We start from the raw sequence: 60948 nt of genomic DNA on the forward strand, positions 1-60948 counted from the left end.
CATTACTCACCTAGCCACCTAGCTAATGTTGGCCACTACAAATTGGAATTAGTAACATAACATACGTATTGCAAATTCATAACATTTCATATGAATTGTAATTTGTAACATGGATGATGTTATGTAACAGCAAAATGGATGATGGCCATCCACAAATGAACACATACCAAAGGTAACGTATCATGCTAATTTGAGTTTTCCTGATTTTTGTTTACTATGTTATGTCTACCCCTGTCTCCAGGTTGGCTGTGTTTGCATCTTGCTAGCTGTCACTCAAATGATGAGGGGCTGAAGCTCATTGGCTGGAACTTGAATTGCTAGGGGGCTGGCCCATGTAGGGGAAAATGTAGGGAAAATGGCACAGAACAGCTTCCATAAAAAACAGTCGCTTTTACATCAAGTATTTAGTAGCTAGTTGAGGTCAGACAGTAATTCTGCTCACAGATTATGCATGCATGAACTATAGATTGACACATCCAGCCCAAAGTGGGAGGTTTCAAAAATACTTCGTAATCGGCAAAGTTACAGAGCATGTCTTTAAAAGGAAGAAAATGATGAACAGTGATATAGAATGTAAAGAAGCACCTGTTTCAGTAGCCCGAGACGCGGCTCAAATGGCGCTTGCAGTCCTTCATTTAGCAAATTAGGTAGCTTACCTCACAACTCAAGTAGGCTTGAGTGTTTTTTGTTTTAGACAGGCCTAAACATTTGATTTAGTTGTCCGGTGTGCTACTGGCACTAGTGTGCTAGCTAGCCAGTGTTTTTGCAGTTTCATTCATTTGTACAAGAAAAGTGACTCCAAAATGACACAATACATTATTTTCTATTGGGCACAAAATAATCTGAAGCACAACCAAAAAGAGCAAATGCATCCAACAAATGTGTAGAGTCACAAGTTTGACGTAGTCATTGCATGCTATGAATATGGGACCAAATACTTAAGTTTTTACTACTTTAATACACACATAAGTGAATTAGTCCCAATACTTTTGCTCCCTTAAAATGGGGTGACTATGTACAAAAGTACTGTCATTTCTAAATGGTTACCCGATATGGATGAAAATACCCTCAAATCAAAGCTGACAGTCTGCACAGGTAAAGAAGGTCCTGGAGGTCCTGGGCTGGCATGGTTGGACATAGCTCCAAATACTCTAAAATTATGTTGGAGTCAGTTTATGGGAGAGAAATTAAATTAAATTCCATGGCAACGGCTCTGGTGGACATTCCTGCAGTCAGCATGCCAATTGCACGCTCCCTGAAAACTTGAGACATCTGTGGCATTGTGTTGTGTGACAAAACTGGCCTTTTATTGTCCCCAGCACCAGATGCACCTGTGTAAGGATCATGCTGTTTAATCAGCTTCTTTATATGCCACACCTGTCAGGTGGATGAATTATCTTGACAAAGAATAACATGTTCACTAACAGGGATGTTAACACATTTGTACACATAATTTTAAAGAAATAAGCTTTTTGTACATATGGAACATTTAAAAAAATGTATTTCAGCTCATGAAAACTGGCAACCAGCACTTTACATTTATATTTTTGTTCAGTGTAGGTAGAGGTAAAGTTAAAAGGATAATAGACAGTAGCAATAGCATATGAGGTGAAAGTGTGTGCGTGTGTCAATCACAAGATCTCATCCCAATTGAATAGTTGTGGGAGATTCTAGAGCGTTTTCCCCCACCATCAACAAAACACAAAAGATGGAATTTCTCATGGAAGAATGGTGATGCATCCCTCCAATAGAGTTCCAGACTCTTGTAGAATCTATGCTAAGGCACATTAAAGCTGGTCTGGCGGCTCATGGTGGCCCAACCCACTGGGCACAGATGTCAATTCCTTCGATACTGGTGATGCGATGCAACATGACTTGATAGTATACTCTACTGTATGTATGCAAACACATATTATAAACGGGTTGATTCGAGCCCTGAATGCTGATTGGCTGACAGCTGTGGTATATCAGACCGTATACCAGGGGAATGACAAAACATTTATTTTGACTGGTCTAATTACGTTGGTAACCAGTTTATAATAGCAATAAAGCACCTCAGAGTTTGTGGTATATGGCCAATATAGCACAGTTATGGGCTGTATCCAGACACTCTTCATTGCCACAGCCCTTAGCTGTGGTATACAGTGGGGCAAAACGTATTTAGTCAGCCACCAATTGTGCAAGTTCTCCCACTTAAAAAGATGAGAGAGGCCTGTAATTTTCACCATTGGTACACTTCAACTATGACACAAAATGAGGAAAGAAAATCCAGAAAATCACATTGTAGGATTTTTTATGAATTTATTTGCAAATTATGGTGGAAAATAAGTATTTGATCACCTACAAACAAGCTAGATTTCTGGCTATCACAGACCTCCTCTGTCCTCCACTCATTACCTGTATTAATGGCACCTATTTGAACTTGTTATCAGTATAAAAGACATCTGTCCACAACCTCAAACAGTCACACTCCAAACTCCATTATGGCCAAGACCAAAGAGCTGTCAAAGGACACCAGAAACACAATTGTAGACCTGCACCAGGCTGGGAAGACTGAATCTGCAATAGGTAAGCAGCTTGATTTGAAGAAATCAACTGTGGGAGCAATTATTAGGAAATGGAAGACATACAAGACCACTGATAATCTCCCTCTGTCTGGGGCTCCACGCAAGATCTCACCCCGTGGGGTCAAAATGATCACAAGAACGGTGAGCAAAAATCCCAGAACCACACGGGGGGACCTAGTGAATGACCTGCAGAGAGCTGCGACCAAAGTAACAAAGCCTACCATCAGTAACACACTACGCCGCCAGGGACTCAAATCCTGCAGTGCCAGACGTGTCCCCCTGCTTAAGCCAGTACATGTCCAGGCCCGTCTGAAGTTTGCTAGAGAGCATTTGGATGATCCAGAAGAAGATTGGGAGAATGTCTTATGGTCAGATGAAACCAAAATATAACCTTTTGGTAAAAACTCAACTCGTTGTGTTTGGAGGACAAAGAATGCTGAGTTGCATCCAAAGAACACCATATCTACTGTGAAGCATGGGGGTGGAAACATCATGCTTTGGGGCTGTTTTTCTGCAAAGGGACCAGGACAACTGATCCGTGTAAAGGAAAGAATGAATGGGGCCATGTATCGTGAGATTTTGAGTGAAAACCTCCTTCCATCAGCAAGGGCATTGAAGATGAAACGTGGCTGGGTCTTTCAGCATGACAATGATCCCAAATACACCGCCCGGGCAACAAAGGAGTGGCTTCGTAAGAAGCATTTCAAGGTCCTGGTGTGGCCTAGCCAGTCTCCAGATCTCAACCCCATAGAAAATCTTTGGAGGGAGTTGAAAGTCCGTGTTGCCCAGCAACAGCCCCAAAACATCACTGCTCTAGAGGAGATCTGCATGGAGGAATGGGCCACAATACCAGCAACAGGGTGTGAAAACCTTGTGAAGACTTACAGAAAACGTTTGACCTCTGTCATTGCCAACAAAGGGTATATAACAAAGTATTGAGATAATACTGAGATAATTGTTATTGACCAAATACTTATTTTCCACCATAATTTGCAAATAAATTCATTAAAAATCCTACAATGTGATTTTCTGGATTTGTTTTCTCATTTTGTCTGTCATAGTTGAAGTGTACCTATGATTATAGGCCTCTATCATTTTTTTAAGTGGGAGAACTTGCACAATTGGTTGGTGACTAAATATTTTTTTTGCCCCACTGTATTGGCCATATACCACACCCCCTCGTGCCTTATTGCTTAAATAACCTATATAGAACATTTAAGCTTGGACCACCAACAGTGTCATTTCTACCATGCCACTATGTGCTGTGCTGTGCTGTGCTAGAGGGAAATGATCTGATACCTTTACTGCCTCCATGTGGCAAGTTCAAACTCACCTGGCTACACATGATCAATTCCACATCAATGATGTACAAATGTTTACATTTGTTAGTGTGGACATCAACGTTGGAATGCATGGTACTTTGGAATGGGTGAGACTCTTGGCAGACATGTTTTATGTCAATTATGACTTGATAACCCATGACCAAATCTCATGAAATGTCTGTTGAGAGAGATTATAAACATGATGGCAACATCCCGGTGTGTGACTTGGCTTATTCCAGAGACTATTCCAGTGTACGCCACAGGGAGGGAGCAAAGGGAAGCATTCTACTAAAGTTTACTCACCAATCCAGGGCCAACATCTTACTAAATCCAAGAATAAACTGACAATAATCCATCTTGTTACAATTTAAATGACTTTCAACAGCAGCAGCGCATGACTGAAATTGAGACAGAGAGGATTTATTGAATATGACAGCTAAAAACATAATATTGGATATGTTATCATTACTTTTTTGACTTATTTATTTGTTCAGGCCCTTTAGACACGGGGTTGCCCTAACAACTAGTGCTTAGATTAAGGACCTCTTAACTGCAGAGTACATACACTGTAACAGAGCTCAGCAGCCAGAGGAGTTAACCTTGGGAAACAAGGACACATGTAACAGTTTAAGATAACGGTGAAGTTAGGGGTGATCTACGAGGGTCTACTTTTACCCATTCAGACTGAGAGGGTTGGCTAGGTTACTTTCTAAATATAATCCGTTACTGTTTCTGTCCACACGGATGTGTATGTCGCACAGTTGGAGATGTCGTATAAGTGCCATGGTGTTAGTTTGTTCATACATAGTTACCGTAGAGTAGTGATGTGCAGTTCACAAACGATTAATTCTTTTTTTAACGACAAATTGCGCTGACTCGAGAGTCGTGATTCGTTTTTCAGAGTGTCTCGTTCATTTTAGTCATTTGTTTGACCCGTTGGCCGCAATGAATTCTACAGTAGGATTTAAAGACTCTACATGGTCAATCCGATATCTGCAAATGGCCGTAATTCGCTGAGCAGAGCTGTTATGAAGGAAGTTGTCAAGGTAGCGAGTTTGTGTTTATACTGGGCCTCCTGCCCCCACCTACCGTCAACCAATCATTTCAATGCGGAGCTATAAGGAGCTCTCCGGAATTTGTTACAAAATTTCCGAGGTGGATGCCGATGCAGTACAGAGCTCTACCTTGGCCTCTGCATGCCTCCGGTGGCTCCTTAATTGTGTCACACCGAACACATTTCGGATCAAGCATAGGTCAACTCACCGGCTCCGGACACGTGCTCCTACCACCAACTGGCTGAAGGCAGCATAGAGAAGAAAAATACATGTTTAGAACTGATAACTGGTCGCAATAATGGACACAGTTAATTGATTATTGAATGTTATTGATGGACATCTTTTTAGAACCAAAACAGAGGCTACACAGCCTGCTTCTGCTCAACACTCGAACTCGAGAACAAATTGTTTGGGGGGCTGCAGCAGTTCGCGAATAATATGTACTTATTCTGCCAAGAGTTGTTCACAATCTTATACACTTTCAGCCGCAACTAGACTTTGTTTCAAAGGAATTAATAAATCATCTTATCTGTATGCTTAGCAATCACAAATGTACATTGTTCGAAGCACACTTTTCAAAGTCTCATTCACAAATGACACCTCCAATAAGTCCCTTATATGGTGAATGATTCACTGGTATTGGGTCCTGTGTGCGCTAGGCATTACTGAATCAAATAAATTAAATTATTTCTAAAGATTCAATCTTTTGAATGAACGAGTTGAAAAGATCTGAGCCAGTAAAGAGAGACAAACTTCCCATCACTACCGCAGAGAACAGACCTCTTGTTTAATTTTATTTCGTTATTTATGTCTCACACAACTTGAATGTACAATAAAAATCTAATTTCCTCTGCAGTAAACATCTCTAATCATCTTGATATACGTTAATTCCTATGTAAAAGACTGCCACATAATTCCGATGTGGCACAGAATTCCACTGTTGTAGACCAGACCAGAGCCACTGCATCCACCATCTGGTGTCCAGATTGAGAGAGAGGTTGTAGTTGACTTGTTGGAAAGTAAGGGTTTCATAGTGCAGGTTGACCCTATTAAGTTTTACATTAAAAGTTATTGTGGCTTCCACCTAGCTAAAATTATATTACTCTATTACATGATTATCAACTATTCTATTTTATTGTTGCTCTAGATTGTCACCTTTACCTACAATTACTCAAACTTGCATAAGACCTTTCAAAATAATGATCACCTGTGGAATGGGTTCATTTGAAAACACCTAGAAACACAAAATACAATCATAGTTGAAGGAACCGGCCCTGGTGGCAATGCATTGACATTAACAGGATTAGCAAAAGCAAAGAAAGCAATTTGGGTTTTAACATTTACGTTTCATTTAGCAGACACTCTTATCCAGATCGATTTACAGTGGCGAGTGTATACATTTTCATACATTTTTTCCCATACTGGTGTAACCCACACCCATACTGGTCAAACCCACAACCCTGGCATTGTAAGTGTCATGCACTACCAACTGAGCCACACGGGACCAAAGTTATCTTCAAAGATCAAGTTGAGCTAGGGCCATTCCTTAAGGCATCCTCATGCTTCCCAGCTAAAAACAGCTTGGAAGAGTTGTATATATTATGATGACATTTAATGATGTTTTTGTTGGTTTTGGACTTTTTTTTTCTCGAGGCCAGCCGAAGTTCGGGACCTGAAGTCTATGCCCGTTCTTCCGTGATTGGTCAACTGTATGGATTCTTCAATAAAGACTTTGTTGTCATTCAATGAGAGACATTCGTTTTCATGCACATTTTTTTAAATTGAGAAATACAGCACCAAACATATTAGTTAGTGTCACCTTGGTACAAAGGGTCGGGAGACAGGCGCAGGAATGCGTAATAGTTTTTATTTTACCCAAATTACAGCGTGCCGTGTAAATGCACAGATACAAAGACCAAACAAACACTATACAAAACACAAGGTAGGAACCCAAACAAAAGAGCGAGGAGTACCTCGAATAAATAACACAAGCACACAATGATTAACACACGGGACGAGACCCGTAATCATCTGCCCAATCCACAATGGCACGAAAGCCAAAACACACAACACAGGTACTCACACGCACCATCGGACATTGTAACAATAATCGACAGGACACAGGACACACTTGTACAATTACTAAATCACTGGGAATATGGGCCAGGTGTGCTTATTGAAAGTTTCGGAGGGATCCGTGACAAGGATGATCACAGGAACACAGTGCGGGTCGATCAGGACGCGATGCAGCTGGCGAAGTTGCGTCGGATGGACCAGTTGCAGTGGCGTCGGACGGACCAGTTGCAGCTGCTGAAGTTGCGTCGACGGACGGTCCCGTTCTGGCGATGTTGGACGGCCCAGTTGCAGCTGCCGAAGTTGCTGCGGTGCCGGACGGGCCATTCCTGCTGTCTCCCTTAATGGTAGATTATTCTGTCACGCTGATATAAATGAGGAGAGAAGAGAGAGAGGAGAAAGACGCAGGAATGCATAATAGTTTTTTTTATTGTGCCCAAATTACGGCATGCCGTGTAAAGACACGGGGATGAAGACCAAACAAACATGTAACAAAACACAGGGTAGAATCCAAAAACAAAAGAGCAAGGAGTACCTCGAATAAAAACAACACGCGCACAATGCTTAACACACGGGACGAGACCCATAATTATCTGCGCAATCCACAATGGCACGAAAGCCAAAACACACAGCACAGGTACTCACACGCACCAACGGACATTGTAACAATAATCGACAAGACACTGGCAAACCAAGGACACACTTATACAATTACTAGTCACTGGAAATAGGGGCCAGGGGTGTGTAATGAAAGTTCCGGAGGGATCCGTGACAGTTAGATGTAACATTTCGTGACTAAGATCTCCTCGACAAAAACGTCAAAATGAATGACAGATTTCTTGAGTTGAGTTATCTTAGATTAATTCTAAATACACTCATCAAAAAATAAAGGGAACACTTAAACAACACAATGTAACTCTAAGTCAATCACACTTCTGTGAAATCAAACTGTCCACTTAGAAAGCAACACTGATTGACAATACATTTCACATGCTGTTGTGCAAATGAAATAGAAAACAGGTGGAAATTATAGGTAATTAGCAAGACACCCCCAATAAAGGAGTGGTTCTGCAGGTGGCGACCACAGACCACTTCTCAGTTCCTATGCTTCCTAGCTGATGTTTTGGTCACTTTTGAATGCTGGTGGTGCTTTCACTCTAGTGGTAGCATGAGACGGAGTCTACAACCCACACAAGTGGCTCAGGTAGTGCAGCACATCCAGGATGGCACATCAATGCGAGCTGTGGTAAGAAGGTTTGCTGTGTCTGTCAGCGTAGTGTCCAGAACATGGAGGCACTACCAGGAGACAGGCCAGTACATCAGGAGACGTGGAGGAGGCCGTAGGAGGGCAACAACCCAGCAGAAGGACCGCTACCTCCACCTTTGTGCAAGGAGGAGCAGGAGGAGCACTGCCAGAGCCCTGCAAAATGACCTCCAGCAGGCCACAAATGTGCATGTGTCTGCTCAAACGGTCAGAAACAGACTCCATGAGGGTGGTATAAGGGCCCGACGTCCACAGGTGGGGGTTGTGCTTACAGCCCAACACCGTGCAGGACGTTTGGCATTTGCCAGGGAACACCAAGATTGGCAAATTCGCCACTGGCGCCCTGTGCTCTTCACAGATGAAAGCAGGTTCACACTGAGCACATATGACAGAAGTGACAGAGTCTGGAGACGCCGTGGAGAACGCTCTGCTGCCTGCAACATCCTCCAGCATGACCGGTTTGGCGGTGGGTCAGTCATGGTGTGGGGTGGCATTTCTTTGGGGGGCCGCACAGCCCTCCATGTGCTCGCCAGAGGTAGCCTGACTGCCATTAGGTACCGAGATGAGATCCTCAGACCCCTTGTGAGACCATATGCTGGTGCGGTTGGCCCTGGGTTCCTCCTAATGCAAGACAATGCTAGACCTCATGTGGCTGGAGTGTGTCAGCAGTTCCTGCAAGAGGAAGGCATTGATGCTATGGACTGGCCCGCCCGTTCCCCAGACCTGAATCCAATTGAGCACATCTGGGACATCATGTCTCTCTCCATCCACCAATGCCACGTTGCACCACAGACTGTCCAGGAGTTGGAGGATGCTTTAGTCCAAGTCTGGGAGGAGATCACTCAGGAGACCATCCGCCACCTCATCAGGAGCATGCCCAGGCGTTGTAGGGAGGTCATACAGGCACGTGGAGGCCACACACACACTACTTAGCCTCATTTTGACTTGTTTTAAGGACATTACATCAAAGTTGGATCAGCCTGTAGTGTGGTTTTCCACTTTAATTTTGAGTGTGACTCCAAATCCAGACCTCCATGGGTTGATAAATTTGATTTCCATTGATAATTTTTGTGTGACTTTGTTGTCAGCACATTCAACTATATAAAGAAAAAAGTATTTAATAAGAATATTTTATTCATTCAGATCTAGGATCTGTTATTTTATTGTTCCCTTTATTTTTTTGAGCAGTGTATGTTGAGGTAGTGTATACTAGCTACAGTGTCTCAAAATGGACAAACAGTACTATTTCCGTTTTTTTCTCGTTTTTCAAGCGAAAAAGGGAGTATGCGAGAGTGCTCGTTCGGTTCGCCTAGCTGGCCAGGCGAACTGCAGCATGCTGAAGCCTTTAGAAGTGAGTTATCATATACACGGAGTTTATGAAACATTTGGAACACCTTCCTAATATTGAGTTACACCCACTTTTTCACTCAGGACAGACTCAATTCGTCGGGGTATAGACTCTACAAACTGTCAAAAGAGTTCCACAGGGATGCTGGCCCATGTTGACTCCAATGCTTCCCACAGTTATGTGAAGTTGGCTGAATGTCCTTTGTGTAGTGGACCATTCTTGATACACACGCAAAACTGTTGAGCATGAAAAATCCATCAGCATTGCAGTTCTTGACACACTCAAACCGGTGCGCCTGGCACCTACTACTATGCCCGTTCAAAGGTACTTAAATCCTTTGGATTGCCCGTTCACTTTCTGAATGACACACATACACAATCTATGTCTCAATTTTGTCAAGGCTTACAAATCCTTTTTGAACCCCTTCATCTATACTGATTGAAGTGGATTTAACAGGTGACCGATAAGGTATCAAAGTATTTCACCTCGATTCACCTGATCAGTCTATGTCATGGAAAGAGCAGGTGTTCATAATGTTTTGTACTCTCAGGGGGGTGGGGGGGGGGTGAGTTGTGTTTATCTCAGCTGATTAGTATTTCTCTCTGCTTATACAGGAGTAATAAAGGACTAATTCAATAATTTTGTGAATAAACATATTTTTATATTATTACTTTTTAATTTCAATGGAGAATTAAGTAGAATTAAGAATTCTCCCCTCTCATCTCCCAACAGGCACTAGCGAACAATTAACAAAAAGAGGAGAGAGAGAGAGAGAGAGAGAATTTTGACATTGCAGCTGGCCCATCTAGTGGACATCGCTCAGTTCTGCCTCCAGGGCAAGATTCATGTCAACCTGCTCACCTATACCATCCATACGGTTTGGAGAAAACACAATCTCCACTGCCCATGACACTTTGTTCTTTATGTAATGGTGAAAGTGGTAACCCTTTCCTACAGTCAATGACTAATGAGGCCTCCTTGGCCTCATGGGTGGAATGTTATAAATGTTTTTCATAATGAATCAATATATACAGTACCAGTCAAAAGTTTGGACACACCTACTCATTCAAGGGTTTTTCTTTATTTATACTATTTTCTACATTGTAGAATAATAGTAAAGACATCAAAAATATTAAATAAAACATATATGGAATCATGTAGTAACCAAAAAAGTGTTAAACGCATGAAAATATATTTGATATTTGAGATTCTTCAAAGTAATCACCCTTTGCCTTGATGACAGCGTTGCACACTATTGGCATTCTCTCAACCAGCTTCATGAGGTAGTCACCTGGAATGCATTTCAATTAACAGGTGTGCCTTGTTAAGTTCATTTGTGGAATTTCTTACCTTCTTAATGTGTATGAGCCAATCAGTTGTGTTGTGACAAGGTAGGGGTGGTACACAGAAGATAGCCCTATGGCAAGAACATCTCAAATATGCAAAGATAAACAGTACATCATTACTTTAAGACATGAATGTCAGTCAATGCGGAAAGTTCCTTCAAGTGCAGTTGCAAAAACCTTCAAGCGCTATGATGAAACTGGCTCTCATGAGGACCGCCACAGGAAAGGAAAACCCAGAGATACCTCTATTGCAAAAAATAAGTTTGATTGGGTTAACTGCACCTCAGTTTGCAGCCCAAATAATTGCCTTAAAGAGTTCAAGTAACAGACACATCTCAACATCAACTGTTCATCAGGTCTTCATGGTCGAATTGCTGCAAACAAACCACTACTGTAGGTCACCAATAAGAAGAAGAGACTTGCTTGAGCCAAGAAACACGAGCAATGGACATTAGGTGGAAATCTGTCCTTTGGTCTGATGAGACTCATGACATTACTACCCTTCATGAATCTGCAAATTTGAGACCAAATTTGAGATTTTTAGTTCCAATCGTCATGTCATTGTGAAATGCAGAGTAGGTGAATGGATGATCTCTGCATGTGTGGTACCCACCGTGAAGCATGGAGGAGGAGGTGTGATTGTGTGGGAGTGCTTTGCTGGTGACACTGTCAGTGATTTATTTGGAATTCAAGGCACACTTAACCAGCATTGGCTACCCCAGCATTCTGCAGCAATACACCATCCCATCTGGTTTGCGCTTAGTGGGACTATAACTTGTTATTCAACATGACAATGACCCAAAACACACCTCCAGGCTGTGTAAGGGCTATTTGACCAAGAAGGATAGTGATGGAGTGCTGCATCAGATGACGTGGTCTCCCCAATCACCCAACCTCAACCCAAATGAGATGGTTTGGGATGAGTTGGACGGCAGAGTGAAGGAAAAGCAGCCAACAAGTGCTCAGCATATGTGGGAACTCCTTCAAGACTGTTGGAAAATCATTCCTCATGAAGTTAGTGTGCAAAGCTGTCATCAAGGGAAATGGAGGCTACTTTCAAGAAAAAAGTAAAAATAAAGAAAACCCCTTGAATGAGTAGGTGTCAACTTTTGACTGGTACTGTATATATTTTTAAACAACAAATATCTGGTGTTTCTATATCAAAAAGTATTATTTTTCAGTCTACTGTGTATGTATGTTAAGTGTAATATTGGGAAGCAAAACTCAAAATGTAATACATTTCAACTCTGTTTGACATGGTAAAGGTGTATTTTTGTGTGTGTGAGGTGTATACTTTTGTTTCAAACTATATTTGTTTATGACTACCAAGAATCACTGTGTGACCCGGATTTAGCACACTGCAGTAAAAGGTTAAACCACTTCATGGAAACACAGTTATCTGTATACTTTCATTCATTTAAAATATAAAATATTTGTAAAATATTTTTACAATCACTTAAATGGACTCAAACTTTATATGTTCGCCTAAGCCAGTTTTAGATATGTTTGCATAAGAATGGAAATTCTCTCTGATGAACAAAGAAACCAACCCATCAATTTCAGTAAGGAGGACTGGATTTCACTAGAGGGGGCTGTGGTGGAGTTTGTGATGGCGGGATGTTTGATCACGTACCCGATTTCAAAGGTACAGGAGGGTCACCTGATCCTCTTGGTAGGGGAGGATGGGGGCTTCATGAGCCTCTATGCCCCGGGCCAGGGATACAATAGGTACCCACCCCAGGGGCCAGCCCTTTCAGCCCCCTAGACAGGGTGGCCTGCCTTTCACACAGATCTCATTTCAAGGACCAATTTATCGATTTGATGAGTGCAGGACAGGTTGCAGGGAGTTCAGCCCTTTGAAGGTAGAAGACTATGTGCTGTGCTCTTTAGGCTGCCTCTTTCCCTTTCTCTCAAACTCATGGTTTCCAGCTTGGTTGCAATAGAATAGAAGAGCTGGGGTAAGCTAGTTTATGGATTTGAGAGCTTTGGGGGGTGTATATTTCAGTAGTATACAGTAATGAATGTATTTCTACAGTATACTGTATGTTTTGGTCGTTACACCTTAGTGACTCTATGGGCATTTGTTCAGTGCTGAGTGAACCCAATCATTCGGCATGTTACGCAACAGGTCTCTGTCTGTCTATAAATGGTTGTGGATTGTGTGGTTGCAACAGTATCTGTCTACATACCATGTATGCCTAGTATATTTGGTAGATGAGAGATGTTTGAAATGGATGTGGTTATGATATGTGGGTTTGTTATGCTCCTGTCTTATCAGGTTGGGGCTGGGGAAAAGTGGATGTGATTTATGAGTAGCTGTTTAATAGTTGTACTGAAGGACACAACCAGATGGATTGAGTAATCATCTGCCCCTAAAAAAAACACTTGTTTATGTGGACAAAGTGGCATGAAGCATTTGATGGTGACATTTCAAGGATCTTTTTCTCGTGGTCATGGAGCCGTGCACCTTTTTTTAATCCACTTGTGGTCATAGCTCACAGCCAATGAACATCAGTTTTACATAAAAGACCAAGCTGTGCACTTGTTGAAATTTGTCTGACTGCCACAGAGAAATGTCCTTACTCATGTCAATGAGAACAGGAAGCTCATTATTGATGTCCAAGAGAGAGGGAATTTTAATGCAAAGGAGCATTCCAACTCAATGACAGAGAAAAATCCATGAGCACTTCACTGTGAATATACTGTAAGATGTGTTGTCCAATGGTTCAATATCACTCCTTCAACACACTACCACTTGGAGAAGTACCCTGGCACAGACTCAGCCCCTCAGGGAAGAAGTAGTGGGAGGCCAGCCAAGCCACCAGTGACATAGAGTGGCACTCTGTCTTACAATGCTTTATTGTGGAAGTGAATCCTTGGTGGACAGATCTCTAAGGGTTTCGAAGAACAATGACGCATTTCCATCATTTTGAACATGTGATCACACTTAATGTATAGGCCTTTATTACTGTAAATAAATTATATAAAAATTATATATTCATATAATTACAGTACCAGTCAAAATAAGAACACACCTACTCATTAAAGGGTTTTTCTTTCTTTTTTTTCTATTTTCTACATTGTAGAATAATAGTGAAGACATCAAAACTATGAAAAAAAGACATTAAATCATGTAGGAACTGTAACGGCTTTCTTCCGTTGAAGGAGAGGAGGACCAAATTGCAGCGCAGTTCATGTTCAACATGTTTAATAAAAGACGATAACGTGAACACTACACAAATACAAAATAACAAACGTGGCAAAACCCGAAACAATCATATCTGGTGCAGAGAACCAACACTAAAACAAGGAAAACACAAAAGAACTATGGTCAGAACGTGACGGTGCGGACTCCGACCCCCCTCCAAGGTGCGGACTCCGACCGCACAACCTAAACCTAGGAATAGGGGGGAGGGTCTGGGTGGGCATCTGTCTGTGGTGGCGGCTCTGGCGCTGGACCCCACTCCACCATTGTCCACCTCCTTAGCTTCATTTGAGTGGTGACCCTCACCGCCGGCATTGGCCTAGGAACCCTAACAAAGGGCCCCACTGGACCGAGGGGTAGCTCGAGAGGACCGAGAGGAGAGGACCGAGAGGTAGAGGAGGGGTAGCGTAGCTCTGGACTGAGGGGTGCCTCATGACTGAGGGACGGCTCAGGACCGAGGGTAGCTCATGACCGAGGGTAGCCGGACTGAAGGGCAGCTCATGACCGAGAGGTAGCTCATGACCGAGAGGTAGCTCAGGACCGAGGGGTAGCTCAGGACCGAGGGGGGTAGCTCATGACCGAGGGGTAGCTCAGGACCGAGGGATAGCTCAGGACCGCTCAGGAAGTAGCTCAGGACCGAGAGATAGCTCAGGCTGGTTGACGGCTCTGGCAGCTTCTGGCTGACTGATGGCTCTGGACACTCCTGGCTGACTGACGGCTCTGGCAGATCCTGGCTGAATGGCGGCTCTGGCAGATCCTGGCTGAATGGCGGCTCTGGCAGATCCTGGCTGAATGGCGGCTCTGGCAGATCCTGGCTGAATGGCGGATCCTTGCAGACTGGCGGCTCCTTGCAGACTGGTGGCTTTGGACAGGCGGGAGACTCTAGCAGCTCTGGACAGGCGGGAGACTCTAGCAGTTCTGGACAGGCGAGGCGCACTGTAGGCCTGGTACGTGGTGCCGGCACTGGTGGTACTGGGCCGAGGACACGCACCTCAGGGCGAGTGCGGGGAGGAGAAACAGGGAGTACTGGGCTCTGGACACGCACAGGAAGCCTGGTGCGGGGGGCTGCCACCGGAGGGCTGGTGCGTGTAGGTGGCACTGGATAGACCGGACCGTGCAGGCACACTGGAGCTCTTGAGCACCGAGCCAACCCAACATTACCTGGCTCGATGCCCACTCTAGCCCGGCCGATACGAAGAGCTGGAATGTACCGCACCGGGCTATGCACCCGCACTGGAGACACCGTGCGCTCCACAGCATAACACGGTGCTTGCCCGGTCTCTCTCGCTCTTCGGTAAGCACAGGAAGTTGGCGCAGGTCTCCTACATGGCTTCACCATACTCCCTGTGTGCCACCCCCCAAGAAATTTTTGGGGCTGACTCTCGGGCTTCCTACCGCGCCGCCATGCTCGTTTCTCCAATTCCATTCTCCTGTAACCCTCCTCGCACTGCTCCAGCGAATCCCAGGCGGGCTCCGGCACTCTCCCTGAGTCGACCTCCCACCTGTCTATCTCTTCCCAAGTTGTATAGTCCAGATTCTGTTCCCATGCCCAGAAATCCTGACATCGCTGCCTCTCCTGCTCCTGCCCGTTACCATGCTGCTTGGTCCTGTTGTGGTGGGTGGTTCTGTAACGGCTTTCTTCCGTCGAAGGAGAGGAGGACCAAAATGCAGCGTAGTTCGTGTTCAACGTGTTTAATAAAAGACGATAACGTGAACACTACACAAATACAAAATAACAAACGTGGCAAAACCCGAAACAATCCTATCTGGTGCAGAGAACACAAAGACAGGAAACAACCACCCACAAACCCCAACACAAAACAAGCTACCTAAATATGGTTTCCAATCAGAGACAATGACTAACACCTGCCTCTGATTGAGAACCACATCAGGCCATACATAGAAACGGACAAACTAGACACACAACATATAATGCCCACCCAGCTCATGTCCTGACCAACACTAAAACAAGGAAAACACAAAAGAACTATGGTCAGAACGTGACAGTAACCAAAAAAGTGTGAAACAAATCTAAATATATTTTACATTTTAAATTCTTCAAAGTAACCACCCTTTGCCTTGATGACAGCTTTGCACACGCGTGGCATTCTGTCAACCAGTTTCACCTGGAATGCTTTTCCAACAGTCTTGAAGGAGTTCCCACATTCAGTCTTATGTAGCAAAATGTGAAATTGTGTTTTTTTACAGTGGATAAAAGCAGAGACACAGAGCTACAAAGAAGAACAATGGGAAAGTAATTCTGCTTTTAAAGTTAATAAACTTGAAACCTCACATTTGAGAAAAATGGCCTTTGAATGTTTTGGTACCAACTGGAGAGCTCTTCTTTGTCTACACCCATTCAACATCGTTAACACCCTCTTAAGCATTAGCCCGACCCATCTCTTTAAGGGTTGATCCGAGCGTTCTGTACTAACAGCAGCAGTCAAGCACCGAAGCTAACTGGCTAAATTGCTTGTTACTTCCAGACATAAATGAGAGAAAAGCTCACTGAACATTATTCACCCTAGCAGAGCTGTTTAGACTGTTTTTATGTTATCTAGAGCGTTGGTTACTGCAACTGTGCTGTCAGATTGTCCGTTCGTAAATTCAGAGTGTTTCACTCACACTTAGCTAGCTAAACAATGAACCATAATCCCAACTCATGACATTACTACCCTTCATGAATCTGCAGGTAGCTAACCAACCAGGTCCAATGTTAGCTACCTAACTTTATGCTATAACTAGCCAAGCAAATGGCTCAGAGATACGAATAATAAGATCATACATGTAATGTTAGCTAGCGAGGCAGCCAGCTAATGTTAGCTATCAAGCTAACAGTACACTAACCTCAAATGAAAACAACTTTGTCAAAATTGGAAACGTGTAATATCTGAAAATGTAGCTAGCTACACTATCTTACATACATCATGGTTGGACGCGTCTCCCACTGATGCCATGGTAGCCCTTAGTTTGAAGATGTAATCTGGATACAGGTGTTTTCTCCATCTCCTTAGCTATCATACTGTAATTCCACTAATGTCAAAACTCTGTCCTCCAGAAAGTGGCAGGCAACAATTATGCAGTTCTACTAAGCAATAGATTTTTTTAAAAGCGAAGTAAGACAGGATTACCTACACCAGCGCAAACCAGATGGGACAGCGTATCGCTGAAGAATGCTGTGGTAGCCATGAAGATTAATTAAGTGTGCCTTGAATTCTAAATAAATCACTGACAGTGTCACCAGCAAAGCACCCCCACACCATCAGACTTCCTCCTCCATGCTTCACATTAGGAACCACACATGCAGAGATCATCCGTTCACCTACTCTGCGTCTCACAAAGACACAGCGGTTGGAAACAAAATCTCACATTTAGACCCATCAGACCAAGGACAGATTTCCACCGGTCCATTGCTCGTGTTTCTTGGCCCAAGCAAGTTTCTTCTTATTATTGGTGTCCTTTAGTAGTGCTTTTTCAGCAATTTGACCATGATGGCCTGATTCACTCAGTCTACACTGAACAGTTGATGTTGAGATGTGTTTGTTACTTGAACTCTGAAGCATTTATTTGGGCTGCAATTTCTGAGGCTGGTAACTCTAATGAACTTATAATTCTGGGTCTTCCTTTCCTGTGGCGGTCCTCATGAGAGCTAGATTCATCAAAGTTCTTTTTGCCCCTTAAGGATTGTCCCCTTTTTTTCAGTTTTCACCTAAAATGACATACCCAAATCTAACTGCCTGTAGCTCAGGCCCTGAAGCAAGGATATGCAGATTTTTAGTACCATTTGAAAGGAAACACTTTGAAGTTTGTGGAAATGTGAAAGGAATGTAGGAGAATATATCACATTAGATCTAGTAAAAGATAATACAAATATTTTTTTTTTTTGTACCTTAATCTTTGAAATGCAAGAGAAAGGCCATAATGTATTATTCAAGCCCAAGTGCAATTTAGAATTTGGCCACTAGATGGCACCAGTGTATGTGCAAAGTTTTAGGCTGATCCAATGAACCATTGCATTTCTGTTCAAAAGGTTGTATCAAGACTGCCCAAATGTGCCTAATTTGTTTATTAATAACTTTTCATGTTCAAAACTGGGCACTCTCCTCAAACAATAGCGTGGAACTATTTCACTGTAAAAGCTACTGTAAATCATTTAAGATTTCTACCAATATCAGATATGTCTATGTCCTGGGAAATGTTCTTGTTACTTACAACCTCATGCTAATCGCATTAGCCTACATTAGCGCAACCATCCCGCAGGGGACCCACAAATCCTGAAGTTTTAAAGTAATGATGGATTGTTGTTTCTCTTTGCTTATTACAGCTATTCTTGCCATAATGTTGAATGAGTCTTTTACCAAATAGGGCTATCTTCTCTATACAACCCTACAAGGCACACCTGTTAATTGAAATGCATTCCAGGTGACTACCGCATGAAACTGGTTGAGAGAATGCCAAGAGTGTGCAAAGGCAAAGGGTGGCTACTTTGTAGAATCTCAAATATAAAATTTGTATAACACTTTTTTGGTTAGGACATGATGCTATATGTGTTATTTCATCGTTTTGATGTCTGCACTATTATTCTACAATGTAGAAAATAGTAAAAATAAAGAAAAACACTGCAATGAGTAGTTGTGTCCAACTCCTCTTGACTGGTACTGTGTATATTTCGATATCAATAAAAGGAATCCTGCTTCCAACAAGTTAACCACATCCTTTGTGTTCAACCCCTGCCTACCTGAAGGTAACATAATGATCAATATTTACAATGCGGATACATTTGGGTAGATAACAGTAATCATCAGCAGCAGCACACAGTCTGGTCTTCTGAGAACCGAGCTGCATGTGACCTCATCTTTCACCACACTGCATGCGTCACATAGAATGGGAAACAACCTTCCAAAGACCAAACAGGAACAAGACCTTTTACAAACAAACCTCCAGGACAAGAGACAATGGATCTTTCAATCGTCAGATAGATACAGCTGCAAACTCATATATACTCAGCTATATAATTTGTACGGTGTAGGTGGACGTTGAACAGGATGTTGTTTTGAATAATGTTGACTGAAACTACATACATTACTCTTTCCGCACACTACACTGAATACTCATGGATAGATTAAATAATTATCAGCCAATGGTAATCACTTTTTGCAATCTCCAAACAATTATCATACATTTATTTACCTTCACAGATTGGACTGTAGGGTCAATGTGGCCAGAATATTTGTGTGTTGAGTTGACTACTCCAGTTATCTGGTGTTGAGGTTAATTGAATTGAAGGTCATCGGTTTCTGCTAAACTCACTTGAAGTCCAGAATTCAAACCAAGCGATTGTCTGATTCAAAATTACGTAGAGATGTGAGGTTTTGGAATTCTTCATTTTAAACAGAAATATAATCCAGTGTGAAAATTGTCCATTCTGTCAGAGACAACACCAGCATTGTGCTCTCGGCCCCAGCAGCCACACTGAAAGGCCATCTACCCAACAACCCCCAGGCTCATCTCGGGGTATAGGCGGTGTGTGTGTGTGTGCACGTCCATGCAATGCTCTCTAAATTAGGCCTGAACAAGTTCCACTCAGCATCTCCCAATCCCAATCTCCAGCACTGGTTTTATAGGACTGGCTGCTGAGTGTGTTGACGTACATGTGGGGTAAGGGTTCAACTCACAGGGGCTTAAGTGTAGTGCACCCATATCCAACACCAAGAAGGGAGTAGTCAAGGTGCGGATTGTTAATCAGAATAATTGAGCCACTCACATATACCAGGTAGCCAAATGTTACTTTCTCTTCATATCCCTGCATGATTTTTTAAAATGTATATTTCTATCACAGGTACTGATTCGATGTGGCTAATGGTGCCCACATCTGGCAAAACTCCCCACAGCCAGAGCGGAGACCTGGAAAGTTTTCACAGGTAATTCTCTCTCATCCATTGACCCACTGAAATCAGATTCCCCTATTAATCGTGTATGAGTATTTTCATATTTAGAATATTTTTGCAGTTTGGCTGTGCAACTTGTCATAGATTTCCAGTGAGTTGTGAGAGAGCATTGGATGAGCATTGGAATCACCAGGAAGCCTGATCTAGTATATCTAAGGTGTCAGCATGATACAGTTTGGTTGGCGGCTAGCCGAAGTTGGCTACGTGAACCGAACGATTGTGCTCTCATACTCACTTAAAAGACATTAAAAGAAAAAAGCGCCAAAAGTACAGTTTGTTCAGTTTGAGACACCGTAGCCAGTATACAATTCCTCAAAATAGTCACAATTAATCTAACTCAAGAAATCGGTCATTCCTTTTGACGTTTTTGCAGAGGAGAACTTAGTCACGCAATTTTACATCTAACTAAGATGTTTGGTGCAGTATTTCTTAGTGAAAAAAGGTGCATGAAAAGTAGTTGTCTCTCATTGAATGACTACAAAGACTTTATTGAAGAATCCTTATAGTTGACCAATCACAAATGAAGGGGTGTAGACTTCAGCTCCTGAATTTCAGCTGGCCTCTGAGAAAAAATGTTGTGTGCCTGAAAAGCTGAAAAAAACCTTTCTCGAAGCAGCAAAACGAACAAAAACATCACAAAATGTTGCCATACTACATGCACAAACTCTTCCTAAACTGTTTCGGCTGGGAAGCATACCTAGCCTTAGCCTTAAGATTCCCCTTCTCACCACCTGACTAGTGGCTGCAAACAGTGAAAGATGACTTCCTCTTCTTCCAGACTGTCTAAAACTCCCCCACTGGGTGCTAGTGTATATTACCACAAAGGCCGGGATATATCTCTCACTTCCTTTTGTTCACATTTTACTGTTACACTTTGATTTACTATTACACTTCCCAGAGCAGATTATATAATAAAGATACACATAAATACATCCTTATCCTATAGTTCCTGAAATCATTCACATCATTATTTGGGTATGGTAGTCCCTGAGACTCCTTAGACAGATGTAAACAGATCTTTCACTTTCCATCGTTCCTTTGGTCTGATTGTACTTATTCCTGCCAGGCAAGCATATCAAAGCAGTCATCACGGTGTAAGTGGAGTGGTATCTTATTACGCCTAGTGGTTAGAGCGTTGGGCCAGTAACCGAAAGGTTGCAAGATTGAATCCGCCACTTGACAATGTAAAAATCGGTCATTCTGCCCCTGAACAGGCAGTTAACCCACTGTTCCTAGGCCGTCATTGTAAATAAGAATTTGTTCTTAACTGACTTGCCTAGTTAAATAAAGGTTCAATTAAAAAGCTAAATTAAATAGTATTGCAGTGCATAAAATGTGGTGAGTAGCTGACTCAATAGTTGAACAGTTTTGAACAAATTCATTTCTTCAAAAATGAAGGAGAGGAGAGAGAGAGATTTTATATATTTGTTTCACTTTACTTACCTAGCTAGTTTAGCCTACTCAAACACCAGGCTCAAACAGAGAGGGATGCTATGTTAGCTAGCTGGCTATGGCTATGGCTATCCAACACTGCAACTCTTCCAAGTCAAGGTAAGCTTTATTTTATACATTTATTGCCACCAGGGCCTGCCGGTGTAACTTCAAACTGCTTGCTATACATTGTTTTGCAGGCAAGAGTGTGCAAGGCAGTACCTGAATGTATCACTGTCTGTCACCTTGATTACTCAAAATGTTCTCTCTACCTGTGCACTTCAGTTGTTAACTTAATTCGTAGGCTAGGTTGTAAGAAACCTCATGAAAGGTATAGAGAACATTTTTGTATCATGTCATAGCCTAAACCTATCGATGTTACATTGAGCTGGGTGAATGGAATATGAATGACGGTCATCCAAAATCTTCATGCTCATTAAAAGAAAACCGCCCTCCCTCATCTTAAACTGCACCGACTGTCAGTGATATACAGTAGTATAGAGAGAGACACCCCCACGTGGCAAACAATGACTCTTAATGATAACTTCAAACTTATTGCCCCTCAAATCAGTATAACTTCATATGATACATTGCAACAGTCAGGAAAGTACCCAGAGCCTAACTGTAGTAAGCAGGTTACATGGATCCCACTTGGACTGATCGGACATTGATGGAAGCAGGCTGTCCTCAGAATCCTCCGTAGTGTGAGTTATGTTATGTCTCCGGTTACTGTCATTCCCTTATTGTGTCTAAAGACATTCACGTGGAACAGCATGAGAATGTAAGCTGCGTGGCTGTGGTCTTCGACATTTGATTTACAGGAGATCAGCAGGAGGCCAGGGTCCAAAGCCCACAAAGCCCCCCAGTGTTAAAGCAGGAAGTAGCGTCTGCTCCCTGTTTGTAGAGACGACGGGGGTCTGATCCCTCACAGACACAGGGACTCTGGAGTGGCAGACACCACTGGTGCCATAGGGACTGGCCTCAGGACTGCCGTTTACACATACTTATAAGGGTTCAATTCAATCCAAGCCGCAATACAGTATTTGGATAGTAGCATGTAAAACATACGGTAACTTTTCTTAATGTCATCTTAGCTAACAATTCTAGGGTGAGATAACATTTTTGTAATGCTACCCAGATGTCTAAGTGTCCAGTTTTCCATTAGTTATGGGTATATTCTATGAATGTTAGCAGAAACCTCCTGAGAACCTTTTTAGCATGTTTTGGCATTAGAGTTAGAGTTACAGAATTTACACAGAATGTGGTTTACATGTTCTCAGAATATCATACTTGAATGTTCTAGACAGGTTGCATTGGAACGTTGCAAGAACATTCCTGTGTCCACTTTTCTGAGGATTAGGACAATATCCATCAACATCCCACCAAACATGGTTGCCATGCTCTCAGAATCTAAGATATTAACATTCAAGATACGTTTCATAGGAACGTTATAAGAACATTCCTGTGTATCAGAAATCAGGAATTCACATGATTGTCCCAAATAAATTATCCCTCTCCCCCTCAAAAATAATTATCTTTACACATCACCCCTTGTTACTGTGGCCGAGGCAATCAAGGCTCTGATTGGTGAACCACTGATCTTGATCTGAACCACTGATCTGATACTTTTAACAAAGCACAACATGTTAGTCATTATTTGGCAACATTTACAACACCCCTAACTGGTTTAATTAACATCAGTTTCTCATTGAAAGATGCAATTCTGTAGGATCACCCCTTGAGCACAAATTATGACCACATTTCCACTGTCACGCCCTGACCTTAGTTATCTTTGTTTTCTTTATTATTTTGGTTAGGTCAGGGTGTGACGAGGGTGGTATGTGTGTATTTGTATTTTCTATGTTTTTTTGTATATCTATGGGGTTTTGGTTTGTATAGGTAAATGTAGGTCTATCGTGGCCTGAATTGGTTCCCAATCAGAGGCAGCTGTTTTTCGTTGTCTCTGATTGGGGATCCTATTTAGGTTGCCATTTTGGTTTTGTGGGTTATTGTATATGTGTAGTTGCATGTCAGCACTAGTTGTTTATGGCTTCACGTTCGTTTTGTTAATTTGTTTAAGTGTTCTTCATTTAAATCAAAGAATGTATTCCAATCACGCTGCGCCTTGGTCTCCTCGTTATGACGAACGTGACATCCACTACCACTCATAAATTATGCATATTTATTAATTCTACCTAGCCACATATTTAGCTATATTGATTGGACTAAATAGTTTTTGGTATCTTTCAGTATGTTTTCAGTGTATTAAACTAACCAAATATTCAGAGGCCATCGTTGTAAATAAGAATTTGTTCATAACTGACATGCCAAGTTAAAGATGGGTAAAGAAAGAAAAGATATATACATATATAGCCTTGTTGATTTGATGATCTTTAAATGTATACGTTGAAATGGCGCTGGAATAAAAAACAAAAAGAAGAAACTGTATTATGAAGCCAAGATCAATGATATAAAGAGAAATATGGAGGTTGAAAAAACGAATACAATTATGGTCAGAAAGACATTCAACTCCATCTTTTATCAAATCAGATTATTCATCACAACAATTTTGATGTTGCTAATTATTTTAATGATTATTTAATTGGCGAAGTGGGCAAACTTTTAGGCAGGAAATGCCAACAACGAACAGTGAGCAATTGTACTCTTGCATAAAAACATATTGAAGAAAAGCATTGCAAGTTTGAATTTTCTAAAGTTAGTGTGGGAGAGGTGGAAAAATTATTGTTATCGATCAATAATGACAAACCTGGCATTGACAACTTAGATAGCTACTGAGGATGGTAGCTGACTCAATAGCCACTCCTATCTGTCATATTTTTAATCTGAGCCTAGAGGAAAGTCTTTGTCCTCAGGCCTGGAGGGAAGCCAAAGTGATTCCCCTACCCAAGAGCGGTAAAGCGGCCTTTACTGGTTCTAACAGCAGACCTATAAGCTTGCTGCCAGCTCTTAGCAAACTGTTGGAAAAAAATGTGTTAGACCAAATACAATGCTATTTATCTGCAAACAAATAAACAACAGACTTTCAGCATGCTTATAGAGAAGGGCACTCAACACGTACTGCAATGACACAAATGACTGATGATTGGTTGAAAGAAATTGATAATAAGCAGCCTTTGATAGTATCGACCATAACCTGTTGTTGAAAAAACGTGTGTGTTATGGCTTTTCAACCTCTGCCATATTGTGGATTCAGAGCTATCTATCTAATAGAACTCAAAGGGTTTTCTTTAATGGAAGCTTCTCTAATGTCAAACATGTAAACGTGTGGTGTAGCGAAGGGCAGCTCTCAAAGCCCTCCACTCTTTTCTATTTTTACCAATGACCTGCCACTGGCATTAAACAAAGCATGTGTGTACATGTATGCTGATGATTTAACCATATACACATCAGCAACCACAGCTAATGAAGTCACTGAAACCCTTAACAAAGAGTTGCAGTCTGTTTTGAAATGGGTGGCTAGTAATAAACTGGTCCTGAACATCTCTAAAACTAAGAGCATTGTATTTGGTACAAATCATTCCTTAAGTTCTAGAACTCAGTTGGTAATGAATTGTGTGGCTGTTGAACAAGTTGAGGAGACTAAATTACTTGGCGTTACTTTAGATTGTAAACTGTCATGGTCAAAACATCTAGATTCAATGGTTGTAAAGAAGGGGAGAGGTCTGGCTGTAATAAAGAGATGCTCTGCTTTTTTTGACACCACACCTCAAAAAGCAAGTTCTGCAGGCTCTAGTTTTGTCTAATCTTGATTATTGTCCTTTCGTCTGGTCCAGTTCTGCAAGGAAAGAGCTAGTTAAGCTGCAGCTGGCCCAGAACAAAGCTGCACGTTTTGCTCTTAATTGTAATCAGAGGACTGATATAAATCCTATGCATGCCAGTCTCTCTTGGCTAAGAGTTGAGGAGAGATGGACTGCATCCCTGTTTTTACAAGAAACATTCATGTGTTGAAAATACCAAGTTGTTTTTACACATAGCTCGGACACACACACTTATCCTACCAGACATGCCACCAGGGGGGTCATTTCACAGTCCCAAAATCCAGAACATATTCAAGAAAGAGTACAGTATTATATAGAATCCCTAACTGCATGGAACTTCCTTCCATCTCATATTGCTCAAATAAACAGCAAACCTGGTTTCAAAAAAACAGATAAAGCAACACCTCGCGGCACAACGCCTCTCCCCAAATTTGACCTAGATAGCGTGTGTGTATGCATTGATATGTAGGCTAAGTGTGTAAAAATGTACGTAGTTCTGTCTTTCAGCTGTTCTTGTCTATTGATGTTCTGTATTATGTCACACTGTATCATGTTCATGTTGTGTGTGGACCCCAGGAATTATAGCTTCTGCTTTTGCAACAGCTAATGGGGATCCTGAAAAAATACCAAAATACCAAAAATGAAACCATTTGTTTTGGAGAATGTTTCTTTGGAACCATCAGGTGACCTCCTGACAATTGACAGACATAAATGTTTTTGAAATGTTCCCATGAAACCTGTCTAGAACATTAAAGTGGAACTGACAGCGTTAACTACTTTGCAGATATGAAACAGACAGTCATAATATCAGTCAAAAAGATCAAATTCCCAATTTATGCTACAAAGCCAACTTTATAAGAGGTTTTAAAAATAGATTATATTTGACTCTTTCAAAATGCAGTATAGAGGCGTTCACATGCTAGTCGGAACTAGGAAACTCTTGCTAATTCGTTGAAGACGGCATGTTATTAACTACAACCAGTTAGCAAATTGGACATTTTCTCAGTTTCCTAGTTCCGACTAGCAAATGAACGCAGCATAATCCTGCCTTCGTAACCAAGCGGGAAGTGGGAATTAATCACATAAGTGGGAAAAAATCCACTTGAACGGCCCTCCAACTGGTATTAACTAATGAGAAACTGGTCAATTATCCTGAGGGCCCACTTCTCCCACCTTCTGGCCTCTGATGTCACCTACTAAGGAATTACCTTGAAATTAGCATTTTCTGTCGTTATATGCAATAAAACATTATGAATAAAAAGCAATCTACTAATAGGGTTTTTGAACACAATCATTTGTTTTTACCAGCATGATAGTTGTACTTTTAGTTATTGGTTTACACAGCTTGTTTGTCATTAGCCAATCAGCGTTTATCAACGAGTTCAAAGCACATGAATGCATCCAACTGGTATTTACTAACCATCTCCCACATGGCTATGAATGCAGCATTAAATTGGCTACATTGGGTATAAAAATTATTCACCATTATACTAGATTATCCTCATATGTATCCTAAAAGGTACCAACAAGTACCATGTGCGTTCTGAAGGTACCTTGTGTACCTTTGACCTTTTTGTACACCTGGGAACAACAATGTACCGCGACGCAGTTACACTAACGACACTGCAAAAACAACAGCTATTAGGGTGCCGGCTATCGCATGTTTATGCTTGACTTAAGCCTCAATGTCCCTGAGCACTGCTATTTATTTGTTGGTGTTGCACAATTATTTACTTGCCAACAAATCTGTAAACTGTATATAGGTTCAGAATGTTGTAAATGTTGTAAAATAGCACAGTTACAAATGTCAAGCAAAGAGGCACTGAGTTTGAAGGTAGGCATTGAAATACATCCAGAGATACACCTCCAATTGACTCAAATGATGTCACTTAGCCTATCAGAAGCTTCTAAAGCCATGATATCAATTTCTGGAATTTTCCAAGGTGTTTAAAGGCGCAGGCAACTCCTGACCCACTGGTATTGTGATTACAGTGAATTATAAGTGAAATAATCTGTATCTAAAAAAAATGTTGGGAAATTACTTGTGTCATGCACAAAGTAGATGTCCTAACCGACTTACCAAAACTATAGTTTGTTAACAAGAAATGTGTGGAGTGGTTGAAAAACGAGTTTTAATGACTCCAACCTAAATGTATGTAAACTTCCGACTTCAACTGTATGTATGTATGTATGTGTGTATATATATATATATATATTTACAAAAAAAATATATGGGGGATTGGAAATGATGCAGACAATTACATTGATGGACGCAATAATCTTTCTGCAATATTAAAGCTGATCTAGCCCTAAGAATAACATAAAATAATAATAAATCCAAACATTTTGTGGTCGATCTCTGTCATGGTCACAGACCTGGTTTCACCCATGAAATTCAGGTTGCTGGCATCCAAGATGTTCAGAGTTCAAATCTCAGGTGTGTTTGTGTCCCAAGTGTACTAACCAATGTTGAAGTCAATTCCATTTTAAGTTCCTGTCAATTCAGGAAGTATACCAAATTCCACTTCCTTTTTTTCCAGTATTAAAAAGCATTACAAATAATTGGAATTAGAATTTCGGTGTACTTCCTGTAAACAGTTCACTGTTCTATATTTACTGACAAAATACAGTTCAGCTGTAGAAATACATTAAAAGTTGTTTCCACTATTTTCACCGTAACTCAGTAGCCAGCAACTTACTATAAAATAATAAGCGCATCTAAACTATCCTATGCATGCCAGTAGATTTGCAGAACTGGCCAAAAAGTAGACTGTCCAAGTTCATTGCGATTGACAGTAAATGTTTAGCAAAACACTAATACAGTATCTTATTACTGTATAAATGTACCATAAAATGAAAAACGTCCCACAAAGCAATGGCTAACAGTGTGGTTTCCTGTTATCACATGTGGAAAGTCACTTGATTTCACACATGATACATGAAATTTCACATGAAAGCATGTGTTTTTGGAACACGTCACATGACAGTTCACATGTGAAAACAAGTGCACTTGGAATACTTCATGTGATATTTTTTTTTTGGGGGAGTTCACATGTTTTTCACTATTTCATGCGTTATCTCTGTTCCGCTGAAGTATGAACCGCCTGGGATTTGAACTCATAGCCTCTTGATTTCAGAATACTCTGTCCTTTCTGCTGCACCACAAAGTCTGCAGCATTCCCATACACATTCAATACCTATAAAACATCTCTGCACTTCGCAAATGCGTGCCATCTGCACAGCTATTTTAGTTATCAGTTATTCTCGACTATTTTCTCATCATTGAATATGTTTACTTATTTTAGCATTTGTAGGGTTTTCGGTATAGTTGCCTAATGTTGATGGGGCGTATGATTCTGTTTTAATGTTACATCTGAATCACTATGACAAATATAATTGTTTTTCTTGAGTGTATAACAAATAACTGAGATGTACTTTGAAGTCAAATGTCTAGGAATAGAAGTGAAATCACTTCTTGACATAGACATGGTGGTAGTAGGATGATCAGAATGCAGTGAAGCAAGAGAGTTCAAATCTCAGGTAAGACCATGTTGAATAATAATTACTGTATAAATAAACACTCACAATGTAGTCAAATATGTACATTAAAAACTTGTTTCCATGTTAAAAGCACTGTGTGTGTGTATCATAATGACAAATTGTTATTTGCAGGACATCAGCTGTGAAATCCCATGCGAACATGTTAATCCACATGTGAAAGGTTATGTGATCGCATGAAAATCGCGTGATCGCATGAAGTGTTCCAAAAATGCATGTTTTCATGTCATTTCACATGTGAAAATCCACAGGTGAAACTTCATGTGAAAATATCTCATGTGAATGGTTCCAAAAAAACATGGTTTCACATCTGCAAAACATGTGGAAATGACACATGTGAAATCATGTGATTTTGTACATGTGAAATGTGTTTTCTGTAAGGGATGTGTAGTATATAAAACATCAGTGTCTCTCTGTTTCACCATAGGTTATTTTTCTTAACATTTTAACATATAAACAATATTTCACTCCCATGTAAAAAAAAACATATTTTTGGAGTATAAACATGTGAAAAGGGCCTGCTAAGACATCCAATGTATTTTTATGTCATATCCAGCAACAACCAAGGATGGTTCAAAATGATTCCCAAGATGTGGTATGGAAAAAAACTAGTACCATGTCTAGTACTAACACATCGGGAGACATATTAGAATGTTTAAATAAAACAACTTGGCCATAAAGAAGTTTCAGTAGATTAGGAACTCAGTCCTATAAAGCTATATGGTGTATATTGTACATTGTAAAGTCATAACATACAATTGTATTACTTCTTATTGAAATTCAACTTGTGAAAAATAATTTGTATACATTTTTTTAAATAAATGACAACATGCTCAAAACAAATATATTTTAAATGCAACTGTAACATGCTATAAACAAAATCCATATCTACACAATATAATCACATCAGCAACAGCAAATATCTTTCAGAAAAGTGCAAATGCCTGTTCTCAGTATTGAACAATGTGAATACAGATTGTATTACAACTTTTGTGTTTTGTCTGAATGATTGTTCAGTACAGCAGTAAATAGGAAATTCAGCGGTGTGGTAAAATATCCTGAAAAAACATCAACTAGATAGTTTTTTTTATTTTTTAAGTACATTCTATTAACCCATCCACCCTCTTCGGAGGACACACATCTTTTAAAAACATTTTTTTTAAAGCTTTTCTGGTACTTGTATATACAACAATCACATACCAGTAGTACATTACTGAACATAAGCTCTTTAATGTTACAGGCTTTGGTTTTTCCATGTATGTTTTGAGGTTGGACTTTAACAAATATAGCTTGTTAGCACGTAGGGCTCACCGATTGCTGTCACCTCGTTAGTCAGTATGCGTTACACCTGGGAAAATTTAGTGGCCACTTATGGTGGGTGTCTTTTAGGTCTCAGTTGTTGTTGCTATGAAACTTTCAGTGGACACCCCCATGACCATGAGTGTCTTTCAGAACCCCTCCTAAAACCCCACCTGTTTTGTTTTGCTTATTGTCAGTGACTCTTAGTTAGTTCCGCTTTCTCTTTGAGCGACAATTTTAGAATTTCTTGCTGGGGAACGTAACAGTAAATATAATTTTCCATACAGTATTTGACTATAACTGGACGTGTAGTTTATTTTATTTTATCCAATGGCAGGTTGTGAGTATGTTGAGAAAAATGTCAGTCTTACAGTTTCATTATCCTTATACACTATGCCATTTCTGACCCCCCCGCAACATTGTACAAGATCACCTTTTTTTGTGTGATTTGTCCACTGATACAGTATCGCCTAGGGCTGTGAATTGCCAGGGACCTCCCAATACAATATTGTCAGGATACTTTGGTGCCTATATGATATATGTTCTCACGATTCTATGTATTGCGTTATGATACTGTGATTTTTTTGTGATTTGATGTTCCAAAAATATTGCTCACTATATGTCTGCTGCAGAAGGGCACTGCATCTCAGTGAGTGAGGCATCACTCCTAACCCTGGTTTGATTCCAGGCTGTTTCACAACTGGCTGTGATTAGGAGTCCCATAGGGCAGTGCACAATTATCCCAGGATTATCCAGGTTAGGGTTTGGCCCGGGTAGGTCCTCATGTAGAAGGGTGCACACGGGACTGTAAAATGAATGTACACTATGTATTTGGTTTTCACTGGAGCTTATAAAATGCTGCCTATGATGCTGATGAATGGATAAGAGTAATCCTTGACTGATCTGGGGAGTTAGGGGTTGCTGTAGGAGAAATCAACTGTTGATGAATGGGTCTACTCCATAGACCCAAATAGAACTGAATGAGTGATGACATCTGTGCAGGAAATCCCAACCCGACAGAGAACAGAAGAAAGAATAGCATGTTATTTTTCATGCGGACTAAATGTCAGTTGGTAGAGCTTGACGCCAGGGTAGTGGGTTCGATTTCTGGGACAGCCCATATGGAAATGTCGTACACATGACTGTCACGTTAGGATAAAAGCGTTTGCTAAATGGCATATTATTACTACATATGATTGTTTTCAGTAAGTGTCGAAGAAAGCATCAACAAATTAACTTTTGAGCTGCATAAACATCTGAACTTGGCTGGGTCTTGTGCATGCGTGCAGGTCAAAAGTTTATCTTTTGATGCTTTCTTTGACATTTACTGGAAACAGTCATATGTATTATATGCCATTTAGCAGACACTTACATATGGGTGGTCCCAGGAATCAAATCCAGTATCCGGGCATTGCAGGCTCCATGCTCTACCAACTAAGCTACAAATGACCACATACAGTCCATTTGGAAAGCATTCAGACCCCTGGACTCTTCCACATTTTGTTACGTTACAGCCTTAATCTAAAATTGAATAAATTCGATCTACACAGAATACCCCATAATGACAAAGCAAAAACAGGTTTTTAGAAATAATTGTAAATGTATTAAAAAATATATATATTAATATCACATTTACATAAGTATTCAGACCCTTTACTCAGTACTTTGTTGAAGCACCATTGGCATCGATTACAGCCTTGTGTCTTATTGGGTATGACACTACAAGCTTGGCACACCTGTATTTTGGAAGTTTCTCCCATTCTTCTCTGCAGATCCTCTCAAGCTCTGTCAGGTTGGATGGGGGGTGTCACTGCACATCTATTTTCAGGTCTTTCCAGAGGTTTTCGAGTCCGGGCTCTGATGGGACACTCAAGGATATTCAGACACTTGTCCAAAAGCCACTCCTGCCTTGTCTTGGCTGCTTGCTTAGGGTTATTGTCCTGTTGGAAGGTGAACCTTCACCCCAATCTGAGGTCCTGAGCACTCTGGCGCAGGTTTTCATCAAGGATATCTCTGTACCTTGCTCAGTTCATCTTTCCCTCGATCCTGACTAGTCTCCCAGTCCCTGCCACTGAAAAACATCCCCACAGCATGATGCTGCCAACACCATACTGTAGAGATGGTGCCAGGTTTCCTCCAGATGTGACGCTTGGCATTAAAGGCCAAAGAGTTGAATCTTGGTTTTATCAGACCAGAGAATCTTGTTTCTCATGGTCTGAGAGTCCTTTAGGTTCTTTTTGGCAAACTACAAGCGGGTGGTCATGTGCCTTTTACTGATGAGTGGCTTCCATCTAGCCACTCTACCAGAAATGCCTCATTGGTGGAGTGCTGCAAAGATGGTTGTCTTTCTGGAAGTTTCTCCCTTCTCATAGAGGAACTCTGGAGCTCTGTCAGATTCACCATCGGATTCTTGGTCACCTCCCTGACCAAGACCCTTCTCCCCTGATTGCTCAGTTTGGCCAGGTGGCCAGCTCTAGGAAGAGTCTTGGTGGTTCCAAACTTCTTCCATTTAAGACTGATGGAGGCCACTGTGTTCTTGGGGACCTTCAGTGCTGCCGAAATGTTTTGGTACCCTTCCCCAGATCTGTGCCTCAACACAATCCTGTTTCTGAGCTCAACGGACATTTCCTTAGACCTCATGGTTTGGTTTTTGCTCTGACATGCACTGTCAACTGTGGGAACTTATATAGACAGGTGTGTGCCTTTTCAGCTCATCTTCAATCAATTTAATTCACCACAGGTGAACTCCAATCAACTTGAAGAAACATCTCGGGTAACATCAAGGATGATCAATGGAAGCAGGATGCACCTGAGCTCAATTTCGAGTCTAATAGCAAAGGGCTTGAATAGTTATGTAAATGAGCTATTTCTGTGTTTTATTTTCTATAAATTTGCAAACATAAAAAAAAGTGTTTTCACTTTGTCAATGTGGGGTAGTGTCTCTAGATTGATGAGGAAAAAAGTTTTTTATACATTTTAGAATAAGGCTGTTTTTTGTTTTACACGTGCAGTGTGCATGGTTATTCTGAAGCAAACTCAGTGCCAGCGAGGCTGCTGGTCACTAAAGGGGACTGGGCATCATGGCAATTCAACAAGTATTTTTTATTTAACAAGACAAGTCAGTTAATAGCAAATTCTTATTTACAATGACGGCCTAGGAACAGTGGGTTAACTGCCTTGTTCAAGCGAAGAACTACAGATTTTTTACCTTGTCAGCTCAGGGATTCGATCTAGCAACCTTTCAGTTACTGACCCAACACTCTAACCTCTAGGCTACACACTGCCATCTTAACCCAATTACATGACTATTGTCAACTGGTCACTTTTCAATCCCAGCCTGTTTTACCTCTATGAATGTACAGGGAGTTAACCCAGGGAAATTAGCATTGGACACACACACTGATATTAACATTGTCTGCAAAGCATTGTATTGTTCTGGTCCGTGAATGCTGTGTTGTAAGAGACTTGTTACTTTTTTCCCAATAAGATCCTGTTTTGACATCACATAAAAGTGTGTGCTTCATAATCAGATACTATAAACTACACATTAAAGGTGATTGTCTACAGCATTGATCATGAAAGCGATATAGTGGCAGGGCCAGGCAGCCAGGCACTAGGACCTGCAGCCCTCCTCAGCTGAAAGGAGGCACTGGCACTGGGACTCTTCTGACTATAACGTTTCAGAACGGTCAATTTCCAAACAAGTACAAGAGGCTGACTGGATTGTCTTCACTCAATGAGAAGGAACTGGGCCTTTTGAGACCCGACTTGTGGAGATAAACCTGTGGAATAACACGCACACTGGAATATAACTCAGTATTGGTTGGGACATCCACTTGTGAAGAGGTAGGAGACTTTACACAAGTTCAGCCACTCTGCTGCTGTGTTGTAAAGCCACATTGGGAAACATACTTACTCATACATTGTGTAAAAAGAAAAAGGTTGAAAATTATTTGACCTGACCTTTTCAGAGAAAAAAACATTGCTATTGAACATTCAAGTATGCTGTTCAACTTATTACAACCAGATAAAGCTCTTGCAATTAGTCAAATACCTTCATCTTCTGTGTACCAAATCAATTTATTACGTCTTTATGATTGTACTTGCTTGCATGCCAAAACTTTCTCTGTCAGTGGTCTGGTCTCCCTGAAGTGACTGGGAGAGGGTACCATTTTTTTTTTTAAATATACACCTAGCTCATTCATAGACTGTCTATTCACGAGGCTGTTTGCTGGCTGAGAACAGCTGTCCAACTCTCTGACAGAGCCCTGAAGCTCTTTCTAAATGCAAAATCGCCTCACATGCAATATAGTTTTGGAAGCATATGGAACTTAACTTTTATTTCAGCAAATAATCGTTTAAAAAAAACTTAAGGTTTAATTACTACACACCTTTGCAGGGTTAAGGTCCCCACGTGGCCATATTTCCATGTTACAGTGGTTGTTTATGGAAAACAGACGCAAGATAGAGGCCTGTGCTAATTAGCTATCTGCATCCCCGAACACCTGTGTGAAACGGAAGAAAGGGCACCACAAACGTAGTGTAACTGAAAAAAAACTGTTGTCTGCAACTGTGTTAAAACTGGTTGAAACAGTGTACAGTAAGTACAGTTTAGTATTCGTGAAACTATTGATGTGATATGAAGGTAGAGGGCTTCATGCTTTTAGAAACGTAAAACAATTGAGAATCGAGTCACGTTTCGATGGAGTATTTGGCTGTTTTGGCAGCCAGAGCTAAACGCCTCTGAACATAACATGTAAGGTCCTTGGCTCTTATAGTAAATTCTTACCTAGGTGTTTCAGCCCCGTACTGGCCTTCACCAGGCTGCCTGGTTGAGGTCTCAGCAGAGATGTGGTAGAGGTAGAGATTGAAGCCCGTGGTTGAATGGGATGCTACCATCTCATCTTTTCCCTAAGGGAGAGTTGTCACTCATAGCCCAGCCTCGAAACCCAGCCTCTTGCTCCTCAGGTTACAGCTGTACTCAGATACCCATCTCTCTCTCTCTCTCTCTCTCTCTCTCTCTCTCTCTCTCTCTCTCTCTCTCTCTCTCTCTCTCTCTCTCTCTCTCTCTCTCTCTCTCTCTCTCTCTCTCTCTCTCTCTCTCTCTCTCTCTCTCTCTCTCTCTCTCTCTCTCTCTCTCTCTCTCTCTCTCCATGGACTGCTAGGCACTACTCCAAAAGCTAGTCATTTTCTGCTTTGTTTTCTTCTATTAAATTTAATTAATTCAGTTAGCAATTTGAATTTTATAGACTTTAACATTTATGTTCAGACATGAATTTCACATGTTATCTCCACTCAAAGGAGTTGTTGAGATACACTGAGGTATCCCCCCAAGGCCTATGTTCACTCCCCTTCAAAGAGCTGTCACTCAAATGGCACTTACATAGAGATCACAGAGTTAGTTGTTTTGGAGTGAGAGGAGGGAATGGAGGGTGCCAAACGACAAATGGAATTGACCCCTATTGTGGAATTCTGAGGGGCTGCCGGAAACAAGAGAGCAGCTGTACTAAATGTTTACCTCTCTGCAGTGCTCAAATGTCCTGCACTCTAAAGGTTGCTGGGTTAAAAACAACCCAATTCAGGTAAATATTGGACAGAACACACATTGGGTTATTTTGACTCTGCCAGTTGGGTAACAGACAACCCATTGTTTTCTTTAAGTTGGGTTGTTGATGCTGGGTTATTGCGCTTTATACAACGAGTGGATCTAATCCTGAATGCTGATTGGTTAAAAGCGCATTCCAGCCGGTGTCTAGTCCACAAGTTGCCACCGGTTAAATCTATGACGTTAAAATGTGTACTTACGCTGTTCCATCAGATTGCACAGTTCACTGTCTCATCAGCCCAGCCACACACTTTATCTCCACTATAAAAAGCATCTAGATATTATCTCACATTTCTTTTATACTAACATTTAGTTTTCAACAGCGGAGATTTGTATAAACCTTGATGTCAGTCTCTCCAACATTTGCAACATTGTTTCAATACTCAAATTCGATCTCCAGCTGTGCCACAGTAATGAATGTGTCAGGGCGAGACAGAGAGACAGGCATGCAGCGTTTCTCAGTCAGTCGAAATCATGAATAAGCTGGCATAATTTTTATGGATATTTGCAAACAAGGTAAAACGAAACTCAGTGCAGCTAGTTTGCAGTCTTTCCAGCTTCAAATTGAAGTGATTGTGTTAGCTATGTTGTTGGCTAGCTTCTCTGAGCAACAGTGTCAAGGCGAGTGAGCACGTATGCCAGGCGAAATCACACCTCATTAGCTCATTGTTATGGATATATCCAAATAAATGCCGCTAGAGAACAGCTTGAAGAAATACAAATGCTTTGCTGTTATTCTGGCTGCACTTTTTGAAGTGACTGTAAGTAAGCCGTAGCCGCGTCCATAGATGAAGAACAAAAAGACTGAATGACTGGGTCGCGTCTCTAGCAACCAAACCGATAGAACGAACGACCAGCCGGCTTGGGTAGGAACCCTAGATGTGTGCCGAGACTATATGTTGTGGAAGGATGAAATAGTACGAATAAATTGAATAAAAGTGCTAATGCCATAAAAGCCGGTGTTTGAAGAATATATATTGGCACGGCTTTGTCTCGAGAGCCTAACAGCACCCGTGCCAATATATCCTCCAAACACCAGCTTCTCAGACATCATCACTTTCCACCTGGTCATATCGGAAAGACTGGAGGCGTGGCTTTCAGATAGGTATTGTTGGCCATCCGTGAGAGTAAATGTAATTCCTGTTCATCCTGTTGTTTGTACAGCGCAAATTATTCTACCACATTAGATATTTTAACATAGAATTAATAACGTTATTATTTAAATACCATAAAAGTGGTAACTATCACAGCATTGGGATACGCACAGGCACTTGTGGAAATAAACTTGTGTGTTTGCTGGATTCCAAATAAACAGATATATTTCGGGATATTTATAACGGGTGGGCCTCAACTATACAGCACACAACATACAGATGTTTAATTTCGCAAGAGCTAGACAGCACACAACTTACAGATGTTTAATTTTTGCAAGAGCTAGACGAACTGTATGCAGTTCATCAGACCAGAGATGCTTTCCTTTTTATCACACTCATCATCATCCGTTCTCTCAGTAGAGGCTGTCAACACAGAAAATGTAACAATAGCAAATTCCATGCATCATCTGAATGGGAGATGGGCACTGTATCAGTGCTATTATCACTGCTAATAAGGGAAAACACTCCCAAACCTCCCTGCATTTTCCTGCTCTTTGGGGTCTGTGCAAATCCAACTTACTTCCAAATCTTACCTGTACACACAGCAAGTTCTTTTGTGGCTTAAATACAATACTTTTCCAGCCCAATCGCCTTTCGGCCACTCCTTTTTGAGTCTCTTATCCTGAGGTATTACGTGAGGTGTTTGGTTTTAGGGAAGGTGTTTTACAGTGGTTAGTCTCACCTGACACAGTATGTCTCTCAGAGTTGACAGTGTGAAGGGCTTGAAAACAGGTCCCTAGGGACAGATAATCCTTCCCTGCTTGCTGGAGGGGTTTCACGGTGCGAACCAAAGCCCCCAGGCGTTCCTCTGACTGATCCCCAGGATTACTAGTAGAAGTTCAAACCGGAGAGGGCACAGGGGAGAAATATTAGATTTATATTATATATATTGGAGCATATTTGTACATGTATGAAACAGGACAAATCTAAGCACCCCTATTTGACTGCTGGCCCGCTCTCTTTACTCCTCTTTTGTCTCTCCTCATCTGGTATGAACAGAGTTGCATTGCTGTGGGGTTGCAGTGCACTCAGGAAGTCTACAGCTATTTGACCCTATGGTCCGGTTCATCTGCCAAACAATCTGTTCCACAGGTGGGTGGGTGGGTGGGCCTGGACTCCCAGACGTGAGATCGCCCTACTCATTAAAGTAATATGCTTCAGCGCATGAGGCATTTTCAATCAAAAGTAAATATAAGATTGTGTTTATACTGCAAATCTATTCCGTCTATATCACAGATTGCAAATGTCACATTTGCTTAACTTTCAATAAATGTCATTACTGCCAAACAAGAATGAACCGATTTAAATCATATGAAAAACACATTGAAGTTAAATCAAATCAAATTTATTTATATAGCCCTTCATACATCAGCTGATATCTCAAAGTGCTGTACAGAAACCCAGCCTAAAACACCAAACAGCAAGCAATGCAGGTGTAGAAGCACGTTGGCTAGGAAAAACTCCCTAGAAAGGCCAAAACCTAGGAAGAAACCTAGAGAGGAACCAGGCTATGTGGGGTGGCCAGTCCTCTTCTGGCTGTGCCGGGTGGAGATTATAACAGAACATGGCCAAGATGTTCAAATGTTCATAAATGACCAGCATGGTCGAATAATAATAAGGCAGAACAGTTGAAACTGGAGCAGCAGCACGGCCAGGTGGACTGGGGACAGCAAGGAGTCATCATGTCAGGTAGTCCTGGGGCATGGTCCTAGGGCTCAGGTCCTCCTCCTCCGAGAGAGAGAAAGATAGAATTAGAGAACGCACACTTAGATTCACACAGGACACCGAATAGGACAGGAGAGGTACTCCAGATATAACAAACTGACCCTAGCCCCCCGACACATTAACTACTGCAGCATAAATATTGGAGGCTGAGACAGGAGGGGTCAGGAGACACTGTGGCCCCATCCGAGGACACCCCCAGACAGGGCCAAACAGGAAGGATATAACACAACCCACTTTGCCAAAGGACAGCCCCCACACCACTAGAGGGATATCTTCAACCACCAACTTCACATCCTGAGACAAGGCTGAGTATAGCCCACAAAGATCTCCGCCATGGCACAACCCACGGGGGGGGGCGCCAACCAAGACAGGATGACCACATCAGTGAATCAACCCACTCAGGTGACGCACCCCTACCAGGGACGGCATGAGAGAGCCCCAGTAAGCCAGTGACTCAGCCCCTGTAATAGGGTTAGAGGCAGAGAATCCCAGTGGGAAGAGGGGAACCGGCCAGGCAGAGACAGCAAGGGCGGTTCGTTGCTCCAGAGCCTTTCCGTTCACCTTCCCACTCCTGGGCCAGACTACACTCAATCATATGACCCACTGAAGAGATAAGTCTTCAGTAAGGACTTAAAGGTTGAGACCGAGTTTGCGTCTCTGACATGGGTAGGCAGACCGTTCCATAAAAATGGAGCTCTATAGGAGAAAGCCCTGCCTCCAGCTGTTTGCTTAGAAATTCTAGGGACAATTAGGTGGCCTGCGTCTTGTGACCGTAGCGTACGTGTAGGTATGTACGGCAGGACCAAATCAGAGAGATAGGTAGGAGCAAGCCCATGTAATGCTTTGTAGGTTAGCAGTAAAACCTTGAAATCAGCCCTTGCTTTGACAGGAAGCCAGTGTAGAGAGGCTAGCACTGGAGTAATATGATCAAATTTTTTGGTTCTAGTCAGGATTCTAGCAGCCGTATTTAGCACCAACTGAAGTTTATTTAGTGCTTTATCCGGGTAGCCGGAAAGTAGAGCATTTCAGTAGTCTAACCTAGAAGTGACAAAAGCATGGATTAATTTTTCTGCATCATTTTTGGACAGAAAGTTTCTGATTTTTGCAATGTTACGTAGATGGAAAAAAGCTGTCCTTGAAATGGTCTTGATATGTTCTTCAAAAGAGAGATCAGGGTCCAGAGTAACGCCGAGGTCCTTCACAGTTTTATTTGAGACGACTGTACAACCATTAAGATTAATTGTCAGATTCAACAGAAGATCTCTTTGTTTCTTGGGACCTAGAACAAGCATCTCTGTTTTGTCCAAGTTTAAAAGTAGAAAGTTTGCAGCCATCCACTTCCTTATGTCTGAAACACATGCTTCTAGCAAGGGCAATTTTGGGGCTTCACCATGTTTCATTGAAATGTACAGCTGTGGGTCATCCGCATAGCAGTGAAAGTTAACATTATGTTTTCGAATAACATCCCCAAGAGGTAAAATATATAGTGAAAACAATAAATATATAGTGAAAACAATAAACCCTAACCCTTCAAAATATCATATTTTGAAGACAAAAATCTACAGCACTAGAATGCCTGGCCACACTTTAGTCGACATAACACAAATCTTCTACCTGAGTCTACCGCTGTAATAACTTACCTTGTATCTGTCACGGACATCTTCCTGGAAATGACCGGACCAAAGCGCAGCTTGATGAGCGTACATTTATTTTATTTTTAATGAATGTCTCCAACAAAACAAGGACACGACCGTGAAGCTTAACTTGGGCTACAATGCCACTAACAAAGTCAACTACCCACAAATGCGAAATGAAAAAAGGCTGCCTAAGTATGATTCCCAATCAGAGACAATGATAGACAGCTGTCCCTGATTGAGGACCATACCCTGCCAACACCTAGAAACAAAAAAACATAGAAATAAAGAAACTAGAATGCTCACCCTAGTCACACCCTGGCCTAACCAAAATAGAGAATAAAAACCTCTCTATGGCCAGGGCGTGACAGGGTCCGGGTGGGCATCCCTTACGGCGGCGGCTCTGGTGCGGGACGTAGACCCCACTCTGCCTCTGGCTCCCCCCACTTTGGTGGTGCCTCATTGTGGGCCCCGGACTGGGGACCCTCGTTGCGAGCCCCGGACTGGGGATCCTCGTTGCGGGCCCCGGACTGGCCCATGGAGCAGGCACAGGACTCACCAGGCTGGGGAGACATACTGGAGGCCTGGTCCTTGGAGGAGGCACAGGATTCACCAGGCTGGGGAGACCTACTGAAGGCCTGGTCCTTGGAGGAGGCACAGGATGAACCGGGCTGTGGGGGAGCACTGGAGATCTGGTGCTTATCTCTGGAACCACTCTTCCAGACTGAATGCCCACTTTAGCCCGGCACCTCCAGAGCGCAGGCACAGGTCGAACCGGGCTGTGGGGGAGCACTGGAGATCTGGTGCTTAACACTTGCACTTCTGCTCTTGGCAGAATGCCCACTTTAGCCCGGCACGGGTGGAGCGCAGGCATAGGACGCACTGAGCAGTCACAGCGCACCTGAGACACAGTGCGCAGAGCAGGTGCAGGATATCTTGGGCCGTAACGGCGCACCGGAGACCAAGCACGCTGAGCTGCCACAATCTGCCCTGGCTGGATGCCCACTCTAGCGTGGCACTTGCGGAGAGCTGGCATATAGCGTACTGGGCTATGAGAGCGCACTGGAGACACTGTGCGCTTTACCGCATAACACGGTGCCTGACCAGTACCATGCCCCTTATGGTAAGAATGGGGAGTTGGCTCAGGTCTATACCCTGACTCTGCCACTCTCCCCGTGGGCCCCCCCAAATTATTTTGGGGGCTGCCTCTCGTGCTTGCTCCGCTGCGCCAACTCCTCGTACTGTCGCCGTTCCGCCTTTGTTGCTTCTAGCTCCTCCTTAGGACGGCGATATTCACCAGCCTGTGCCCAGGGTCCCTTGCCTTTCAATATCTCCTCCCATGTCCATTCCTCCAGAAAGCGCTGCTCCTCCTGGCCACGCCGCTTGGTCCGTTTGTGGTGGGTAGTTCTGTCACTGACGTCTTCCTGGAAATTACCGGGCCAAAGCGCAGTGTGATGAGCGTACATTTATTTTATTTTTAATGAATGAAGCCAATAAAACAAGGAAATGACCATGAAGCTTAACTTGGGCAACAATGCCACTAACAAAATCAACAACCCACAAATGCGAAAGGAAAAAAGGCTGCCTAAGTATGATTCCAAATCAGAGGCAACGATAGACATCTGTCCCTGATTGAGAACCATACCAGGCCAACACAGAGAAACATAGAAATAAAGAAACTAGAATGCCCACCCTAGTCACACCCTGGCCTAAACAAAATAGAGAATAAAAGCTTCTCTATGGCCAGGGCATGACAGTATCAAGCCAGTAGGTGCAGTTGTGGGAGCACAAAAACTGTAATTCTGATTATGGAAATCGAAAGAGAAAGTCTAAGTAAAGCACAAAAGAGCAAAGAGCTCTGTAGCAGACCCTGTATGTGTTGCATTGGGTTGAGAAGAACCATAGACAGACTATGTTAGTTTGCTTTCATACAGTCACATCCCAATTTATTGGCCCTCTTGATAAAGATGAGATCAAATAAAGAAAGAATACAAATACTGAGCTGTCGCATGCTCATAAAATTGTATTATATTATACTATACTGTTCAGAGAACAACATTTTGGTTAATAACAAGTGACACAAAAAATTCTGTAAAATATAGGTCTCAAAATTATTGGCACCACTGTTTTCAATACCAGCACGGCACTGAGCCTTTTTCTAAAAGATTTTATGAGATTATAGAACATATTTGGAGGAATCGTAGACCATTCCTCCATATAGAATATTTCCAGATCCTTGATATCCTTTGGTCTGCGCTTATGGACTGCCCTGTTCAATTCAAACCACAGGTTTTCTATGGGGTTGAGGTGGCCATTGCAAAATGTTGATTTTGGGGTCAATTTACAATTTATTTGTGGATTTTGTGCTTGGGGTTATTATCTTGCTGGAAGATCCACTTGTGGCCAAGTTTTCAGCCTCCTGGCAGAGGCAACCTAGTCTGGATAACACCTAATCTGGAGTCCTTCTGACTATAAAAATATATATATTTTTGTCCCACACAATCGGGGAGGGAACTGTGGATCTGTCTCTGTTCGTTTATACGTTGGTTCGTACATTAGTCACACGTGATATCTCAGACAGAACTGGCCCGATTTTGACAAAACTTGGGTGAATGATGCATCTTGCAATAGAGATCTGGCATTTACAAAATTACACTGATTGTTCAGATGGTGGCACTATAATTAACCAATAAGGCCTGAGGGGGTGTGGTATATGGCCAATATACCACACCTAAGGGCTGTTCTTAAGCACGACTCAACGCGGAATGCCTGGATACAGTTGTAGCCGTGGTATATTGGCCATATACCACAAACCCCAGAGGTGCCTTATTGCTATTATAAACTGGTTACCAATGTATTTAGGAAAGTAAAAATACATGTTTTGTCATTTCCGTGGTATACGGTCTGATATACCACGGTTTTCAACCAATCAACATTCAGAGCTCAAACCACCCAGTTTTTAACACATTTTGAAAGGTAAAGCCGCTGAACCCATTTGACCTAAAGTCACGACATTCGCTACATAAGTCCCTCTCCTCATAAGGAACACATTTGCCTCAGGGACCCATAAGGTCCGCCATGATGGATTTTCTGCCATTTTGAAATAATGGTACTCTTCTGGGACCGAATGACCGATCTGCAAAAACATTGATATGTGTCATCTAAAAGTTCACATGGGAGTGGTCTTGCACATTAATACAAAAATCTGTCAAGGATATTTGTATTGTAGCAAAATTTGATTCACATGTGGCAAACACTGTCAAGACTCAACATATGCAAGAACATTCATATTGACCTCATGGTGGCGCTATAAAGGGCACATGTTTATATCTCTTGATCTGTTTGACCCTGTTGATTTGAGTGATTTAAATTTGGCACACATGCCCAGGGATACAATGCATTCGGAAAGCATTCAGACCCCTTCACTTTTCCCACATTTTGTTACATTACAGCTTTATTCTAAAATGGATTAAAACATTATTTTCCCTCATCAATCAACACACAATGCCCCACAATGACAAAGCAAAAACAGGTTTTTAGACATTTTTGCGAATGTATTAAACATAAAAAATAATGTCCAAAAGACACTTCTGCATTATCTTGGCTGTGAGTTTAGGATTGTTGTCCTGTTGGAATGTGAACCTTTGCCCCAGTCTGAGGTCCTGAGTGCTCTGGAGCAGGTTATTATCAAAGATCTCTCTGTACTTTGCTCTGTTTATCTTTCGCTCAATCCTGACTAGTCTCCCAGTCCCTGCAGCTGAAAAACATCCCCACAGCATGATGCTGCCACGACCATGCTTCACCGTTGGGATGGTGTCATGTTTTCTCCAGACGCATTCAGGCCAAAGAGTTATATCTTGGTTTCAGACCAGAGAATCTTGTTTCTCTTGGTCTGAGTGTCTTTAGGTGCCTCCAAGAGGGTTGTCATGTGGCTTTTACTGAGGAGTGACTTCTGTCTGGCCACTCTACCCAAAAGGCCTGATTGGGGGAGTGCTGCTGAGATGGTTGTCCTTCTGGAAGGTTCTCCCATCTCCACAGAGGAACACTGGAGCTCTGTAAGAGTGACTATCGGGTTCTTGGTCACCTCCCTGACCAAGGCCCTTCTTCCCTGATTGCTCAGTTAGGAAGAGTCTTGATGGTTCCAAACTTCTTCCATTTAAGAATGATAGAAGCCACTGTGTTCTTGGGGACCTTCAATGCTGCCGAAATCTTTTGGTACCTTTCCCCAGATTTGTGCCTTTACACAATCCTGTCTCGGAGCTCTACTCACAAGCATAAACACCATGGGACCACGCAGCCGTCATACCGCTGAAGAAGGAGACGCGTTCGGTCTCCTAGAGACGAACATACTTTGATGTGAAAAGTACAAATCAAACCCAGAACAACAGCAAAGGACCTTATGAAGATGTTGGAGGAAACAGGTACAAAAGTATCTATATCCACAGTAAAACGAGTTCTATATCGACATAACCTGAAAGGCCGCTCAGCAAGAAAGAAGCCACTGCTCCAAAACCTCCATAAAAAAAGCCAGATGGTTTGCAACTGCACATGGGGACAAAGATTGTGCTTTTTGGAGAAATGTCCTCTGGTCTAAAGAAACAAAATAGAACTGTTTGGCCATAATGACCATTGTTATGTTTGGAGGGAAAAGGGGGCGGCTTGCAAGCCGAAGAGCACCATCCCAACAGTGAAGCAAGGCAGTGGCAGCATCATGTTGTGGGGGTGCTTTGCTGCACTTCACAAAATATATGGCATAATGGAAAATTATGTGGATATATTGAAGCAACATCTCAAGACGTCAGTCAGGAAGTTAAAGTTTGGTCGCAAATCGGTCTTCCAATTGACCCCAAGCATACATCCAAAGTTGTGTTAAAATTAAGGACAGCAAAGTCAAGGTATTGGAGTGGCCATCACAAAGCCCTGACCTCAATCCCATAAAATAATTGTGGGCAGGACTGAAAAAGCATGTGCGAGCAAGGAGGCCTACAAACCTGACTCAGTTACACCAGCTCTGTCAGCAGGAATAGGTCAAAATTCAGCCAACTTTTGTGGGAAGCTTGTGGAATGCTACCCGAAACATTTGACCCATGTTAAACAATTTAAAGGCAATGCTACCAAATACTAATTGAGTGTATGTAAACCTCTGACGCACTGGGAATGTGATGAAAGAAATAAAAGCTGAAAAAAATCTCTCTCTCTGCTATTATTCTGACATTTCACATTCTTAAAATAAAGTGGTCATCCTGACTGACCTAAGACAGGGAATATTTACTAGGATTAAATGTCAGGAATTGTGAAAAACGGACTTTAAATGTATTTGGCTAAGGTGTATGTAAACTTCCGACTTCAACTGTGCGTGTAGATCTACTATGCAATTTGTTTAGATGTGTAATTTTTGTTAATAAACCCTACCCTTTAAAGCTGGAATCCTTAATGGTGAAACTGTCATATCCGTTTGGGATATTACACCAACTAAGAAGTTACAGGAAACAACAAACATTGTTTTTTGTCCCTCGGACATCATTGCACATGTGATAGAACAGCAGAATATGTACTGCTAATTGTTTTACCACACTGCTCAACGCCCACACCTTCGTTTCGTCCACAAAACAAAGACATTAACAAAGGTGCTGGAGTGGACAGTTGCACGGTTTCCCCTAATGCAGAATCCATCTTTAATCGTCATGGAAAAAACAGTACAATAACATTGGACAAGTTAAGAGGCTAAATGAAGGTCAGCGAGAGGATAAACAAAATCCAACTTTCCATTTAAAATGGAAGGGAACCAATGAAGTCCTAATTGGATAATATTACTGTAAACAGTTTAGCCTCTTAAGGTCGTGCAGAATGATTTGAAGCGCAGACTCTGTACCTCACCTCTACATTCTCTGTAGGCAATAAGACACACTTGAAGGAATAGCTCATGTATTAATGATCAACAAGGGGGTAGGTGGGAAGGCAATGAAGTGTTGAACCATCATTGGTTGCACATTAACACCATGCTGACTATGTCACAAACGACGTGAGTCTCAATTATTACTCTAAATCGGAATTCAATGTCTCAGGTAGTCAGTTCTCTTGTTCCTTTGTCCAAAGGCAAACATTTGTCATTGATTTTTGGGTGAACCTTTCAAGATGATTGGCCATGTCCGGATACCCTTAATTGTATCCTAAACAGTAGGCTGTTTGGAAATGCGAAAAAAAAAAAAATTGTAGAACATGAAACATCGAAAACTGGGAAAAAAAACTGAAAATATAGTTTACCAAGCTACCAATTACTTCAAACTGGAAGAAGTTAAGCTACATTCAAGCTACCCTTAAAAAAATATAGTTTACTGAACTAAATGTACTTTGAAAGAATTGTTCATTACATATAAATTGCTTGGTGAAAATGTGTCAAACTGAAATGTCATAGACTACAAATTTCAAGGACAGATCAATTTGGAGTCATATGTTAACATAATGTGTTATTTAGCCTATTAAACACACAAAATATGTTTCAAGGGAGAATAAGGCAGATCTGGTACCTAAAAAGAAAGGCAATTATTGCCTACTTCACCCATAGTTTGTTTTCTTTTGACAAAAAAAGTAGTGTGTAGTTCGAGTGGTTAGCTACACTGCTACATGGAAAAACAGTAATCAACTACTGAACACACTACCTAGATTTGAATTTAGTTCAACTACCACCAAGCTACTGCAAAATGTATACTGATCCAAAATATGAATGCAAGAAGAAACAATTTCAATGATTTTACTGAGTTACAGTTCATATAAGGAAATCAGTCAACTGAAATAAATTCATTAGGCCCAAATCTATGGATATCACATGACTGGGAATACAGATATGCATCTGTTGGTCACATATACCTTAAAAAAGATAGGGGCGTAGATCAGAAAACCAGTCAGTATCTGGTGTGACCACAATTTTCCTCATGCAGTGCCACAGATCTCCTCCGCATAGAGTTGATCAGGCTGTTGATTGTGGCCAGTTGAATGTTTTTCCCGCTCCACTTCAATGACTGTCCGAAGTTGCTAGATATTGGCGGGAACTGGAACACGCTGTCATACATGTCGATCCAGAGAATCCCAAACGTGCTCAATGGGTGACATGTCTGGTGAGTATGCAGACCGTGAAAGAACTGGGACATTTTCAGCTTCCAGGAATTGTTTACTGTCCTTGCAACAATTATCATGCAGAAACATGAGGTGATGTTGGCAGATGAATGGCATGACAATGGGCCTCCAGGATCTCGTCACGGTATATCTGTGCATTCAAATTTCCAATGAGAAAATGCAATTGTGTTCATTGTCCGTAGCTTATGCCTTCCCATAGCATAACCCCACCGCCACAATGGGGTACTCTGTTCACAACTTTGTCATCAGCAAACCACTCGCCCACACGACTTCATACACGTGGTCTGCGGTTGTGAGGCCGGTTTGACGTACTGCCAAATTCTCTAAAATGACGTTGGAGGCAGCTTATGGTAGAAAAATGTAATATTAAATTCTCTGGCAACAGCTCTGGTGGACATTCCTGCAGTCAGTATGCCAATTGCATGCTCCCTCAAAACTTGACACGTCTACAGCATCGTGTTGTTTGACAAAACTGAACATTTTAGAGTGGGCTTTTATTGTCCCAAGCACAAGGTGCACCTGTATAATGATCATGCTGTTTAATCAGCTTCTTGATATGCCACACCTGTCAGGTGGATGGATTATCTTGGCAAAGGAGAAATGTTCACTAACAGGGTGTAAAAAAATTGGTTCAAAAAATTTGGAGAGAAATAAGCTTTTTGTGCGCATGGAAAAATTTTGGGATCTTTTATTTCAGATCACAAAACATGGGACCAACACTTTTCATGTTGCGTTTATAGTTTTGTTCATTGTAGTTAAATTACTAGCTGATCTACATGTAGTTCACTACTCCCCAACACTGAAACTGAGTATGCTTTAAATGCAATGATGTCATGCTAATTATTTTTTTAAAATCTAGTATGAATTCGCTGCATGCTATTGAGAAGGAGAATCCTCTTTTCAGACCCACGTGTGTTTGACAACAGCTGATATCCAGCTGTTGCGCCTTACCAAATGAATGGATTGCGGGAAACAATTGCTCATTAGAGGACGCATTCTCAGAATGGGTGAGCCTAGTATGTTGACATTTGTTACTTACTGCATACATTTTTAGTAAAGTACATTCTAAATAGACCGTGGTGTGATTCGTGCACAGTAAGACTGTCACTGACAGTTGGAGGCTGGATATTTTTTTTCTAGGGGGAAAGATGTTTCTTCTAGTCTGTTGGCAGCTTTTCCGATACGAGTCAGATGGATGGATACACTACACAGCCTCTAACGCCGTTACATGGAGAGGTCCCTCTTAAGAACCCTGAGCCCAGACTGGTGAAGGAGGGTCAGTTCATGTCAAATTGCACACACCAGAGAAAATGTTGTATATCGCAAGCGTTAAATCAAGTTTATTTTACTTGCAGAGGGGCAATCATCTCTGATATTCTGCGTGACTAGATTTATGTATGCCATCTAAACTTGGGATCTAATTTCAATATTTAGAGGAACCGCAGACAGTTGTATACAGTGCCAAGGGACATAATGTAAATCTGAACATCTGCTCAGATGATCTGCCCTTTGCAAAGTTACAACAGGGCCGCGATTGCTCACTTCATTGCCCCTCACTAATGTGGTCTCTAACCCAGAACCGGAAACATGAGAGGGCCACACAGCACGAAGGTACTGAAACTCGTGGTTTTTTTTTTTGGGGGGGCTCTTGGCTTACCTTTGAAATAGAGCAGTGCCATTTAACACATTCTGCAACTCTGGGGGAGAAAGACCATAACAAACACAATGCTTTCATCCTGACACGGCTGGCAGTCATAAAGCAACATGCAATCTGAGGCAGAGGCTTTGAGCCCCGCCGACTGACTGACAAGTAGAGCCACAGCTACACACAAACCGATGAAACAGCGGTGTAAACAGACGGAGCCTCCGTAATTTCACAGCAAAACATTGTGAGCTAGATGGACTTGAACGAGCCAAAAGTGGCCTGCTGGCTGCCATTGGTCCAAGCTAAACACTGTACAATGCATTATTGGCTGTGAGATGCACTCAAAAGCGTTCTCTTCAATGTTTTGTAGGGTATGCCAGATGTGAGGCCTGTATCAAAATGTTTTGTTCATTGACACATTTATTCTCTAACTACATCCAAGGACATGTTATTTCAGTGGCCAGGTGTGGATGCTTTGGGACAGACTACGATCAAGGTAAAATCATCTCCCAAGTATTGATACATGGGTCGCGCAGAACGTTTAATCTGTGTGATAATCTGTCCTATAATAGCTGAATTGGTCCTTTGTGTCTGTGAACTGTAATGTTAACCCAGGAACACAATTTCATCGTATCCTTGTTTGCCTTTTCTAGGCCTACTTCGTGGACATCACTTCATTGGAATGATATAAGATCGATGTTATTCCTGCTAAGACTCTTTCCATTAGTTTAAACTGGATCACGTTGACCAATTCAGGTCGACAAAATATTTCAGGCTCTTTGTTTAAGTGAGCAGAACAATGTGCTAGACAATTGCTACAATGTTGCTTACCAACACCTCTCCTACCCAGGGATCGGGATCGGACAGGAAGACATCATATTGAATGGAGAAATCAATGCTGATCTTTGAATCTTTACCATCTAGTTTTAATATATAATTTACAGCGGAAAAACAAAGCCTTTCATGCGTTTTGCTCAGTATTATTTTGTGGTGGTTGTAGTTCACAGGAATGGCTGTCTTCTTTTTGACAGATGTGTTTAAGTGAGGATAATGTGTATGAAGTGACAGTGTGTACAGAGACAAGGGTCCGCTGTGTTCCCTCCAGGCACAGAGACCAAACACAGCCATCAGTGACTAATGAAACTGTCCTAGTTAAACTCCAGCTCCATACAAGTTTACGGTACCTTCCTGCTTGAACTTTTTTCTTTCTTGGTGAATTATGTTTTCAACACAGAAACATTTAAGGACGAATGGCGGAAGGAAAGATAAAAGTGTTTATTCTGATGTCTCTTTTTTTTTTTTTTTTGGGGGGGGTCTACCGGATTCTCAATATTACATCAAACTTTTATTTTATTGCAGAAATCACAACAGCAGAATGCAAACCCGTTTCACTGGCGGAGACGTCTCTACATTCTCTTTCCAGACATTTCTAAACACCGTCTTTGCAGGAATTTCTAACACACGCTCTGCACATTATCTCCAGGTAGACACAGCCCCTTCACAATCCCGTTTGTTGATTTTGAGTTCTTGGTATTCTGAATGGAATAGTAAGTGATGGCTCAATCTGTGAGATCAGCAGATACACTGGACTACATCCCCCTTCCACAACACTACAGTCAGAGCAAGTGTGCTGGGAACACAGAGCCGTCCTGCAGTTGATTACTACAGGTCCTCTTTGGCTTTCAGCAGGCCTAGGCGACAGCCTCCTTCCTCCACTCCCACACATCTGCAGTGAATCAAAACAGCCTGCCAATTTCAATCTCTGGAATTGTCATATTTAAGATGATTTCCCACAAAGTTATCACGTGATAACAGTAATACACCCCCCCCAACTAGATCAAACAAGAATGTTGTCAAGAAAATGGGAAACGGAATGCTTCAATTGCATGCTACTATACTTCTTAGACTGTTCACGCTGGAGCAGGAATAAATGTAGCCTTCCAAATCAGGGCTTCAGTTGAGCTAATGTGTTTTGCATCAACTCCTTAAAGGTGAAACCTTCTACTGTATGACAACATACCATTCTTGCTTGAAATTCATCCTTATCATCTCCCGCTAATTGCATTTTCTGAGATGACCCAGGAACAAAACAGTCATATGATGATCTAAATACCTACAGTGAGTGTAATAACTACTCACCCCTTTGGATTGTTTCACTATTTTCATTGTAGAATAATAGTGAAGACATCAAAACTATGAAATAACACATAAGGAATCGTGTAGTAACCAACTGGCAGCTTCATTAAATAGTACCTGCAAAACACCAGTCTCAATGTCAACAGTGAAGAGGCGACTCTGGGATGCTGGCCTTCTAGGCAGAGTTGCAAAGAAAAAGCCACATCTCAGACTGGCCAATAAAAAGAAAAGATTAAGATGGGCAAAAGAACACAGACACTGGACAGAGGAACTCTGCCTAGAAAACAACAGTTTTCAGTTCTGCTAACATAATTGCAAAAGGGTTTTCTAATAATCAGTTATCCTTTTAAAATGATAAACTTGATGAACTTAGCTTACACAGTGTGCCATTGGAAGACAGGAGTGATGGTTGCTGATAATTGGCCTCTGTACCCCTATGTAGATATTCCATTAAAAATTAGCCGTTTCCAGCTACAAAAGTAATTTACAACATTAACAATGTCTGCACTGTATTTCTGATCAATTTGATGTTATTTTAATGGACAACAAATGTGCTTTTCTTTCAAAAACAAGGACATTTCTTAGTGACCCCAAACTTTTGAATGGTAGCGTAGATTGATTCATTGATTAGGATAACACATTTGGTCTAGCATCTGCTAAACCTTCATGAAGCATTGCAGCATCTCTCTATGAGTCACTTTGAATAAAGGCAGATTAAAAAAAGAGTCTCACACAGCATAAAACTATCTACGGTAACTACAGTTATTCTACAATGTAAAGACCAAACTATTCCCAGTATCCATATCTCTCTCCTGTTCTTTGTCCCCCCCCGAGCCCTGCTATTTCAGGCTCTAGGCCAGCACAATGCTATGCTTCATTCCTGCTGTGAGCAGTTTCGCAAGAATGCCCACGGCAACGCACTGAGCAGCATGTCATTCAAAGCCCAGAGGTGGCCCTCAGATAAAGTCACCGGGGCCACAGCTCCCTCTACGCCGGACGGCTTTGAATGGGGGCCGGGCAGACAGGCTCAGGTTACCAGAGGCACTGTGTGACTTTTACCATATAAATGAAGCCAACGTTTTCTGGGAGGGGGGTGTTCCCGTGTGGCAGACGGTGGATTGTCTGTGTCGCCGAGGTCTGGTTGTCAGTCATGCCAGACGGAATTCATTAAATGGACTGACTCCATTAGAGCTAATGAGTTGTAGGTCAGTAGTTGTGGGTGGGCCGCGCTATTCTGAACTAACAGACCATATCGATTACTGGGTGTAATTGCACTTGACAGTGACGCTGCAATTTTTTTTGTCATTGCATACATGTATATTCAATGTAAACTCGTTAAAAACCACACAGTGCCTTCCACAGAGTCTTAAATAATATAGTGGTCATGGTACAAAGTAACTGGTCTCAAAGATTCTTGGAAGGTTATGTAACTGAAAACAAGCAGGATGTTTTGGATTCTTTTATTTAGAGTTCCATATTAGTTTGGAAAATGTGTCTTTCCCTGAGAGAAAGACAAACACGGCTTTTATATGCAGTACACTACACTTTAAAAAAAGAGTTCTAAAAGGGTTTCTTCGGCTGTCCCCATAGGAGACACCTTTTTGGTTTCAGCTAGAACCCTTTTGGCTTCCATGGAGAACTCTCTGTGGAAAGGGTTCTACCTGGAACCAAAAAGGGTTCTTCAATGGGTTCTCTTATGTGGACAGCATTTTAGGCTCGAGATAGCACCTTTTTTTCTGAGAGTGTTGATAGACATCTGGCAAGGTTCAAGGCAATTGGGCTGACAAACGATATGATTTCGTTCTCCCTTCTTCTAGGCCTGTTGGCTGTGACTATGATGAGGAACTTACAGCTCAAAACTGTATTCTGTAGATATTCTCTGAGTGTATACTACGAGCAGCTCTGCTAAGTTCATTGCTTCTTCATCCATCCATTTGTCTAACTTCAGGAGAAAGACTGTCTGGTGTGGTGTGTTCTCAATTATTATGTTGGGATGATTCTGTGGATGAAACTGTGTGTTCTATGTGGTTGATTTATAGTAGCAGTCAGACTGTGTGACAGTAACAAGGTGTTGTTGGAGAAGAGCTATTTGGTGAGGAGCTAAGTCTTTCTCTCTGCCCAAATGGTTATCCACTGTCCTTACAATGCTGCCTCTGCGAGAGGGGGTAGAGGGATTACACTGGAATGTTTTGGAGATTCCTGGGAGAGCAATACCGAGAGAGGGTTTAGTGTTCTGTTCACAGATCTATGAGAAAAATGGCTGTGGCAAAGTCATTGAGTTTAATGCACTAAGACCCAAATCTAGTTTATAGTTTTCATATGGGAAACCACACATGGAAACACTAATACAGACAGTATATCACCTCAGCTGCATGTGAGGAATATGTGTTATTATGTCTCACTGTGGATTGATTGAATAGCAATATTTTGTTCAAACCTGTGGGTTCCATACTGTACAATGAATCCCACAGGTCCTGTGTATCACGTGTGTGTACTGGTATGTAACGAGTATATTACACTGGCGCTCTTTGGCCATCCCTCTCCCATGTCAGTGTGTTTAGAGTGGCTTGATGGGCTGCTTTACAAACCCTCTGCATGACACACCACAGCGCAGAGGGGAAATAATACTGTGGCTACCCCACTTTCCAACCAAGGTGCATGAACACTGAAAGAGTAAGCTGAAGATATTCCGCAACTTTTGGCAGGACCGTTGACGTTGGCTTTAGAAATAATTTGTTGTTGTTAAAACCGTGTGCTTTGGATGCATGCCTTCCTCAGGTTATTTGTGTCTTTCTCTCTCGCCATAGGCAGGTGCCAGAGCCAAGCTGGGGGCCATAGAGAGCCAGACAGACAGTCCTGATGGCAGAAACCTGGAAGGCAGTCTGCTCTGAACACGTGCTCTAGGAGCCCGCCCCGCCAGGGGCCACACTTCACGCGGAAACACTGCACAGGTGAGCTGAACAAGATTTTTTTATATATATTGAATCCAATTCAAATTTGAATAATTTTATTTTCATAAAGGTTTACGTGAGAGTAGTGACATGCAAAAATCAGTGAAGATTTCTGCGCGGGTCACAATCTCAAAAAGGGTCACCTGTTTACAGAGTTTTTCCTGGTCAGGTCACTATAAGAACTCCTGGTGTAGAGTTAGAATACAACACACTGTAATGCTGCTTTCATTTTTTTTGGTGTAAAATGATGCCGGAGAAGGCGTGTTCATAGGCGATCGAATAAACCCCCACTTCCATCCATTTTGCTAGCAAACATGCAATCTTTGGAGTGTAAAATCGATGACCTTCGCAGAAGATTAAACTACCAACGGGACATTCAAAACTGTTATATCTTATGCTTCACGGAGTCGTGGCTGAACGACGACACTGTCAACATACAGCTGGCTAGTTATACGCTGTTCTGGCAGGATAGAACAGTGGCGTCTGGTAAGATAAGGGGCGGCGGACTATATATTTTTGTAAATAACTGCTGGTGCACGATATCTAAGGAAATCTCGAGCTATTGCTCGCCTGAAGTAGAGTATCTCATAATAAGCTATAGACCACACTATCTACCTAGAGAGTTTTCATCTGTATTTTAGTAGCTGTTTACATACCACCACAGACTGAGGCTGGCACTAAGACAGCATTGAATGAGCTATATTCCGCCATAAGCAAACAAGAAATCGTTCACTCAGAGGCAACGCTCCTAGTAGCCGGGGACTTTAGTACAGGGAAATCTGTTTTACCAAATGTCTATCAGCATGTTAAATGTCCAACCAGAGGGAAAAAAACTCTAGACTACCTTTACTCCACACATAGCTCTCCCTCGCCCCCCATTTGGCAAATCTGACCATAATTCTAACCTCCCGATTCCTGCTTATAAGCAAAAATTAAAGCAAGAAGCACCAGTGACTAGATCAATAAAAAAGTGGTTAGATGAAGCAGATACTAAGCTACATAACTGTTTTGCTAAGCACAGACTAGAATATGTTCCGGGATTCCTCCGATGGCATTGAGGAGTACACCACATCAGTCATTGGCTTCATCAATAAGTGCATTGATGATGTCATCCCCACAGTGATCGTACGTACATACCCCAACCAGAAGCCATGGATTACAGGCAACATCTGCACTGAACTAAAGGCTAGAGCTGCCACTTTCAAGGAGCGGGACTCTAACCCAGAAGCTAATAAGAAATCCCGCTATGCCCTCAGACGAACCATCAAACAGGCAAAGCATCAATACAGGACTAAGATCGAATCGTACAACACGGGCTCTGACGCTCGTCGAATGTGGCAGGGCTTGCAAACCATTACAGACAACAAAGGGAAGAACAGCCGAGAGCTGCCCAGTGACACAAGCCTACCAGACATGCTAAACTACTTCTATGCTCGCTTCGAGGCAAATAACACTGAAACATGCATGAGAGCACCAGCTGTTCCGGAAGACTGTGTGATCAAGCTCTCCGCAGCCGATGTAAGACTTTTAAACATGTCAACATTCACAAGGCCGCAGGGCCAGACAGATTACCAGGATGTGTACTGCGAGCATGTGCTGACCAACTGGTGTCTTCACTGACATTTCAAACCTCTCCTTCTCCGAGTCTGTAATACCAACAGGTTTTAAGCAGACCACCATAGTGCCTGTGCCCAAGAACACTAAGGTACCATGCCTAAATGACTACTGACCCATAGCACTCATTTCTGTAGCCATGAAGTGCTTTGAAAGGCTGGTCATGGCTCACATCAACACCTTTATTCCAGAAACCCTAGACCCACTCCATTTTGCATACCACCCCAACAGATCCACAGAAGATGCAATCTCTATTGCACTCCACATTGCACTTTCCCACCTGGACAAAAGGAACACCTAAGTGAGAATGCTATTCATTGACTACAGCTCAGCGTTCAACACCATAGTGCCCTCAAAGCTCATCAATAAGCTAAGGAACCTGGGACTAAACACCTCCCTCTGCAAATGGATACTGGACTTCCTGACGGGCCACCCCCAGGTGGTAAGGGTAGGTAACAACACATCCGCCATGCTGATCCTCAACACAGGGACCCCTCAGGGGTGCGTGCTCAATCCCCTCCTGTACTCCCTGTTCATTCATGACTACACGGCCAGGCATGACTCCAACACATCATTAAATTTGCAGATGACACAACAGTGGTAGGCCTGATCACCGACAGCACTGAGACAGCCTATAGGGAGGAGGTCAGAGACCTGGCCGTGTGGTGCCAGGACAACAACCTCTCCCTCAACGTGATCAAAACAAAGGAGATGATTGTGGACTACAGGGAAAAAGAGACTGAGCACACCCCCATTCTCATCAACGGGGCTGCAGTGGAGCAGGTTCAGAGCTTCAAGTTCCTTGGTGTCCACATCACCAACAAACTAACATGGTCCAAGCACACCAAGAGGGCACGACAAAACCTATTCCCCTCAGGAGACTGAAAAGATTTGGCATGGGTCCTCAGATCCTCAAAAGGTTCTACAGCTGCACCATCGAGAGCATCCTGACTGATTGCATCACTGCCTCGTATGGCAACTAATCGGCCTCCTACCACAAGGTACTACAGAGGGCAGGGCGAACGGCCCAGTACATCACTGGGGCCAAGCTTCTTGCCATCCGGGACCTCTATACAAGGCAGCGTCAGAGGAAGGACCTAAACATTGTCAAAGACTCCAGCCACCCTAGTCATAGACTGTTCTCTCTGCTCCCGCACGACAAGCGGTACCGGAGTGCCAAGTCGAAGTCCAAGAGGCTTCTATAAACAGCTTCTACCCTCAAGCCATAAGACTCCTGAACATCTAATCAAATGTCTACCCTGACTATTTGCTTTGCCCCTCCCTTTTTTACACTGCTGCTTTTCTCTGTTGTTATCATCTACGCATAGTCACTTTAATAACTCTGCCTATATGTACATAATTAACTAACCAGTGCCCCCTTACCAGTACTCTGTACTGGTATCCCCCTGTATATATTCTCACTATTGTAATTTTACTGCTGCTCTTTAATTACTTTTTTCTTTTATTTCATATTCTTATCCATATTTTTTTTAACTGCATTGTTGCTTTGGGGCTCATACGTAAGCATTTCACTGTAAGGTGAAATGTTGTATTGTATTCGGCGCATGGGACAAATAAAAGGTGATTTGATTTTTTTCCACACCCACCACAAGAGTAAACATGTTTTTCTTGCTGCACAGTATGTATTGTGTAAAGCATATTGTGCGAGCTGCCATTACCAGTAACCTGACAATGACACAGCTGTTGTTGTATCTCTCCATCCCTGCACAGTACTGCCATCACACTGAGCCCACACTCTAACAAGTGTCACACATTATAATCCTCAAACTACCTTTCTCTATGGATGAATATGACAAAGTCCCTCACCTATTTTGAAACCACCTGTCTGTATGCTCTATGATGGATGATGATGGAAGCGGGAATCCAAATTCAGTTTCTACAATTCTTGAACAGGATTTGATCCCTAATGTTGATGTCTGTGTGTGTATTTGATCCCTGATGTTGATGTCTGTGTGTGTGTGTTTGATCCCGCCAGGTGTGTGAGTCCATGAGGTCGTCCATGCTGGTCCTGCTCCTCATGGTCAGTGCCCAGGCAGTGGCCACCATGGGAGGGGACTTCTGCCCCCCGGTCTCCGCTCAGCAGCAAGGCCCTGCCCCCAAAAGGACCCCTAACTCTGCCCCCACTGTGGATCCCAAACTGTTCACCAAGCGACGCTACCGCTCGCCCCGCGTTCTCTTCAGTGCCCAGCCGCCCGACACGGAGCCCATGGGACGCCAGGGGTCCGGGGCCAGCAGGGCAAGGCGCAGGGTTGGTCAGCCGAAGCACCGGGGGGTGTACTCTGTGTGTGAGAGCATCAGCGTCTGGGTAGGCAACAAGACCAAGGCCACGGATATATCTGGCAACGAGGTGGAGGTGCTCCCGGACGTGAACATTAACAACGTGAAGAAAAAGCAGTACTTTTTTGAGACCACGTGCCGTGGCGCACGTGGAGGCAGCACTGGCTGCCTGGGCATCGATGGGCGACACTGGAACTCCTACTGCACCAACTCGCACACTTTTGTGCGGGCGCTGACTTCCTTCAAAAACCTGGTGGCCTGGAGACTGATCCGCATCAACGTGGCCTGTGTCTGTGTGCTTAGCCGAAAGTCCTGGCGACAGTGACCGTACTCTCACGGGTCATGTGGTCACTTCAGTACTGACGACAGGACCACTTGGTACTATCATATGGTCACTGCAGTACTGCAGTCCCAACCCCCCACCACCTACCCACTGAAGTGCTCTGAGACTCTGCCCCACTACAGCCCTCACCTAGCCGTCTGCACAAAGTAAATTATTGATTATGAGGACTGCAAGTATATAAACCAACCATTTCTTTATCACTTGTTGTTGTTGTTTTGTTGTTGATATTGTTATTTATTAAACACCTCAGTACATGCACTGCATGTTGTTTGGCGTTTTTGTCTGTGTGGTGGCTGTCACAGGGACCACATACAGCCTCACTTTGAGGTCCTTTGGTCAGCATTTGGCTCATGGCTTCTCTGAGATGTATCTCTTTTACTCCAGAACAAATTCAGTTCTGTTTTTTCCAATTGAGCAATTTCAAGGCGGATGAACAAGCCATACCTAAAATAAAAAGTCCCTGTGGATAACATTTCTCTCCACGGGCTGACTTTCCTAAATGCCTCAATCCGTTTGCATCATGGAAAGAAATAACATGTAGAGAATAGCTAAGGTCCTTGTTAGCTACGAAGCCTTTAGGAAACTCACCCCAGGAAACATATTTTTGCCACTTTTTATTTGACTTTTTATTTTTAGAAGGTGTGTGTCATGTTCATCACCCTTGAAAGGTTTCGCGTTAGCTCCGTAGCTGAAGTAGCACTTTAATTTCTCCCATATTTAGCTTTTTCACCCATGACTAAACGCAAATACAATACTGACACAGACCACTGCTTTCGGGAAACTCCCCGCACACAGCGTCCCTCACACACTTTTAATGTGGTCCAGCAGTCCTGGCTAGGTGGTCGAAATCAAGGGATTGGAATCTTCTCCTGGCTGCGTAGAGCATTTCCATAGCCCAAACACTCAGCTGGATAGCCATCCATCCACCTCCTGGCTGTGACCCCAGGACCTGGGCAGGTCGGGTGTAAACACTAATAAAGGTCAGGTTAACCACAGGGCAATGAGGTCACATCTGTGAAGCGAGCTACGGCACTGGTCTTCAACCCCAAGCCTGAAAAGACCCACATGGTCTGACTTGTTGTAAATTTATGCATTGTATATTATGTTTGCACGGATAATGATGTATTTAATGTATGTTGCATATGTATTTCATTTATCATTTATTATGTGTGGCATATGCATTTATTCAGAACTTACTCATGGAAAAAAAAAATTCAGCCCAGTGCTAACACAGCTGGTTCAATGTATTCAACTAATCAGGAAGCCCATGATTACGCTCTTAGAAAAAAAGGTGCTATCTAGAACCTAAAAGGGTTCTTCAGTTGTCCCCATAAAAGAACCCGTTGAAGAACCCTTGTTGGTTCCAGGTAGAACACTTTTGGTTCCAAGTAGAACCATTATGGTTCCACATAGAACCCTTCCCACAGAAGGTTCTACATGGATTCCAAAATGTTTCTACATTGAAACAAAAACAATTATTCTTTTGAAACCCTTTTTTCTAACAGTGTAGTTGAATCAAGTGTACTCATTGGCTGGAACAAACATATGCACACCTGTGGGTTTCCTGGGACTAGGACTGAAGAACACGGATCTACAGTCTGAGAGTTTACAGAAGTCATAGTTAGACAGTATACTTTGATCCCAAAGCCAGAAATATAAGAGCAGACCAGCATTAGTCGTTTTCAGAGCCCTTGTTCTGTTAATTCCAGAGGAAGTAGAGGTGATGTTTTTGTTTACATAACCTAAGTGACATTGTGGTGAAGAATGCAGACAAACTATCGACCAAGGACGTATTGGCTAGTTATATGTATCTGAAACTACTATTTTGGACCCATGCTGTCTCGATTGCAACTCCCAGTCTCCCACATCTACTATTAAAACTGTATTTGGATGAATAGTAGGCCTACAGTGCTTATTTTCAAATTCACACTAAAATGCATTTTTATTCCACTGTGATATTTGAAAGGCGGACCTTTTAGGGGATGTTTTAAAGCTGAAGAAGAGCTAAACACTGAACTTTTGCCAACATTGAATAGTGGGGAGTAAACCACGTGTCCACACTCCCCTCTGGTGTTCTTTTAGATGATCTACAACCTCCCTACAGTTCAAAGACTGCACAACACTGACCATCGCCCATCCCATTCATACTGTCATAGACAGCTGGTACAATTCTGGTCATGGAAAAACATTCTGACACAGATCCAGAAGGGGTCACTGTTTACATCCCTTCAGCCAATACAGAGTCAAAACAAAGTGATCAGAGATACTGTAGCTTTGACCATCACTGCCATAATTGCTTGACCTCCTTCCTGCCCATGGACAAGAGGCCCAAAGAATACACGCTTAGATGTCCTCTGCTAGTCTTACAATGAAAAGAAAACAGAAGATAACTTAACTGTAAAAAAATAGAATAAAACATCCTTTAATTTTGTTGAATGGAACAATGATATGGCAGTTAGGATCACGCAGACTAAGATATGCTCCAGGTTGCCTCTGAGAATAACATTGACTGGG

The 60948-nt window shown here is 42.2% G+C and overlaps 1 protein-coding gene across 1 annotated transcript; it reads left to right on the forward strand.

Annotated features, from left to right (window-relative positions):
• Positions 1 to 33870: 33870 nt before the first annotated feature.
• ngfb (nerve growth factor b (beta polypeptide)) lies at positions 33871 to 60387 on the forward strand. Its single transcript, XM_024428428.2, has 3 exons — positions 33871 to 34041; positions 54036 to 54179; positions 57790 to 60387. Exon 3 carries the CDS (start codon positions 57802 to 57804, stop codon positions 58414 to 58416), a length of 615 nt encoding a protein of 204 aa, XP_024284196.1. The 5' UTR covers positions 33871 to 34041; positions 54036 to 54179; positions 57790 to 57801; the 3' UTR covers positions 58417 to 60387.
• Positions 60388 to 60948: the final 561 nt, after the last annotated feature.

This window comes from Oncorhynchus tshawytscha, unplaced genomic scaffold (assembly GCF_018296145.1).
Source record: "Oncorhynchus tshawytscha isolate Ot180627B unplaced genomic scaffold, Otsh_v2.0 Un_contig_1824_pilon_pilon, whole genome shotgun sequence".
In the NCBI taxonomy this organism is placed as follows: Eukaryota; Metazoa; Chordata; class Actinopteri; order Salmoniformes; family Salmonidae; genus Oncorhynchus; species Oncorhynchus tshawytscha.

Bases quoted from the DNA above. Each gene is read 5' to 3' on its own strand.
- ngfb (XM_024428428.2), top strand. From the start codon at position 57,802: ATGAGGTCGTCCATGCTGGTCCTGCTCCTCATGGTCAGTGCCCAGGCA.